Raw genomic sequence first — 71,024 nt, forward strand, 5'->3', positions numbered from 1 at the left:
AGCTCTCTGGAGGCCGAGCCGCTTGGAGCAGTCCATCCCTCAGCAGCTCCAGGCTGACCTGCTGCTGATGGCCGCTGCCTCTCCCAGCTCTCATTTTTGGGTGTTTCAGGGGCTGCTGCAGCAGTGCTGGGTGCAATTCAAGGTGTTTGTGGCAATTTCCAAAGCCTGGGGGGCTCTGCCCCCTGCATTCAGCAGTCACCTTGTTTTTCCAGCACACCACGGGCTCCCCGTGGATTTCAGCTGTTGTCCCTCCCGAGGGCAGGGACAGTGTCCTGCTGCGGACACCTGCCCTGGAACCCAACACCCCTGCACTGTCCAGCAGAGCCGGGGCTTGGCAAACTTCAGGCTGTGCTTACAAGGCTGTTTTTGTTCCTGCGAGGCTGCCGGCCAGGCATTTCATCCTTATTTTCTTTGTCTTAGGCCACGTCCACTGTAGGGAGGACAAGCTGTTAAAAATCATTTGGATTTCTGCATATTTCAACCCTGGCCAGACTGACCGAGCTGCCACAGGTGACTCAGGGAGCAAAGCCGTGGATCCCAACACTGCAGCCAGGCTCGTCCTTCCCTTGCTTCCAGCCTTGCTCCAAAAGATCTTAGTCCGGGGATCAAAGCTCTTGATTTGGAAGGGGTGTTTCATTCAGTTAAAGGGAAGGATTTTGGGTTTAGGAGCAGTGTTGTGCTGTGTTCGCCTGGCCTCTCGTGCCTGCTAGGCTCGGGAGTTTGGGATGGGACACCCTGCACCTCAGCATTTCCCTTCACTCAAATAAAGAAAGGGACAAAGGGAACGAAACTTTTCTGTCTCCGGTATTTTTTCTCTCTGCCCGGGGCCTCGGCCATCAGCCCAAACCACGGGAACGGGAGCGAGCGTGCAGCGGGCTCCCGCACGGGACCATCCCAAACTCCCGAAGTCCCGCAAAAGCCTTTATCCCTGCCGAGGGAGGGTGAGGGCATGCCGCCGGCAGGTGCCGGGTGCCCGGGAGCGCAGCCGGAGCGTCCCGGAGCCGCGGAACGAAACCGCAGCGGCGCTGCTCCCCGCAGCGCGGCCGTGCCCGCTCTGCACCGCCGCTTCTCCCGGAGTCTCCGCACCGCGAACCCGCGGACCTGGCGCCTTCTCCTGCCCCCTCTGCACCGGGGAACCCGCCGCCTTCTCCCGGGACCCTTTTCACCGGACACCGGGGATCCCGGGGACCCCGCGCCTTCTCCCGGGACACTCTGCACCGAGCCCCCGAGGACCCGGGGACCCTCCGCAGCGGGGGCCCGGTGCTTTCTCCTGGCACCCTCTGCACCGGGCACCCGGGAATCCTCTGCACCGTGGACCCGGGGACCTGGCCTCTTCTCCCGGGACCCTCCGCAGAGGGGACTCGGGGACCCGGTGCCTTCTCCCCGGGACCCTCCGCACCGGGGATCCCGGGATCCAGGGACCCGGCGCCTTCTCCTGGCACCCTTTGCACCGAGTATCCCGGGACCCTCCGCACCAAGAACCCGGAGACCCAGGGACCCTGTGCCTTCCCCCAGAGAGTCTCCGCACCGGGGATCCAGGGTCCCGGTGCCTTCTCCCGGGACCCTCCGCACCGGAAACCCGAGGAGCCTCCGCAGCAGGCACCGGGGGTCCCAGCGCCTTCTCCCGGGCCCCTCCTGACAGCGGGAACCCTGGCTCCGTGCGCCGCTCCGGAGCATCCCCGCTCCGTTCCCGGAGCATCCCCGCTCCATCCCCGCTCCGCTCCGGCCCCGCCGCTCCCGGTCCCTGCGAGGCCCCACCCCCCGAGCCCCGCCCCGTGCTGTGATTGGCTGAGGCCGCGCGGGGGGCGTGGCCGGCGGGGCCGTATTAAACGTGCCATGGCCGCCCGCAAAAAGGGGCCGCGGGCGGGCGGGAGCGCAGTGCGAGCGGAGCGGGCACCGGGCACGGCCTCGCCACGGATCTTACCCCTTCTCCGCACCGGCACCTCCCTCGCGGCCGCCGCAGGTAAGAATCGCCTCCTTCCCCGCGTCTCTCCCCGCCTCCCCGAGGAGTGGAGGCGATGCGCGGCACGCGCGCTGTCGCGATACCCCCGCGATAAAAGCGTCCGCTGCCTCCGGCTTGGAGAAGAGGGGAACTCCACTCCTGCGTTTCTCACGGAGCTATTCTCAGCGCCTAAAATAATTCGATAGGTATGGCTGGAGCGCCCGAGCATCTGCTTGCAGCATCTGTTTGTGCTCATAACTTTCCATGCACCAGCTGCTCCCCCCTTTTTTCCCCCCCTCGGGATATTTTATCCTGGGGAAGGGCTGGAAGTTCGCATGACAACTCCGTGTCGCACAGAGCGCACCGCTCCATCCCTTCTCCTTCTTCTCGCCTGTTGTTTCCCTCACGGAGAGAGGGCAGAAGCGGCGAGTCTCGGCTCGGACGCGTGGGTTTGAGCGCCCGGGATGGTTTGGAGGGCTGTGAAATGAACCTGTAGCTTCATTCATCGGCATGGTGCAAACGGGAGGGCTTCTTTATTTCTGACCGTCCTGCCAAAAAAATGGGAAGCAGGAAAAACAAACAAACAAACAAACCCCCCCCCCCCAAAAAAAAACATTTGGGAAAGCAGAGAGGAGCTGTATTGTTTCAGCTTAGCTCATGACAGTGAAAGGAAAAAATACTGATAAGCAAAGGCAGATGGATTTGGGGGGTCAGTGACCGGGGCGGGAGCCGCTGGGGACCCGCAGGTGCCGCTGGCCCGGCTTGAGCCGGAGCCGCAGCTCTGTCCCCGCAGCTCTGTCCCCGCAGCTCTGTCCCCACCCCGCAGGCTGCCCGCACTCGTCTCCGTGGCTCAGCCTTACCTTTACACTTGTTTGCTTTTCCATCCTCGCAGCCGGTGCGCCGCGTACACCCCCTGGTGATGGCTGCTCCGCTCGGAGTTGTTTTGTCACCCGCTACAAACACCCCGAGCCCGTCTCCTTGGCAGGACAGCAGATGCGAGCGCCACTTGTCCTTCCCTTTCTCCTATTTCTTCGCACCCATTTCCCTGCATCATGTGCTCTTTTTTAATTTTTTCTGCCCCCCCCGCTGCCTGTCGCTGAAGGTCAGAGCCCTCTCCCGAAGGCAGCTCCGTGTAACTTGAGTCGCGCCCGGAGCAGCGGAGGAGCCCTGGGGAATGACTTTTAAGGAGAAAGGTTACGGAGGTGGCCGTGCCCGGCAGCGAGGGAGCAGGAATGTGGGAACAGGCTTGGCTCAAAGCGGCGAGAAGCTGCTTTGTTCTGCTTTCCGAGGGCAGCAGGGAGGGCGCTTGGCTGAGGTGGTGCTGGTGCTCTCTTGGCAGCATGTGCCCGGCTGGCTCCGCCGGGCTCGGTGGCGTCAGCCGGGGAATAACCGCTCCAAGCGCTGCCTGCTGCTCCTTTCCACCCCTCCCCTGCTCCTCTGCGCTCCGGAGTTATCCCTCGGTCTTTAACCTTTGCCCAAATTCCCCTCCTGCTGTGCCTTGCGATGTGCGCGTCCTTTCCCAGGGAAGGTCTGCAGGGGGATGCTCAGGGGAAGGTGAGGGTTTGGGATCTTCGTCGTGGCGTTTCCCCAAATGCTGGCTCAGAAATGCTGCAGATGCAGCACAGCCCCGTTCTCCTTCCTCCTCCAAGCATCCCATCGCAGCAGAACCAGCCAGGCTCTCCCATCCCATCTCATCCCTTCCCAGTAATCCCGTGTCCCTGCCACTGCTGATAATTCCAAGCTGTGTTGCTTATCTTCCCTTCCAGGAGGAAAGGTCACCTGGACTAATAATAATAATAAATATAATAATAATAATAATAATGACAACACACCTGGTGATGTTTGAATTTACAGCTCTGTGTCTGGCTGCACTGCACTGGGCCCAGTTGGGCAAATACTGGCAATCCTGGGCTGGGTTGGTGGTGCTGGGTTGGCGGTGCTGGGTTGGCTGCCTCTGCCCAGTGAGGATTGCAGGGCTGCTCCCACACCAGCCTGGAATTTTTGGTGCCCCCAGCAGCTGATGCTGGGATGGAATGAGGGCCAGTAGCGTTGTCCAGCCTTTGAGCAGCAGGTGGATTGGCACAAGAAGAAGTAGCATTCGGTTTTCCTGCTGCTTTGTTCCTGGGTTTTTTGGGAAATTTTGGTGGAAATGGTGGTGAGGGTTGGGGTGAGCACGGAGCAGGTGCTGGGGCAGCCAGTGGATGCACAGGGCATTTCACAGGAGCTGTATTTCCACGAGCAGGAGCAAGATCAGCCCCTCGGGCTGATCCCTGTGTGTGGTGCTGCTCCTGCTCCCATCCCACCCACCTCATCCTCTGTCCTGCCCCAGCACTCCCTGGAAGAGAGGCAGTTTGTGCTGGAAAAGCAGGCAGACAGCTCTGCTGCCCTGGAGTGTGCCAGAGCTTTGTGCTGTGCACTTCCAGCAGGCTCCAGAGCTGACCCCAGGCTCACCCCCAGGTTTTGGGGTCCTTGGAACCAAAGGGGTGCAGCTGCATACCCACAGCACAGCCAGCGAGGAGGGATCCGGGCAAGGGACAGGAGGGAAGAGGTGCTCAGTCCTGCAGGGGAGGAATACGAAAAATTCTTAGATGAATTTTTCTATTGCAGCCACAGGACGCTGGTGTTAGGATTTCAGGGATTTGTGGGATTCAAACAAGTGTCCTCAGGTTGAGACTTTCATGAGAGAAGCTCCGTATTCAGACACTTTAAATATTATCTTTCCCTCCACCAAAAGTTTTCATTGAAAATCCAGGAAAGAAAAGGAAAAAAAGCAAACTCCAGAATAAAGTATTTCCTAGGCTGTGTGTTTCCATCAGCTTGGAACAAAACAGGCTTTGACTGGGGAAGTCGAACATGACTGTGATTATAGGATGTGGTTTATGAAAGTGATCGATTTGCAGAGCAGTGCAATGGCTTTTCAAGAAGTTTTTTTTATGTGGGATGTATTAACAGTAATTTCACTTCCCTGCCGTGTTCAGGTTTCTAATAAAAATGGGGTTTTAGCCAAAACAAATCATTTAAGTGAGTGTTTAAAGGATTCTTTTGTATTTTTGAGCACGATATCCTGATGGGAATGAGAAACCCAGGGAACAAAAAGGTGTAAGAGGGGGGAAAAAGTGGATCCGTACACAGTGGAAGCAAGACATTATAAAAGTAAGAATAAGTGCCCAGAATAAGCACGAGGGCAGCTCCACCAGAAGTGTTCAGTGCTGAGAGCTGCACTCAAAGGGGCATTACAGAACCAGCAAGGAGCTGCCAAAATGTCTTGTCTGAGCTGAAGTCACAGATGACTAATCTTGGCAAGGAGGCATCGGGACACATTCTTGCACAACAAACAGGAGCGAGGGGAAAAGAGGAGGTGAAAGTAAACCCTGAGGAGATCCTGGAGGAAAGGCAGCCTGCACACACGGCTGATGATGTTGCTGTTTGTCACCTGCTCTTTTCCTAACAAGTGTTTGCTGAGCTCAAGCCTTTGTAATGTGGCTGAGGGATGTGGGAGGGCTTGAGGAGTGGTTTGAAATCGCTCAAGTTTTTGGAGCACCTCAGCAGGGCTTTAGGGGCTGCTGTTCTTGGGAAAGGAGATAACATCTCCAGCTGTTGTGAGATTCCAGTCAGAGAAGAGCAGAGGTCCTGCTGGGCAGGGGTTGTGCTCCACAGTGGCTGCAGTTTTGTTGGCTTTTGGACAAACTCAGATGAGTTTTGATAACATTAATTTAGAAAGAGCGCCGTGATTTAATCTCCTGCTACTGTAAATGGTTCTGGAGCCGCCTGTGCCATGCCAAAGGGACAGCAGACATTCCTCTCCACCTGGGTTTAGCTCTATTCCCTCCGTGGGCCATGTGTGGCTGGAGCAGTTGCTTTAATGCATCTCTTCTCCTCTGCAGTATTTCAATTCCATTTCCTGATATGCAGTACATGACTTAATGGATGACGCACTTGTTAAAAGCTAGACCTGGGTCTAAGCCAGACCTCCCTGAAACAAGTTTTTGGTGGCTTCTCCCCGCAGGAAGGAGATTTTGTAGCTTTTCTGCTGAGTCTTGATTGGTGACATTTCAGAGTGACGGGACCCCCAAGACTGTGACCCACTGGAGACGGAAGGGGCTGCCTCGGGCTCCTGAGGGGAAGGTGCTGGAGCTCGCTCCTAAAGGTGTTAGGAAGGCACTCAGCTGATTGTGCTACGTTTTACTGGTGGCTTTAGTGGGAGCAGATGAGAGGTTTGAAAGGTTTAATTGTTTTTGTACAACTTAGGCCAGACTTGAGCATGAAAACTGCAGAGATCCTGACGAGTTTGTGGAGTTAGAGAGAAGCTACTGCAGTCCTTGTTCTAGAAATTTGCTGAGAATGCACAACTGCTTCTGTTCGCTTAATTAAAACAATTGTATGTGCTTTAATTTCATGGATCACTGCTATCTGCACTTCCCAAGTTACTTCCCTGTCTCCACCTTCCCTTTTGCTCACTCCCTGCTTTGTCATGGGTCAGACAGTCCACGAGACACATCATTAGTTGCTACAAACCACTTCAGTGTTTGTGTTTGAACAGAAGGATGTTAAAGGGAGTTGTTTGCTTCAAAATAAGCAGAAATCACAGATATAAATAGCAGAGAGATCCTCTGTGTGCCCAGCTTTAAAGTGAATATGGCTCAGGCTGGTGTGACACGATCCCCTTCAGTGCTTTCCTTCGGGAAGGGCAATTCCTTCCTTGCAGTAACCATGTGTGACCCCTGTCCATGCACAGCTGTGAACATTGAGCATCGCTGAAAATGTCATTAAAAAAGAGGAAACTTCCTGCAGGCCCGCAGGTGTCATTTTCCTTGATCCCGCATGCTTTTCCTCCAGAATCTAAAGTGCCATTTCTCTTTCTCTTGCAGACCATGCCCTCTCTATGACGGTGGCTTGCAGAGCTCACCCTGCATGCCAGAAGACTGTCCTTGGTTGATCCGAGGGCTTCTGGGGACTCCGGCCTCCGCCCGGTTTTTCCGCGTGTGTGTGTTCCTGTAGAACTTTCAAAACTGTTTCTCCAAAGGGTTTTGCAGAAACTCAGACTGTTTTCTAAAGCAGAAGCACCTCAGTCCCCGGCAGTAGTGATGGGCAGCGTGCGAACCAACCGCTACAGCATCGTGTCTTCGGAGGAGGACGGCATGAAGCTGTCCACCATGGCCGTGGCCAACGGCTTCGGCAATGGCAAGGGCAAGGTCCACACCCGGCAGCAGTGCCGGAGCCGCTTCGTCAAGAAGGATGGGCACTGCAACGTCCAGTTCATCAACGTGGGCGAGAAGGGGCAGCGCTACCTGGCCGATATCTTCACCACGTGCGTGGACATCCGCTGGAGGTGGATGCTGGTGATCTTCTGCCTGACTTTCATCCTCTCCTGGCTTTTTTTTGGCTGTGTGTTTTGGTTGATCGCGCTGTTGCACGGGGATCTGGAGAACCAAGAGAACAGCAAGCCTTGCGTGTCTCAGGTGAGCAGCTTCACCGCAGCCTTCCTGTTCTCCATAGAGACCCAGACCACGATCGGCTACGGCTTCAGGTGTGTCACTGACGAGTGTCCCATCGCCGTGTTCATGGTGGTTTTCCAGTCCATCGTGGGCTGCATCATTGATGCCTTCATCATTGGTGCCGTCATGGCAAAGATGGCTAAGCCAAAAAAGAGGAACGAAACTCTGGTCTTCAGCCACAATGCCGTGGTGGCCATGAGGGATGGGAAGCTGTGCCTGATGTGGCGCGTGGGGAACCTGAGGAAAAGCCACTTGGTGGAGGCGCACGTGCGGGCGCAGCTCCTGAAATCCAGGATCACGTCGGAAGGGGAGTACATCCCCCTGGATCAAATCGACATCAACGTGGGCTTTGACAGCGGCATCGACCGCATCTTCCTGGTCTCCCCCATTACAATAGTGCACGAGATAGACGAGGACAGTCCTCTGTATGACCTGAGCAAACAGGACATGGACAATGCTGACTTTGAGATCGTGGTCATCTTGGAGGGCATGGTGGAGGCCACCGCCATGACCACCCAGTGCCGTAGCTCATATCTGGCCAACGAGATCCTCTGGGGCCACCGCTACGAGCCCGTGCTCTTTGAAGAGAAGAACTACTACAAAGTGGACTACTCGAGGTTCCACAAAACGTACGAAGTGCCCAACACACCCATCTGCAGTGCCAGGGACTTAGCGGAGAAGAAATACATCCTCTCCAACGCCAACTCCTTCTGCTACGAGAACGAGGTGGCCCTCAGCAGCAAGGAGGAGGACGAGATCGACACGGGGGTGCCTGAGAGCATGAGCACGGACACCCACCCGGACATGGAGCACCACAACCAGGCGGGGGTGCCCCTGGAGCCGCGGCCGCTGCGGCGGGAGTCGGAGATATGACTGGCAGGCTCTGCCTCTCCCGCGGGGCTGGAAGGCGAAATCCCCACCGTGTCCATCGGGCAAGGGCTCGTTGACCTGAGAAGTTGGCCCAGAAGAGTTTGCAGACAACGGTACTGTGGAAGAGTGCTGTGAAGGCAGCAGACCCGAGGAACCCAGGCTGGTTTTAGGGCTGTCCTCAGAGGAGGGACAACAGGAAATGAACTCTAAACACAAAGCACTAAACATGTCTAAGTATGAACAGAAGGCACATATGTTGTAGAATAAATTATGTATATATTTTTTTACAAAACTTGAACTTGCAGGCAAGCTTTGGTTGGGTTATTATTATTTTTTGTTTTCAACTTTTTCCAGAATGCTTCTCTCTAGGGAACAAGAATGTTTTTAATGGCATAACAAAGGCAAGAATCTGCCTTATTATTATTATTATAATTATTTTTTAAAAAGCTGCTGCTAACTACATGAACACAAATGGTTATTTTTGTTGCAGTGTAGTTTTTATTTTCTCTTGTGTAATTTAAAAAGAAAAAAAAAAAGTCAGTGTTGAACTTTTTGGGTTGAAAAGCTCATGATCAGTTCAGAGAGGCCAATGTTGCCAGAAAGTTTAAACTCCTTTTGAGGCCAGTAGTTGATAGCTAGAATCAATTTCTCTCTTTCCAATTACATAAGGGGCATTATGTAATATCAGGCCAATCAGTAGCCTCCAGCAAAATTATGATTTTTTGGGGGGGAGAATTTAATTCTCTGTCTAAAGGAAAAATGAGACAAAAGATATGTATACACAGGAAAAAGTACTAAGTTCAAACTACCTAAGTGGATACCAAAGAAAATGCACAGTTTTGCACAGTGGAGTTTATTTAAAAAAAAAAAAAAAACAAAAGAAAAAAAAGGAAAAAAAAGGAACAGGCTGCTTTAAACAACAACAACAACAAAAAAATCAAACCTCAGACACTTTTTTTGGTTTTGACTTTTTTCTTTTTTTTTTTCTTCTTTTCTTTTTACGACCTTTATTTTGCACCTTATTCTAAAGGCTTAAGGCTCGGACCTAAAGCAAGCTGGGCCTCCTCCTCTTTCCCCCTGTTCTTCTGTGGAGGGAATAAAATCCCTCTTTCCTTGTAGGGGAAAAAAACTCAGTTGGGGGAAGCAAACCAGCATCACCTGCGTGTCCTCCCTGGCCTGCCCCAGCTCTGAGCAGAGGAGCTTTCCCTGAAACTGTGCCATGGACACGCTGTGGAGCTGCTGGCTGATGCCAGAGGCTGCTGGAGCTTGGCCACGGATGAGCCAAGCAGCAGAGAAGTCCCCAGGAAGAGTTTTTTGAATAGGAAGGAAGAGGAGGAAAGGGCCCTGGCAGCACAGCACAGGAGTGGCAGAGGGATGTTTTGTGCAAAATGCTTCTCTTCAGCAGGGCAGGGGTGTGAGGGAGGTGGATTTCCATCTGGTGGAGAGAGGGATTCTTTGGGGAGGACGAGGCTGCAAAGGGAGCTCCATCTCCTGCCTCCCTCCTCAGCAAATCCCAAATCACCCATCACTCGTCACCAAGCAGATTTTGTCACCTTCAGCAAAGCTCTGGTGGTGTTCTGGCTCCTTCACCCAAAGGCTTTAAATTCTCTGTGCCTCTAAGCTCAAGGAGACAGCAAAGCTGTGCTTGGCCCCTGCTCGTGGGGGCGGTGGGGATGGCAATCCCAGATGACTCTTGCAGTATTGGATCACTGTATGCCATTAAAAAACAGCTTGTTCTAGGTCTGGTGTCTTCTGCACGTGGATATCTGTGAAGGCCTCTGGCCCCTGCCAGCCCTGCCTGGAAGAAATGCCTGCAATGAACTGGTTTCTGATAAGATGTTATCTGCAGGGTTGGAAACTGGGGGAATTCCATGGTGTAAACACAGATTTGGCTCCTGGAGAGGGCAGAGGATGAAGTGCAAGTACTGAGGCTGTTACTGGGGTGGGAGGATGGAAAAGGAAGGGAAGGGTGGACATCTAAAGGCGGCCTGGTTGCAGTTTCTGGGTCAACAGTGGTGGAGACAATGGGTGCTGCTAGTGCTGCTAAGGGTGATGTTCCTGCAAAAGGAGAAAAACCAAACCAAAGAGTATTCAGTGACACAGGGAGGGCACGAAAACACAGTGGGGAAAGGGAGGCTGAGCAGGAGAAAGGGGACCTGGTCTCACATCAGCATCCCCCAGTTGCACAGCGCTCCCACTAAATGATACTTGAGATATTTGAGAGGGGGTGAGAGGTGGGGGGGAATGGAAAATGCAGGATTTGTCTCATTTCTTTGACACACAAGAAATCCAGAGTCAAAAAAAAGAAAAGAAAATCCCCTCCCCTTTAACATTTCTGGTGCAGAGGTTTTGGGTTTGTTAGTTTTGTTTTTTTCTTTCTTTTTTTCTTTCTTGTTTGTTTGTTTTGTTTTTCAAGTCGGTTTTTCAGAAATATTTTTAAAAATTGTACATTTTATAAAGTTTATCAAGTATTTTCATATTTAAAGCCAAATGTAAATAGAAGTCTGTAAAGGAGGACAAGGAGAAGACAATGAAAAGGCCACAAAAAAAAGTATCAATTCAGCTCAGCAGTCTCGACTCGCTAGGACTAGATGCTACAGGTTAGCATGATTTTTAGAAAATTACTTGCAAGCCTTATAGGATTCCTAATGCTCTGAACTTCTCTTTATTTATTTTTTAAGCATGGACTTTTCATTTGAGAACACGTTCTAGTTACTGGCGTTTTTGCAGAGCTCCCAGAGCCGTGTGGAGGGGGGTGTGAAGGTGTAATCCATTGCTAATCTCTGCTTGTTCTTTCTTTCCCAGCCCTTTGTCTTTGCCCAGGGAATCCCACATTTCAGCCCTGTCTCTGGGAAGCTGCTGGGAAGAGCCCTGCAAGTGGTTCCCTTCCCCTTTTTCCCATCAATTCTGGCTTTCTCAGCAGCAAGCCGAATAGGAAGGAGGAATAATTTTGAAAAAAATATTATTTTTAAGGACTAGACAGTGACTGACAGCTTTCCTTCAGCTCCCGTTGATCGTGGGCCAAGCTTAGGCTGACTTTAAACCTTAAACTTTAAACCTTAAATGTTAAACTTTAAACTGACGGAGCTCTCCCCACAGCCTCCCCCAGGCCTCGGTTCAGCCTCTTTATCCAGGATAAATTGGCTCACCCGGCTCGCACGGAAGCTTTTATCCTGTCTTTTGCTTAGGGGCTGGGGGGGAATATGTTATTTCTGCCCTTCCCTGAAAATACTTGAATGAGACACATTGTCTGACCCATAATTCTGTGTACAGTGACAGGAGCAGAGGTGGGTGGGGATGCTTCCCTCCCTCCGTCTCTTCCGTGCGAGTTCCCTGGGTTAAGTGGCCAGGGTAGGAATCCTCGCTCATTAGCTGGCTTTAATTAATTTAATTTCACGACTCTTCCAGCCGTGAAAACACTTCTGTGTTCGCAGAAGCCCTGGGAAAAAGACAAAGGGTTCAGATATTTAATTTGTTCTCTTAGGTTTTCTTTGTCATGATGGATTACACAAGGTAAAACTGAGAAGTACTGTAATGTCTTTAATTCTGGCTGCTCACCACATTGTGGAGTAGAAGGTGCTGCATAGTTACCACCCCACAGCCCATCAGAAGCTGATTTTGTGAGGACTTTTTTTGGCCTGCAGCTCTTGTAAGACGAACAATCTCGGCATCTGACAGTTGTCCATGACTATTTTCCTGTTTGCAGCCTTTTTGTATCGAAGTCTTCCTAATGTACTGCACAAATTGTGGATTGTACAGATTTTTATATATTATGTCTTATTTTATTATTTCTAAATAAATAATTAAAAAAATGAAAAAAAAACCCAAACAATTGAGGATGAGCTCGGTGTGTGCAGCCCGTGTGTAAAGGAGGAGGGAGATGGGTCTGGAGGGGGATATTGAGCTGTGTTTATGGTTGCCTGAGCACAGGCATTGTCTGGAGCGCTTGAGGAACAGACAGCTCGTTCTCTGCCTCGACAAAAGGCAGGAGGAAAGGTGATCCCATCGTTATTTCCCACGGGAGAACAGAAACGAGACTTGGATGGGGAAAATCTGCCCCAGGACCTTTCTTGAGGTCACAGCTGGGACTGCAGAGCCCCAGGTCATTCCTTGCTCCGAGTGGAAATGGAAGAAAAGCTCCAAAGCAGGGAAAGGGGGAGGGATGAAAGCACCCAGAGAATCAGCAAGGGATTAAAAAATTAAGCAGGAAAGTCATCTTGAAATCCCCATGTTTCGTGTCTGCCTGGAACATCTCCTTATTGAAACGCTCAGTTCCAAAGAGGCTGGGTGTAATCTGTATCCCTCATTTCCCTGAGCCCTGTGTCACCAGGACAGGGACAGAAGTGCAGCCTCCAGGAGCCACAAAGAGCTGTGAAATCCTGATTTCTGTGGCCTCCAGGGCAGATATTGCGGCTGCACTGATGTCTTGAGAAGGCTGAGCTGGAGCAGAGGCTGGACAGAGCTACAGAATAAAGCAGGGATTGATTCAAAGGATCTCCTCCATGGATCCACCTTGGGCAGCACAAGAGCCCAGCCAGGGCTGCACCCAAGATGAACCCAAATGGTCCCAAAATGCACGAGCGCTCACGGGGTCTCTCCCTGGGATCAGCTCTCCTCCATGTGCAGATTGCAGTTCATTGTCCAATTCCAGCTTTAGCCCATCCAGTCCCATCCTGCTTGTTTTTCTCTCTCCAGCCCACGTTGTTTGTGCTCTTGGGCTGAGATTTGGATCATTTGTCCTTGGTGCCCAGCTGGAGCAGGAATTGTTTTGTCTCCCTGCTCTGTGCAGAGAGCTCACCATCCCCTGATGTGAACCCAGACCCACACACTAAAGCAGCACAGAACCTGAAACATAGAAAAGCTGAACCTGAGGCATCAGCCCAACCATGACTCAGCTGCCAAGTGCTGATCCAGCAGGGATCAAACACTGCTGCCCCAGCTGAGGGGAACATTTCAGTGCAGCTCTGACCCCTCTGCTGATTTCCCAGCCCTTTTATCAGCCTGTAATGCCATTTATCCATGCCTGGGCTGGAGCCCTGACCCTGCTGAGCAGGACTCTATTTATACATTCAAATTTACTTTTTGAATCGAATGGTCCCTCACAACGCTTATCATCATAATTACAGGGCTGGATTTAGAGGCACAGATTAGCTGCCACAGCCTGCATCTGCTTCTTCTCCCTGCTGCTGAAAGGCATCCTCGGGCACAGCTGCTCAGTGCCCTGCCCTGGGTTCCCTGCAGGACAGCCTGGGGAGCACTCCCTGTCCCTTCCCTAAATCATGAGCACCCTCTCCTGTCAGTGCCTCTGCTCGGCCCGAGTGGAGGCAGCTCCAATTAAACGGGATTTTGGTGGCCAGCAAGGCAATAACTGAAGTTTTCTTCCCCTCTGCACCCAGCTGAGCTCAAAGTTGTTCTGCAGGCTCCAGATGTGCTGCCCCAGCCAGGCAGAGGGAATAAAATGGCACAGAGAGCATGGAGATGCTGCTGTGCGCTCCTGTGTGCCCTTTTCTGTCCCAAGCCGCAACTGAGAGGCATTTTAAAAAACTTTAATTCCATTTTCAGTCTCATGAGAAGGGTGAGACAGCACAGATGTTATAATCCATGCAGCTCTGAAGCAAATATTTTAGCATTTGTTCAGGAACTGGTGAACTATAAGGGACTAAGCTGCCCCTTTAACATTCAATTTTTACAAATTTGGATATCTCAGGATTCTTTTTAACACCATGGACACCACTTTTGGCTTTTGGCTCTGATACTAACAATTTTCACGACCCAAACATCAACATAAAACTCAAGATTTTTAGTTTTTGGAGGCTGAACAGGGAAAATCTTGCATGAACTGGAGTTCCTTTGTGCACTTCATATCTGTGTGCTCATTTTCTTGCTCGTGGAATCGTTGGTGGGAGCTTGTGTGTGATTATGGTTCATTTTCCTCACTGGAACCCACTGAAGTCCTGCATCTATAAAATCCCACTGCAAAATGTCTGTGTGAAGCAACCAGTGCCTCATCTGCCACTTTTGTCAAACAGGGCAGGAAAGGGAAAGCAATGAAAATTAGAGAAAAGTCAGGGATAAAATGATAGAAAAGTCAGGAATAAAATTTTAGAAAATAAGATAAAATTATTTTAAGAAATTAATTAGTTTTAAAAAGATTTTTACAAATCTTGAAAATATGTATTTTTCCCCCTTCCAAACTTTTCACTAAAACATAGATTATAATCCAACACTGATGTTTTCAGCTTGTTTGAATATGCAAATCCAGGGTGTCACACGCAAGCAAATGCAGCTTGGAGTTTTGGGTGGGTAAGACAAACACACCTGTACCAACAATTTATGCATTTTACATTATCCTTTAAAAATAAAAAAGCTGCCCTTGCCTTTCCCTTCCTTACTGGCTTGGATTTCAACCCACAACAGGTTTTATTTTAAAAAATCTCCACTGAGGTGTGTACAAATGATATATTCATTAAATTGTGACGTCCCTGCTGAATCCCTCTGTTTGGGAAGCTGTGTCAGGATGGGTTGGGGTTGGATCTCCTCCTCCTTCCACCTCCCAGTTGCAACAGATTTCAGGATAACTCAGGAACTGAGGTCTAATCAAAGTTTTTGGTCTCATCTGACCAAACCTGGCCTAATTCTGGTTATTCCTCGTAGCAGGAATAACCAGATTTAATAAACCAGCCTAATTCTGGTCATTCCTTGCAGCAGGAATAACCAGATTTAATAAACCAGCCTAATTCTGGTTATTCCTTGCAGCAGGAATAACCAGATTTACTAAACCAGCCTAATTCTGGTTTTTCCTTGTAGCAGGAATAACCAGATTTACTAAACCAGCCTAATTCTGGTTTTTCCTCGTAGCAGGAATAACCAGATTTAATAAACCAGCCTAATTCTGGTTATTCCTTGTATGCAGCAGCAGGAGGGAGGTAAATCAGGGAAATCCTGCTCCCTCCTGCTGCTGGAGATGTGGTGGCTGCTTGGGAAGCAAGAGGAAAGTTGCAAGCTCTGGCTTTCCAGGATTTTTTCTTTTGCTCATTTTCTGTCAAGATATCCTGTAAAAATTTTCTTACAAATATCCTGCTGTGTACAAAGTTCATTTGATAGGCAAATCAGCTCATTAATTAGGCATGCAAGGTGCCTCCTGGCTGTGCCTGGGGCTCTAAATAAAGAACACACCAAACCAGAGCACCTTGAGGTCACCACCTCAGAAATCTCCTGGTTACTGAGATTTGAGACAAACCCGGCTGCTGCTGCTGCTGCCCAGGACTCACCCACTCCACCATCCTGCTTCCACTGAGCTCATTAGCAGAGTTTCATTGATGGGGAAGAGGAAAGGATGGATTTCTGTAGCTGAGCAGCACGGGATCTTTACGGCAGGGCTGCATCTCACCCCAGGGCACAGAGGTTACCCAGAGAAATAACTCTGGGTTATTTCTCTGCTCTTTTTGAAGCCTTTTAATGTTCTGAAACGGGGCAGCAGCTGTTGCATCTGGGAGAGTGAATGTCACCTCTGAGAAAAGTTCCCTGGATTTCTGTGGGATCCTTCCCATGCACTCACAGAATTCAAGACAGCCCAGAAAACCATTTTTCCCCCCGCCTTTTTCCCACATTGATACTTGCACTGCCTTCACTTCTGCTGGAAAGGTGGAAGCAGATCAAAAGTTGTTCTTTTTCTCTGTTGACACCTAAAGCAAGAGAGCTGTGGTTGCTGCAGGTGATTCAGGATTCGTCTGCAATGGAAAAGAGGGAATTCCACCCTGCCTTCTGCAGGAGGGTCTGGCAAGAGATGCCAGTGCTTTAATAAAAACCCCTCAGCTGACAGAAAAAAAAAAGAGAAGGAAAGCTTCAAAGGAAATATAAAGTGAACAGAAGCATGGAGCAGCTCAAATTCACACTCTGCATTTCAAAATTGTAATTTGAAGGACTCCTGTCTGCAGATTTGGGGGAAGCAGTGGCACAGCTGGAGAAGGGAAGCAAATAATTCCATGGGAGAGGGCAGAATGTCCCAACTTCTCCCTTCAGAGATTGTGCTGGTGCAGATTTGGGCTCCTGAGGCTCACGGGGTCCTTGGGCTCCCTTTTCCCTCTGTTCCTCACCCATCCCAGCTCTGATCCCAGGTGGGAACTGGGGTCTGGGGGTGGCAGTGGGACACAGAGGATGTGGATCCCCCCATGGCTCCTCTTCTCCACATTCTGGGCATGGTCACTCCTGTCAGCAAGAAACCAAAAGGATTAAAAGCAATTAGGGAAGCCCTGATTTATCCTAATTAGAGCCAATACTGGAGCTCTATTAAAACATTTATCTTCCATTCTCCAAGGCTTTCTCCCAGTGCTCTCTGGAGTTCATTTCTGCCCTCCTCAGCCCTCCCTCCTTGCAGGGACAGCAGGCTGTGATCTCAGGACCCTGCTGGCTCTGGTATTTACCTTCAGAGCTGTAACATTTCCACACAGTTGGAGCGTGCTGGCATTTACTGCTGGCTCATTAAGTGCTGTGATGAAATCCTGCTGCAGCCCTGCCCTGGGTGTTCAACAGGTCTGGGCTGCCAGGATTGCAGGGCCTGTGATGCTTTAGGATTTTAACTTTTATATTTTCATCTATTTGTAATCCTGCAATTCTTTGTATAACTCTAAACTCCATGTACAGTGTGAGCTGCTGCTTCCCCATTTTGGGCAGACACAACAATTCCTCTCCAGGCCTGACAATCAAGGACACCTCACTGCCTCAGGCCTGAGAGATGGAAACAAAAGTGAGTTGGGGGGGAAAACTTGGAGTAAATGATTTCATTAACTGAAGCTGTAATTGGAAGATGAATCCCCAACATGCAAATGGGCCAAACTTATAAAAGTGTTAAAACCTGTGACCCCGTGTCCATTTTGGGTGGGCTTTGTCTGCCCTAAATGTACCTGAAGACCCTTCAATAAATAGAACTACTTTTTATTCCCTTAATTCTGCCTGGCCTCTGTTTTTAGGTAGCCCAAAAGGCATCACCTGTCCCCCGGCATTGTATCTGACAGATTTTCTGTCGAATTAACTCCAGGTATGCACTGACTAAACATCTTCAGAACCTCTGGACAAAAAGACTGTGTGAGATTCATGAATCCATGCAAATCAGAAGGAGATCTGTCAGCCCAGCTCCCCCAGGAATCCCTGGAGCTCAGCATGTTGTGACAGCTCTGGCTGAGGCAGAGGCGCAGCTTTCCGTGCGGATAATGAGAGCTCTTTCATCCCCAGTGGCCTTCCCAGGGAGCCATCCTCCTGCTCAGAGCTGTGCTCTCACCAGCAGAAATGGAACCACTGGGAGAGAGCAGGGAAAAGGAATGGGAGCAGCATTGGAATGTCTTGTCCCTCCTTTTTGTCCTCTGCAGGAATCGTGCTGCGCCGCCCCATTGATGCTGTGGAGGGGCACCTAGAGGTTGGACAGAGTTAGAGAATAAAATAGGTTTTTATTAAAGGCCTTCAATAACTACACCTTGGACAGTGCAAAGCCTTGCAGAGGTGAGAATCTGAGAATTTGAGAGGCTTTGAGAATTTTCTATAAATTCATTTCCTACAGAGGCTACAAGATGGACAATGGTCACCAGTTCTGGGGCAGATGTAAGTTTGGTCTATTTGCATATCAGGGGTAAATTGTCCAATTAACCCAAGATGGATGATGGTCACCAGTTTTTGGGGCAGACACAAGTTTGGTCTATTTGCATATCAGTTAGTTGTCCAATTACAGCTTCAGTAACGAGGTCACATTCCCCCACTTTGCTCCCCCCAGGGTTCATTTTTGTTAATATTTTTTGGGGTCTGAGGTTCTTGTGTGTCAGGCCTGAAGGATTGTTCTGCCTGTCCAAACTGTGAGGAGAGCTCACTAACTCTCTGTATGGAGTTCAGAGTCCTGCACTAATGCAGCACAGGAGCTAAAAAATACAAAAGCTAAAACTAAAAAAAGTTTTAGCTAAAACTAAAAATAGTTTTAGCTAAAAGCTAAAACTTAAGGCATCACCATCAGTGACAATGTCACTGCTCCAGAAAGAATTAAACACTCCTGTTGTGTCCTGTGTTTTCACACTTGGATGTTTTGCTGCATGTTAAAACCATTTGCATGTGTTTGAGGTGTTTAATTAATTAATTAATAAACTAATTAATTAGGTAGTGCTTGAAAGCCTCACACTCTCCAAGGCTGGCAGGTTTCCTTCCATGGATATTTTCATGTCACTGGATTGGTTTGGATGGTGGTGGGTGCTCAAGGGGAACCTGCCCAGCATTTTCACAGGTGACTTTATCTACTCTAAAGGCTGGTGGAGTTTTGCTGACACCCAGCTCATCATCCAAGGAAATGTCTGTGGATGAGCATTTGGGATCTGCCTCCTGCTGCTCACCCCCTCCTGCTCTGCCCCCAGCACAGAAGGACATGGGGAGAGTCCAGAGGGATGGAGAGCCTCTCCTGTGAGGAAAGGCTGAGAGCTGGCTCCTGGATGCTTTTATTGCAGCATTCCAGAGCCTAAAGGGACTCCAGGAGAGCCGGAGGGGGATTGGGGACAAGGGATGGAGGATGACAGGACACAGGGAATGGCTTTAAACTAACAGAGGGCAGGGTTAGGAGGGATATTGGGAAGGAATTCCCGGCTGGGAGGGTGGGCAGGCCCTGGCACAGGTGCCCAGAACAGCTGGGGCTGCCCCTGGATCCCTGGCAGTGCCCAAGGCCAGGCTGGACAGGGCTGGGAACGCCTGGGACAATGGAAGTGTCCCTGCCATGGCAGGAGGTAAAACAAGATCACCTTCAATGTCCCTTCCAACCCAAACCATTCTGTGACTATTTCCAGCAGTGCTATGAGAGCCCACGAGTTACCCAGAAAGGAGCCCTGCACTCTGTGATTTGTGCCAAAAACCACCCACATTCCACCCCAACCCCTGCCTGCCCCCAGCACGAGACACACTCAGTTCCAGCCCGGGAGATTGTGTCTCTGATAGGAGATGACCACATTCCTTCCTTGAAATTTGTCTCCTCCACGTATCAAAACCCATTAACAAATAGCCATAATCTGTGCCCTGGGGAGCAGAGCAGGCTGCTTTTCTTTTTCTTGGCTGGCTCAGTTCGTGCTGGAGTTGTGGGACTTTTCATCTGTGCGCTCAGAGGAGCGGAGTAAAAGTAGGATGATAAATTGTGGAAAAAGAACTCGCTGGCTTTGCTCAGACCCTCCGGCCTGCAGCTCCTCCTCTCGCTGTACTCCTTCCAGCACCCCAGAATTCCCTGCCTCCCTGCATGTTATGGCACCTTTGGGATGTGTTAGTCATAAGAATGAAGCTACTGGTGCTTTGCAGGAATATTTTCACTCTGGCTCTGGCAGGAGAGCTCTGACACAGCCCTGCTGTCGGCACGGCCGGGGAGCGTGCGCTCGCTGACGCCTCCCGAGATCCCAGCCCGCTCCAAAAAAAGGGGAAAACGGCCAATTTTTATTTCCTCAGGTATGCTGGAGGTCCTTCTGCTGTTCTTTGGTGGTGGTGAGGGCTGTGGGCTGTGGGCTGGAGGTGGGATGGAGGCAGGAGTGGTGGCTCAAGGGGAGCTTTGCGCTGTCGTGTCCAGCCCCTGTTCGGTCCTTTCTCCTCTGAGCAGAGGCTGGGGGGACTTTGCTTCTCTCTCTCTCGTCTCTGAGGGCTCTTTCCTGCCCTGGGAAAATTCACATTCGTCCTTTCAGCCTGGGGATCCTCCTTGGCACTGGGGATGCTCCATGGGATTCCTTTCCCCGGGACTCAGAGCCCTCCAGGGGCTGAGCAAAGGCAGCTCCAGATTTGCACCAAATCGCCTCTAATGGTGCCCCGTGTGCCCAGACCCGACCTGGGCTTGGGCTGAGCCTAAATTAGCTTTCTTTGAGCTCACTTGGGTCTGTAACTGCAGATCATTAACTTCTCCTTGCAGGGCAGCTGATAAGTGGCAGCTTCCCTGACTTTATGGACATTTGCCCCTGGGGCCAGGAGTGCTGTCAGGTGCTTTTCATCTCAAAGGGGCCAATCTGGAGCCATTTCAGCAAATATTCCAAAAGTGAGGGCAAACCCAACACTCTGACTGTCTGCTTTTGCATATAAGTGTAGAATGACTGGTTTATCCCAGCAGGTTTAGTGGCAGCCCTGGTTTGGAAAACTTTCCCTGGGCATTTTAGGCCCAGTTCAGTAACAAGCAATGACTGGTCAAAAATTATCTGATATTATTATAAAATATTTTCCACCCGGCTTTTTATCAAGCAGCTCATCAACAGGTCAGGAAGACTTAAAATCCCAAAGGATTTAAATTAAAATATTCAGGTATTATAGGTATATTCAGACCTTTCATGCTCAGAGTGATTTCCTAAAATTTTTCACATGACCATGTGCATATTATGGATATGATGGAAAAAAGGGGACAAAAATTGTGTGAAGGAAAACTTTTTCAGCCTCTCCACGTTAAATATTCTCACACTGAAGAGGCTGTGGCACAGAGAACAAGCTTTTAAATATTTCTCTCCTTCAGACAGAGAACTGGGGGACAAAAATACAATAAAATAGCAAAGTGCAGCGGTTAGAAAAGGTTTTGGTGAATGAAATATCATTTTTTTTTTGTTTTTGCCCTTAGGGAACAATGAGAAAATTTCTCTTTCTGAGCCTATCTCCTTCTGAAACGAGCTCCAGGAGTGGTCACAACCTGCCATAAAAACGCCATGTGCAAGAGAATATATTTAATATCAGGCAAGCAGAATGGAACGATACGATCTGTTTGGGGTTTGAAGGTAAATGTTTAGACTTTTTTTCCCTTTGAAATAATCTGGGAGAGATGCTGGTTGGCTCAGTGGGAAATGAAATCACGGAGGATTTATGCCATTAATGACAGGCTATGATGTCAAAGACATTTGGCCCGTGGCCATAACCTTTTGTGTGGCTCTGCTTGACTCTTATAAATAAACAGCCCCGTTCAGCTGCTGCCTGCAGAGGAGTCCCCAGCACTTGGGAGCCCTGAAAGCAGCACTTAAAAAAAAAAAAATTGAGGTAAAAGATCGAGGGGAAGGAGATTTCTGCCCTCAGCATCTCTGGGTTCTGCAGCAGGGCCTGGGTAATGTTTAAAGCAACAACACCAAAGCTGATCTGGCTTTCTGAAACTCTGCTGGCTCCTGATGCTTTGTAGATCATCAAAAACCCAGGCACGTGGTCAGTGGTGTCCATCACCGGGTTTGCTCCTTCTGTCCCGTTTGTGGTACAAAAAAGCAGATTTTGGTTGGGTTTTAGAGTCACTCCAGTGGCACCCGAGCTCAGCACGGGTGGGAGAGGTGCCAGGGCAGTGCCCAGGCAGGAGAGGTGCAAAAGCCACTGCAGAGGGACAGGGAATTCCTGACACCTGTGCCCCTCTCCTGTCCCCTCGAGGCCCCCACAGCCATAATTCCCATCACAGCTGGGCAGGTCATGCCCAGGACTTGCCTGCAGCCATTTCAGCTCCCTGCTGTCATTATTGGGGTCATTTTTGTCTTCCCACAGAGCCGTTTTCCTTTGGGGTTTTGTCCCTGGGGGTTGTGTTGCTGATGGTTCTCCAGGTGCCAGTCCCTCAGCTGGGTCTCTGAATGATTGCCACCCCTTTGAATGCCACCCTGGAAGGATGCAGAGCCTTTGGTGGCCACAATTAGCAGCATCCTGGAGGCCAGGGGGTCTGTGAAGGTCTGAGCTGAGCTCTGTGCCCTGCAGGGTTTTGGTTCCTAAACCGCTGGTGGTTCCAGCAGATCCCACCTGTGCTGTGGGACCCAGCTCCAGTGCAGCCCTGGGGTTTGGGGGAGCACCTGGCAGGACTGAGCAGCTCCCAGGGCCACAGGGCTGGCCTGGAAGTGGCTCAGGACTGCTGGGACAGCTCTGCACAAAGTCAGGGAGCTAGAAGGGCAAGACCAGCCTGAAGGTTGTGCCAGAGCTCAGCCACAGCCACTGCCACCAGGACTTCAAACATTTTCCCTTCTCCCCTTTCTTCCACTAAACAAAGCGAAGAAAAACATCAAGAAGGCAGAAAATGCTTTATTTGGGCTCTGGGTGTCCTCAGGAGTAGCCAAAATTCAATCCCTTCTGTCACCTGCAGGCTGCAAACCTCCCCAGGGAAACGCACAGAACCATGGAATGGTTTGGGGTGGCAGGGACCTTAAAGCTCATCCATTCAAGTGCATCCCCTGATTTAGGATCTGGGTTTTTTCCCTTGGGGTGCAAGGGACCTTAAAGCTCATCCATTCAAGTGCATCCCCTGATTTAGAATCTGGTTTTCCCTTTGGAAAAGGGAAAGGACCTTAAAACTGGAAGGGACCTTAAAGTTCATTCATTAAAGTTCATCCCCTGATTTAGGGTCTGGTTTATTTCCCTTTTCCTTTTCTCCTGGTACCTCTTTTCCATCCCTTTCTTGTCTCTGACCACAGACAGTTGCACCTTGAGTCTTTAATGTCACGGAGTGACTTTGGCACAGCTCCCAGGCTCTGTCTGGGGCTCAGAGGGTTCCAAACCAAGAGCCTGGACCAGGAATGGGTCAGGTCCCTTTGTCCTGGCCAGGAGCACACTGCCCTGCCAGGTGTCCTGTTAACATTCTGCTCTTAATTAGCTGACACCACTAATTAGCACCAATGTGCAAAACGTAGCAGAATATTGAGCAGAAAACTTCTCGATTTGGGCAGATTTGTACCCTGTGAATACTATTTCTTTTTAATTTCAAGTCCCTTCAGTAGAAACATCTTCTCCCCCAGGAGTGGAGCCTGGGCAGGGCTGCAGGGCCGAATAAGAAAAGAACTTTAACCCGTGCTGTAAAGCATTTATTAATATTGAATAAGCCCCTGCCTTCTTTCAACACAAATAAAATATTACTGCTCTCCAAGATGAAATATGCTGAAATGGAGCAAAGATTTCTATTTTTCCAAAACAAACAGTCTTCAAGTGAGGTCTTTTTGCAATTATTTTAGAGATCTTTTTGTGGATTGGACGGGGGCCTAAAAATAATGTAGATTTGAACCTCTGACAGCACCAATAATTACAGTGCTGTAAGTCAGCTCAAGCACCCCACTTTCCTTCTGGGTATCAGGGCTCCCTTTTTCTCCTTGATGTTTAGAGCATTTTAATGTATTCTGGTTGAACGTTTAAACCTCAATCATCAGCTCCTCTGGAAAAAACACTCTTGTATTTTTAGGACTGGGAAAGGACAGAGGGAACTTGTTTCTCCCTATTAAAGCTGTAATAAGTGTCTCTACTAATCAAGGAGGGAGGGAGGGGAAGAAAGGGGATAATGTGGCAGTTTTAGTGATCCAATTGTGTCACAAAACAAGAATGTGAAGAGTGAAACACAACCACTAAATATCAGATATAATGCCAGCATTGGAGGTGCCAGAGCTGCTCTGTCCTGGGGCAGGTGGATGCAAGGTCCCAACTCAACCTCCAGCCTGGCAGAGCCAGCCCTGGTCCCTTTTTGGACCTAAATCAGCCCTCAGCAACATCCATGACCAGCACTGGTGCTCTCTGCAGCAGAACTTCCAGAGAAGATGTGCCTGCCCCATCCCTGGAATGTCCAAGGCCAGGTTTGGAGCATCCTGAGATTGTGGAAGGTGTCCCAAGGGTGGGACTGGATGGGCGTTAAAGTCCTTTCCAACCCAAACTGCTCCACGATTCTATGGTTTCCATCTGTGATTTTATCTCCCATCCCTCCCTGCAGTGGGAGATGGAATCCCGTGTGCCAGGGAAGCAGCAGAGAACAGCCAGGGCTGTTTGCTGCACCTTTAGTTGCAGTTCAGCCTTGCTCCTGTAGAAATTAAGATGCAATCTTGGTCATTTGATTAATTCTGGATTAATTTTTGAGGATGTTTTGAGGCTCCTCTAATGAGAGGCTCATCCTGAGACAGGAGGGGCGAGGTGTTGGTGAGTGCAAGGGAACATTGGATTATTTCCACTGCTCTGTGCCACAGATTGGAAGGGGAAAATAAATACCCTGGTAGCTGAGATAATCCTGGTGGAACAATCCTGTAATATCTGCTGAAAGCTGCGTGCACCACTGGATTGGGAACTTCCAAATGGGAACATTTCCAGTGTGTGCAGTGTCTGGCCCCTGATTTAAATTCCCTTAATTCTACCCTTGAAGCTTCTAGTCTTTTACACTTAAAAAGGCAGAAATGCTTATTATTTGTGCTTGGGAAAGGAGACAAGACGTTTGAGTCTCAAAATGTGCTTTTTTTTTCCTTTTTATTTCCTTCAGAAAAATGTAATTGCACACAAACCCCTCTAAACAATTCTCCTCGGCCGCCTGAAGAGTCCCTTGGCTGAATTGTAAATCACTATAGAGTGCACCAAAATAAAAAAAAATAGCAAGATCAGGGCATAAATGAGGTTTGGAGCTGTCTAGTCTGGGGTTCTGTGAGGTAATTAAATCAAGGAGACTTTCTGATCTATAGAAGGGTCAATGCAGCAGGGCAGTGCTTTGAACCATGGGCTCATTAAGGCACAATTGCCTTCTTTGCTGCCCGGATTGTTTATAACAGAGGCTTATTTTGGAGCAGTCAATAACTGGAGAGCATAAATCACAGGGCAGAAAGAGTTATTCCCACTTCATGGGCCAGATCCTCAGCTGGTATAAATCCCTGCTGCCCCAGTGATGCCACCTCAGTGCTCTATTTACACAATCCCAAATGCTGGCTCATGCTGCTCCCATTGGATTGGCTTTATTTTCATTCTGTGGGCACAGATTTTCATGGATGGAGTGAAGGTGGGGATCACTGGGGTAGGTAAAAATTAATTTGGTCAAGTTTGAATGGTTCTCTCCCTGCTCTCTTCATTTTATGAAAAAAGGAGTTACCCTGTGAATTCTTGTCAGCTCAGAACCATTTCCCTGAATCCCATTGAGGTCTCTTGGAACATTCCCTTTCCCTAAATATTTCTGTTGAGCTTTGGATGATTTAATGATGGTGGTGGTTCTAGATTTTAATCAAATTCAGAAAGGACATCCACGGGCTTGGCACTGGCAGGGCAGTGATGGCAGCACACCCCACGTCCATCATTCTTCAGAGGGATGTGCCCAGCAATTTTGGGAATGTCTAAGTCTGGCTTTCCATGTGATTTCAGCCCCAGCTCTGCTCCTTGGGAACCCTCCTGTTCCCCAGTGTAGGGTTGGGTTCAGCCAGATCACAGGTGGATTTCCAAAATGTTCTGCAAAGCTGAAGCTAAATCTCTGTAAATGTTCTCTAAAACTGAAAAAGAATCTCCGAAAACCTCCCCAAAAGCTGAAGATCAGCTCCAGAGCTGGAGATTTTGGTTTATCACTGGAGTGATGGGCTGGTGGTGATGTGTCCAGCAATTTTGGGAATGTCTAAGTCTGTGATTTCCATATGATTTCCATGTGATTGCAGCACCAAGGTTCTGACTCTGCTCCTTGGGAACCTTCCTGTTCCCCTGGGTAGGGTAGGGCTCATCCAGATCACAGAGATTTCCAAAATCACAGAGACTTCCAAAATTCTCCCTCAAAGCTGAAAATAAATCTCAAGAAATCTCTTTGAAAACTGAAGATGAATCTCCAAAATCCTCTTCCAAAGCTGAAGATCAGCTCCAGCTCCATCTCCAACCACCTGAGTGATGGGCTGGCGTCGGAAGTGCCTGGAAAACCTCTTCCCACAGCCAAGGTGAGCCCAAAATCTTCTTTAAACCCCTGCTTTGACCCCCTGCACCAGCACTGTCAAACATCCCCTGGCCCAAGCACTGAGCCAGCCCAGCTTTGCTCCCTCAGTCCCACCTCACCCTTTAACCAGACCTCATTACCAATAACTAATTAAACAAAAGCTCTTTCCCAGCGTTGTTCCCATGCTGGCTGGGAGCAGAGCTGGCAGTGTGAAGTCATTTTTGTGCCCTGTGTCATCATGCTGATGTCAGGGCTGCTGTCAGCACTGTCAGGGTGGTGTTTATGAAGCTGGAGATCGATATTAAATACTGGATTTAGGATCCATTGGCATGGCTGCAGCTCGGACTGCCTTTGACCTTCTTTGGCTGACAGGGAGCCAGAGGGGTTTTTCCATGGCATTAAGTTAAAGGAGTTTCCACTGCCCAGCTTTCTTCTCTCCCTCCACCATATCACAGTCCCAGCTCTTACTGGGAATCATAAAAAAAGATTTCTCAGAGGAAATAATAAAAATTTATGGAAGAAATCTCCAGAGAGCAAAACATCAAACCAGCAAAGAGACAGAACATGAGGGAACAGCCAAGGAATAATGTGAAAAATTGATGAGCAGAGCTGCAGATACTGGAAAACAATAAACAAGCAGAATCTGCTTAACCAGGGATGATTGTAATGTTATTTCTCTGGGTTGAAAACACTGAGTTTTATATCCATCCAGGATTTTGGCACTCACACAATGGTGTGTCCAGGCATTTCAGATCTCTGCTGCTCTCTTTGAGACACACACAAATTATGTCCTTTGGTTTTTCCATGAAAAATTACCAGCATTTTATTCCAAGCTGTTTCACAAATCAAAGCTGTCACTGCAGCGAGGGTGAAACATTCGCCGGCTCTCATCGCTGTCCTCCTCCCCCTGCTCTCAGGGGAGGGAAGAACATATGTGTTTGAGAACAAATAATCATCACTGCTTGGATTTAAATACCATTCTCTGGCAGAATAAACCTGTACCTGTGAGGAAAAGCAGAGGGGAGAGGATCTGCAGGAGCAGGGAACTGCATATCAGGACAAACATTTGTATCCCAGCCCCAGGAGACTTCTCCTCCTTTCCCTCTGCTTCTCCTGCAGCCCTCTGTCCATATTCCAAACTCAGTTCTTGTGCTGGGCAGGACAGATTTTATTCCCCACTGTGTTTAAGCTGACATCTAAACTTCATCTCAAGTGATGTTCCACATCATAAAACCTCCAGAAATGCAGATTTGGTTCTCTAAGCAAACTGAAGCCTGGAAATTTCCCTGCTGATGATTTACAAACACACACCCCCACCTCATCCCCATATAATTTATGGCTGTCTTCACCCATCTGTAAATCCAACACCTTCACTAATCTATCCTTTTCCCACCATCTTCCTCCAACTCTCCCAAGCAATTTGGAAGCCTCAGACCCTCAGCATTTCTTCCTGAACCCACAACGGCACTTTCCTCTTAGCCTGGAGATCTTTCTTAGGCTCCTAATCTTCCCCAAACCATCTTTTCTTATCCAAAGCTGCTTAAGCACTTTGGGGAGGAACGTTCATTTCCAGGCAATATGTGCCCAACCTTGGCCCAGCGCTGCTTTGCAAGTGGAGCTGCCCATAATCCGGAATAAAATTAAACCTTAATCATCGTGTTCTGAGGGAAAGATTTGTCACTGCCCAGCAAACAGGGATCTTAATGAAGATGTTGGTCCTTGCAGGGCACAAATCCATTCCTGTCCTCTGGCTTAAAGGGATGTGCAGCTGTGTGCAGGAATGGGGGATTTTCCCCCTCTGAGGCAGTGTGGTGCTGTTAAGAGAGGGTTATATATTGATATATGAGCCCCAGAAACTTTTAAAAATGGGTATATAATTATATATATATCTGCCTGAATTCCATGAAATCAGCAGGACATGAGGGTTCACCTCAGTACCAGGAGCTGCTGCTGCAGGGCAGCCCCATCCCTGTTTGTACAAATCGACCTGCAGATGAATTAAATCTCTTTTTCCTGCTGTGACACCGTGACAGAGGTTAGAAATCAACCCAGGTCTCCTGAGCACGAACCACAAGGATTCTTTCACCCTCTCCATTTCTCAACTGCTGGTAATTGCACTTAGAAAAGCTCTGGCAGCCAAAACAAACAAGGGAGATGTTTCCAGTGAGCTCTCAGTTTGTTGTGAGTCCTTCCAAGAGGGTTTTGTGCACGAGGCAGTGCAGAAAGCTCTCAAGTTGCCGAGCCCTCTCCTCGTGCCTCCGTGCCGAGCGCGTTTGCGTCCGAGCTGACATCGCCCTCCTTGGACGGGACGTTTCCTCCCTCTCACATGATGGGAAAAACAAATTCCACGCTGCATCGGGGCCCAGCCAACGTGACCTGGATTGGTTTCAAAGGACAGGGAATTTGGTCACTCAGGACCTGCCTCAGAAGCGACTGGAAGCAATTTTATTCATTTTTTTTAAATTTCCCGTCACACTACGAACTGTGACCTCATGGGCAGAGCACTCTTGGGTAATGTACAGTCCGTGTCCACAGATTTCCTATTAATTATATTTAGTTTTAAATACAAGCAGTGGACAAAAAAAACACCAAAAACCCCCTGATTAGATTTTTCTATGCTACGAGATTTTTTCATGTGAAAAATCCAGCACCTCCTCGCTCTGCACTGAGTCACTGGAATGTGCTTATCACAGTGAATCTGTTGGAGAAAATCATCTGTATTGCCTTTTTTCCCTTGGAGCCCGTTCATCCATGACTTCATGGAGCTTCCCAAGAGTTGGCTGAAGCCTGGGCACCTCTAATTGGTGATAAAATCTCACCTGGCACCACATTTCACCATCGGCACAAGTTATCCTGGAGATCTCGTTCAAGAGAAACCTGTGGGAATGTTTCAATCCTGTTATTGACTTTTCTTCCCAAGCTTTGTAATTAATTCCCTCTGCCCCAGGCGGGCTGGATTAGCAGGGACAGCCGAGCTGGGCTGTGACACAAATGCCTGTGTCCATCTGGGTGTCCCTGTGCCACCACTGGGGACTCTCCCAGGGTCTGATAAAACCATGGAAACGTCAAAGTGACACATGGTGATGTTTTCCAATGAACATTAAAAATTAAGGAAGCTCCAGCCCACAGTGGGCACAGTGGGAGACACCCATTTGCCTTTCAATTCCCTGTCTTCAAACCTCACATATTTTTAGGAATAAAGGATCTAATCTAGGAATAAAGCATTCCCTGTCACTCTCCAGACTGGAACTCTGCAGGGTGAAAGACACGACAGTCACTGAAGGATTCCTTTGATGAGACATCAGAAGCATTCCCTGTCACTCTCCAGACTGGAACTCTGCAGGGTGAAAGACACTGAAGGATGACAGTCACTGAAGGATTCCTTTGATCAGACATCAACTTCCAAGGAAGTGGTTTTTTTATGAGTTTGGGCCAATCTCACAGGTGAAAGTGGTGGAGCTTCTGCTTGGCTTTGAGACCAGCAAGTCCATTCAGATAATTGGGATTTAAGCCGAGAATTCCCTTTGGAAAGGAGCAGCAGCTCTGGGACATCCTTTAAGGAAAATCTGACTATGAGGTTTGGTGCTCAGTGTCCAGTGGGTGTCAACCCCGACTCACCAGGGTGCTGTAACTGCAGAGCACATGAAGTGGCAGAAAGTCCATATGAAACTGGGTGAGGCATGAATTCACCCTTCTGGGACAAAATCTAGACAGGCTGATGCCTAAATATCTGTGCAGCCATTTAAACCCAATTTACAGATTGTGTTTTACCTCAGAAATTCCAACCTGGAGAAGCGTGGAGGTGACTCAGACCCAGGGGTTGCAAACCTGAGCACACCCTGACCCACCCAGCCCTTCTGAGGAGCAGGTAGAGCTGGACCTCAGCCAAAGCCTGGGGACACACACGTCAAAATTCCAGGCTGCCTCTGCTGAAATCAGCTAGCAAATGGTGGCTTAGTGCTGGCCAAACCTGGTTTTAGCTGCCTCTCTGGATGGATGAGGTAGAGCTGCTATAAAACGAATACTGATCCACTCAAATTTATGTTTTGAAGCTAAATTGAGCAGATGATTTTATTATCTGACTACAGACCAGTCCAACCCACATGAACAGAAGGCTGGAGCACCAATCAAACATCTCTTGGCCAACGTGGCACTGCTATCAGGGGAGATTTCCAGCAGCCTCTGCCACAAGTTGCAAGATGTTTATGAGAAACAAAGACAGTTTGAAATGACATGACATTTAATTTTTTAAGGCAGTAATTGCCTATTTCCTTACCAAAATTAGAAACAGCAAATGCTTTGTAAAAGCCCTCCCTCCAGCAACCTCTATTGTGATGCAGATTCTTTTCTTTACAGCTGAGGCATCGATCCCTTTTCCAAGAGAAGCCTGGGATGGGCTGGTGCCCCCTGAGCTGAGCTCAAATTCAGCCCAGGCAGTGCCAGGGGGGCAGTGCCAGCTCTGGGCTGCTGCAGGAGCCAGGTGAACGTGCCTGCAAGGGAATGATGGAGGCAGCTGCACGGGATAAGTTTCACCTCCTCACTCCTCAAGGAGAAAACAACTTTGAGTCCCCCTGGAAGCTGCTCTGCTTCAAAATGAAAATATGGGAATGGGTTTTCTTGTTGTGTTTCACCACTTGAGCTGAAGGTGAGGAGTAGTTGGTTCAAATATGAGTATTTGTGGGGGTATAGAGAGAGAATTGAGGAATTGTTTAGGTGGGAAGGGACTTTAAAGATTATCCAGTTGCACAGGGACACCTTCTACCATCCCAGGTGGCTCCAAGCCCTGTCCAGAATGGCCTTGGACACTTGGGATGGGGCCTCCATCTGTGGGCTGGACAAGACTTGTGGCTAAAGTTTTAATTAGCACAATTATCCTTTGATGAATGAGTATTACTGAGCTGACATAAATTATGTCTCCCTTCAACCCCTTTTTGCCACATGCCCCAGCTGCAAATATTTGCAAAACGCCTCAGAAACTCCTAGAAATGGTTGTACCCCAGTTAATGAGAAATTCCAGAGTCCTGCATAAAATCATGTTTGGAATGCAAACTAAAATTGCCAGGCAGGGCAAAGGAGGGATCATTACTCTCACAAGTGCTTCATGGAGTGCTCTGGGCTCCAGGGACCCTGCTCTGCCTTCTGAGGATTCAGGAGGACATGAAATTATCTGCCCCAAGCAGGGATTGTGGAACCTTCCAGTGCCTGCAGCACAAACCTGGGTAAACACTGGGAGACAAAATTAATTGGGATAAAGACAGGGGCTGCAGGTCCCACTGACAGCAGTGAACACTGGAATAAATCTTCTGTCTTCCTCTGAATGGGATCAGCAGAGCAGCTCTTGGAGGACTTCATTTCAGAGGAAAGTGTTTCTGCTACTGAAAATACCACAACAGAGTTAATTCCAGGGTATTTCTGGTGGATGCTGACTGAAACCAGAGGCAGTTTTAAGAAGAGGTGAAAATTAAAGTATTACACTGAGTGTGACAATGTGGTTACATCCCTTTATCCTGCTGTTGGACCACCAGTGAGCCACTCTTTTAACAATTTTCCTTCAAACATTACTTTTCCTTTTAACATTTTTTTTCCTCTCATGCTTCTGTATCCTTCTCTGATCTCTTTTCTCCAGGTCATTTTAAAGTTTGTATCTTTCTCTTTTTGCCTTTTGTGGCCACTCCAAATTTGTAAAATTGCGACTAGGGCTGAATTTGCAGCAAGGAAAATTATCCCTGTTGTCTCACAGCTTTGCTAAGAAGAATTCCTATAATTCTGAGATCTGATATCACTCCAGGAGGTGAATCCCCTTTGTGGCTGTCAGATATTGCTGCACCACCAATTTTGAATCCAATTTTGATATCGGATTCAAAAGCTGTTTCAAGCAGAATACAGGGGAAATGAGCAAATACCTACCTGGAGCACCTGGAATTCCGACTGCCCCATCTCCCCTCTTTAGCAGACACCTGTCTTTGCAAACCAAGGCATCCTGGTGGATGCCAGAGCAAAGGGAGAATCATCCAGCAGTCCAAAACTGGAGAATCATCCAGGGAGCACTGCTGGGATGAAGGTTTCCCAGGATGAGATCATCAGGGCTCTTTGGGAACGCCTCGTCGTGCCCACAGGAGTTCTGTGGCAAGAAAAAGAAAAATCATCATTCTTCAAGGAAAAGTGCTAAAAGATTTTTACCAATTGCCTGCTGACAAACCAGTGGAACATCTGAGTATTTGTCTCTTGGTTTTGCAGCTCTATCAAGACCAGCAAAACCACAGCAAGGGTTGGACTTGCTTTGCCCCGCTGCCTTTTGAGCCATTTGGTGTTTTCTGAATTCCTCCCTCTCTCATTTGTCATTTCTGCTGTGACTTCCCAGCAGGCAGCAGACACAAGGTACATGCTGAGTGATCATCCTGTTGGGTTTTCCACATCTGACACTCAAAAATAAAAATACATGGAGGGGAAAGAACCATTTGCTGTGAGTGATAAGGGCTCTGCCTGTGCTTACACCAGGACATCGCTGACGTGGGGACGCTGGGGACAGCACACAGGGAAACAGGAGGTGGGGTGGCCATGGAGGCAAAAGGATGGGATGTGGAAAATCGGTGGCAGGGCAGGAACAGGGCACAACACTCTGTGAATCAGTCTGGGGCTGCCAGGCCGTCCTGGCAAACCCGGGCTGGGTTTAAAGTTTCCCTCAAGTGATTTATGGGCTGGATGCAGAGCTATAAATCCTGCCCTGATTCTGCTTCGGGGCTCTCAGGGAAATCCAGCTGAGCTTTGTCCTGCTTTTTCACATAAATACAAAAGCCTCAGCCCAAATTCTGCCAAATCAGGGGAATGTGCCAAAGCAGAGTATTTTTAACTGTCTTCCCCTGTTTTGTGGCTTATGGGGTGGGCATAAGCAATAAATAAAGGAACACAGACAGTGTTTTGTGAACTCTGGGCATGACCTTTTCCACGAGGTGAAGTTATTGTGTGAGGCTTTCCTGTCTGAATGGGAAGGGACAGCACAATAAATGATCCCTCAGCAGATGCTGACAACTCAATCACGAGGCTAGGGACTAATTTCAAGGTCCAGCCAAACTGAAATTGCTGCCGAGCCCCAGCTGGGTGTGAGGCATCCCTTGGATTGGGAGGGCAGCAGCAGCCCAGAACAAGGCAGTCACTAGAAAAGGCTAAAAAACCTCATTTATTTACCACCAGAGGATAACCAACCTCTAGATAGAAAGTCACAGAGTGATTTACTGCCCTTAAAATCTGTTTTGTCTTAAAAGTATCTTTTTTTTTTTTCTTCTTAAATAAAAGTTTCTCATAAATAAACATGGCTTGGATAAGGCCCTTTACTGTACAGCGGCATCAGAAAGCAGAGCACCACAGGCAGGGAAAAAAGCTCAGGCTCGCTGAGGTGATGGGGATAAACATCTGTAAATGGGCAAACAGGGTGATTTCCCCCCAAAACTCGAGATGCAGAGCCTGGATGATGTTGGAGAAGCCTGGGCAGCGCTGGGGCTGGTGGCAGCTGGAACATCTGCACCGTGTGGTGGTTGGGTGGAGAGGGAGGATGGCAACCAGCTCCTCGCGGGAGGGGAAGAGCAAGAAAAGCAGCGTTTGTCAATGGGAAAAATGAAAAGAAAAGTCCAATTCCAGCTGTCAGATAAGCAAACGGAGCGTTAACGCTTCTGTCTCACCCTTCCTGCCCTGCCCTGCTGGTATCTCTGCCATCAGAGCCCAGCACGGAGCAGTTCCTGTTGTTAAATCACCCAGACGGGGATGGTGACAGGCGATAGCAGCGCTCTCCGTCCTGGGCACGATGGGACCCGTCCTTCCTGGGGAGTGGGGATCGTGTCCAGGGAGGTTTGGTGATGGGGAAAATGGGCCAGGGTGTTGGATTATGGGTTTTTTTGACTTAAAGCTCTCAAACTGAGAAGTGTTTGAAAAACTTTTATTCTACTTTCAGCCTCATGTGAAAGGTGAGATGATACAGGTGGTATAATTCACACCAGTACAATCAGAAGTTACTATTTCCTAATTACAATACACTGTAAGCATTTCTTGGCTTATTAGTTTTTGTTACACCATGTTGTAAATGTTTAAAGCCAATAATCTAAAATTACCCTTCGTGGGTCCCACTACAATGCACATTTCACAGTTCTATCTCTCTAAAGTATCCAGCCTGTTTTGTAAGGCCATCCTTTGAAACTTGTTTCTAGTTTCATTTCTCTCTCACCAATGTTTGTCTTATTCTATGGTATTTCTAAATGAGTATTTCTTATCTCAAGGTTTGCATATACATGCACACTATGTGAGTCTTCTGTCAGGCTTTGAGAATTCTCTACAAATCCATTTCCCACATTTCCCCCTCTCTCTTGAACGGAAAACAATTCTTTGATGGTTTTGTTCATGCTTTATTGTGTACGGTGAATACACAAGGTCCTGTTACTAACAGGGAATCTTCTCCCCCAGTGGGGTTTAGAGCCCACATCCTTTCCCTTTTCACTGCAGGATGAATTCCAGGTACAAAGCAGCACCTCCTGCCCTGCAGGGTATTGACAGAAGCCCTGGGTGCAAACAGAGCTTGGCTGCTCCTTTTCACTGGAAATAAAGATTGGGGTAATGCCACACCCATCCTGACTCCAGGCAGGTCTGTAAAACTATCATCGAGCTTGTTCCTTCCAAGGAATAATTCCCTATTCCTGATTCAGGAAAGTTGAAGGTGAGGTGAAGTGTCACTTAGCTTGGTCCCTTTGCTCCATTCACAGCTCATGGAGTCCAGGATTTGAGCCTGAAATATCCTCTGGAAATGCATCCAGCCTTGCTGTGAGGTGATAAAAGTCCCCTCACTCCTGCAGGAATTTCTCTCTGCTATTAAATGGGTCCATCTAATTTCTTGCTATGATTTTATAATCAGTCACTTCTAGCTGGTGGTTCTGGCTGCAGCCATCAGGACAGAGCACAGCATTCCAGGACCAGCCTCTCCTCCCATTTCTGTCCCACTCTTCTCCGTGTCTGTGCATTATCCTGCACTTATTTTGTGATTTATTTATAACACATTATTATAACACAGAATGCGCTGGATAAATAAAAGTTGAAACAAAGTGATTGTGTATTAATGCTGGAATTTCCCTTTGTGTCAGGAATCTCAGAGGGTGATGAGAACAAGCTCTATACATGCCCTTCATGTCTGAGGAATATCAAAAGTGATGGGAACAAACCCAGCAAAGCCCTGATGGATTCTGCACCAGTCACTGGTGCCGGGCATGGGACTCTCTTAAACAAAACCCTCAATATCTTCAGCTCAGAAATAAAACAAATGTAAAGAAAAGGCCCCAAGTGTGGCTGGAAGAGGAGTGCTTTAAAGTTTTAAAGACAGGGAGCTTTGTCCTTCTCCTCTCTGCTCCAGACACACACCAGAGCGGGACAGGCTGCCAACATTAATATTATTGTTGGAAAGAGATTGATCCTGGAAAGCAAGTACATGAAAGAGGAAGAGAAACAAGGGATTGTTAGCTCAGGTCACTTTGAGGTCTGGCACACATGACCTGAAAAAGCCCAAAAGCTTTGGATGCAATCCCCCCAAGAAGGAATTGGCGGTGATTACGCAGCTCCAAGAGCGCCCGGGGGAACGGAGCAGTCGGAAATGGGATAAAAGAAGGGTTGGGTATCCACAAACAAAGCTCTCTGCTTGTTGGGAAGGCTTTGACAGCAGCCAGAAGCACTTTTTAGGTGAGCCCACAGCAAGCAGCAGCCTGCCAAGGGTATGACCATCCTGGGCAGTCTGGGAATGTTGTGAGTGGCCGGGCACCGACTCCGCTCTCCCACCACTTCCTTCCCTCGCCGCCAATGGAACAGCAAAACAGAAAAAAACAAATCCAAAGGGGGTGTCTGGCTAGGCCAAAGCCACATGCAGTTTCCCAAAGGCCTGTGTTAGAAAGGCTGGAGCACGCAGGGCTGAGGCTATCGGGGAATCAAGGACATTCCCACTGCTTTCCATTACGCCACTGGGATTGAATGGAGGCTGGGACAACAGGAGCTGTGGCTTGCTCCAGCCCTGCTCACCTTCCCCTGGGACTGGGGAACTTGCTGTGCTCTCTTATTGTTTTAAAGTGCTCTAATAAACCAGTTATCAGGTCCAGGATGGAAGTTTTCCTTAGCTGAGCCAAATTAACAAAAAACTGGGGGATTTAAATATTGCTCTGTCTTCCCTCTGCTTTGGGGATGTAATAGACAACTCTGAATAGGGAATGTGGAAATTCAAACTACAAAATATCCACTCAATCAGCAACTGAAAGTTGCTCAATCAGGTACTTCTGTTAGTAAGTGCAGAGTCCATGCCTGGAGGAAGCACAAAATGGGAATAAATCCCACAGACTCCTGCAGGGCTGAGTTCTACACAGTGGGCAAGAAACCAATCCCCACTGAAATCTTTTCCTGCACTTTGTCCCTTTGTACAAGGTCCCGAGGCTAATTAGCACCTGGCAACACCTCGAGAAAGATGAAACCTCACTCCTCGACTGCTCTGACATGCAGTTAAAGGATCAGGGACACAGGAGGCTTTTTTTGGTGTCTCATATCCCACAGACACCAAGAGCCTGTAAATTGAGAATGGGCTCAGCTTTAATCAGCTTGCTAGGCTTGCAGGCAGGCTTAACGAGGCAAACCCAGCCTATCTGGGCCGGGATCAGACTGCTCCCAACTGCTCCTCCTGGCTTTGCTGGAACCTCCTCAGATTTGGAGGGGTGTGGGAAAGAAACCACAATTAAAATTCACACGAGGGCGTGAAGAAAGAGAGGGAGAGATGAAACACTAATAAAGCTTTATTAGTATTTTATTTTCTGTAATTAAAAATAGTTTTAACAGTGCTATGACTGTAAATATGAATTTGCTTGAAAGGTGCTTTCACTGAGGGGATGAGTGGCGATCTCTGCTTTGCCTCCACTTATTGATTTACGCAACATTCCTGTTTCTTCCTCCAGGAATCCCAGCTGCTGATGGCCCTCACAGGGACAGACCCAAAAGGACACCAAGCTGCACAAAGAGAACCAGCAGAGTCTTGGATCAGGGTTCTGCTGGTGGCTTTGGTGTCACTTCCACTTTCACCAACCCGGCCAGGTGTCTACAGTCAGTTGAGGAATTCAGGTGGACAAATTTTGGGTGCACATTCCTGGGAGAAGCAGGACCAATTTGAGCTGGCAAAACCAGCCCTGAGATAAACACTGAAAGCTTTGCAGTGGAAATTAAAGAGCTTCTCTTTTAATTAGCTCCTGGTGTGTGTTTGACTGCAAAGAAGTTGTCAGGCTGCTGACGCAGACCTGGTGTTTCAGGGGAATCACCTCCAACCTGAAAGCAAAACATCCACAGCAGTGCAGGATGCTTCAAATTCCCTGGAAGAAAGTTCCTCTTTACCTTCTCTGGCACTAACTCATGAAGCATTTCCTAATCCCAGACAATCTGGAAATGTGGGGTTTCGAGATAGGGAATGGGCAAATGCTCAAAGAGAGAAAGAAAAAAGTATTTTTCCATTTCCCCCCCTCAAACTTCATTCATTAAACCAAACTGACAGCGAGCTGAATTTACTCCCCAAATATAAGCAGAAAAACACCCAGCCACACAAACCAGCTGATACAATTGACATTTTTTGTGGTTCATCTGCCATGAAGATCTCCTGTGACTGTTTTCCCAACTCCTGTTAACACAACTTCCTAATGCTGATTATTTTCACACTTGTGCAGGCAGCAGCTCCCAGAACCAACAATCACAAACCCATCCCTCAACACACTCAGTGCTTGACTGCCCAGCCTGGCACTGCTTTTCAAACCCTAAACAATCAGCTGAGCTCATTTGCACATTTTACCAACCTAATTAGCCCTGCCTATGATGAAGATCAGGAAGATTTTTGTTCTGGCTAATAATACTTGTGCTTTATCTTGCTTTGCCTTTTAACTAAGCATGTCCTAATTGTATATTTACATTTGCCGGCATGTGCAAAACATTTTAAGTAGCTGGGCAAAGCAGCTAATTAGGATTGTACATTCTGTGCTTGCATGGCTTGGTGGAGGCAGCTTATCAAACATTGTGCACATTATTCATTAATTCAAAAAAAGGATTTGTTCATGAGGGCCCTGGGTTAGTGAAACTTGCTTGCAACAGACAGGATTCCTTATCAAATCTTTTTAATCAAATCCTACAGTTTTGCTGATTAACACTCTGGAACTACATCTGGGATGTATTTCTACAGAAGGTTTTATTTTCTGCTTGCTCAGCTCCCATTCCCAAGCAGCATCAGGAATTCTCCCCTCAGACTCGATGCATTATTTTTCCTTTGTTCTTCCTCTTTCTGCCGCCAAAGACAGAATTGTGGCGTCAACAAATGCATAGCAAAATAATCAATAAACAAACGTTCTGTGTAGAAATGGCTGGGTTTCTTCTTCAAGCACATTAAGTGAGATTTCCGCATAAAATACAGGCAACAGTTGTGGATTTTAATGCAAATACCGGCCAGGAGCAACCTCAGGTTGCAGGTTTCTCCCTGGAGGCCTCAGCAGATCTTTCTCAGCTAGGCAGCTGGGGACAAGAAGAGCTGTATTTCCCTGTCATGAGGATGAGGAGGATGCAGGTAAAACCCACAGCCTGTCCCCTCCAGCTGCTGGCTCTGGCACCAGGGAGGCTCCACAGGAAGGGTTGGGTCTGGAGCAGGGACCTCCCGAGGGGTCTTGAAGTTTTTCAGGAAGCAGAGATGCTAGGAGATGTGGTTGCTGCTGCACAGACAAATATTTTAGGGAGAAATTCATCCCTGTGAGGGTGGGGAGGCCCTGGAGCAGATTCCCAGAGCAGCTGTGGCTGCCCCTGGATCCCTGGAAGCGTCCAAGGGCAGGCTGGATGGGGCTTGCAGCCACCTTGGAGAGCTGAAGATGTCCCTGCCCGTGGTCTCTTCAGCAATTTTATAATTCTGTGTTATCCTTTTATCTCCTTTTCTTTTTAATATTCTCATTTCCTTTCCCACATTCTGTATTAAATTAGTGAAACTTGTGTCCAACAGACAGGATTCCTTATCAAATCTTTTTAAATCAAATCGTGCAGAGGTCCAGAGGTTCCATTCTGACTGCAGTCTTTATTTCATTAAATTCACCTTGTCCCTCTGATGAACACCAACCCTCAGAGCACAACAAGAAGCAAAAACAGACTCTGCGTTGCTGCAGGCCTGGCAACTCCACTACTAATAAAATCTAGCAGGCCCATTAATAAAAATGCAATTAGATCCTCTAATTAACCTGCCAAGGAACCTTCTGTCTTTTCCTGGAAAACATGGAGCCAGGTGTTCACTAGACAGTAAGTGATGAACTCTGTTATCAGAGCCATGTTTGACTTTTTTTTTCCTTGCTAGTGGATCTAAAATTAACCAGTGTACAAGAAATCAAGAAGGGCTGCTCCTCAGTAATTTGCAAGAAATTACTGATATAATTAGAGAGAACATAAATATATCTTTATACATCTAGAAATAAGTATAATAGTTTTCAAATTTATCTCCCATTGCATAGATTGGGGCCTGAACTGCCCACCACAGTGACAGGAAGGAAATAAATGAAATTGCCTCAAAGTCTCAATCCCTTTTGTTTTTTTAAATTTAATACTTTTTTGCCAGCTGAGGTTGAAGCTGGTGACACAAACATTAGAAAGGAACCTGTGAAATGGCCCCTTCCAGGCCCAGATTTTGCCAGATAAATGTTTTTGATAAGCCCCAAACCTCTGGGGCAGTGAAATGTGTTTACTGAGGATCCCACTTTTAGTGCTGCCACATTTTAAATTTATTGCAGGGCCTTGCAGGAGCAGCAATTACCTCTCCAATATCTTCATTTGTAGGTGCTGATCAATAGCCAGTGTGTAAAAAAATCCCTCCTGACCAGCCCAAGTGGATGCAGAAGGGCTTGTGATAGGCCCCACTATCAGAGGAGCTCTAATCAACTCTTTTCCTGTCTTAATTGATCAGGCACAGCCAAGCCCAAGTTCAGAGCAGCCTTTCCCAGAAGGGATTACTGTAAATCAAATAAAGCAGAAATAAAAGCTGGGTTTCACCAAAGAGCCCTGGCAGGTGATGGGAGGTTCAGCTGAGAGAGGTCAGCAGTCAGGCCTCATTTCAAATCCAGATTAAATCTGAGATAAGGCTCAAGTTCAGAGGTTGAACAGGTTTTTTTTCCTCATTTTGATGAGATTTTTACTGAAAGTGTCGTTAAGAGCAAAGCTAGACATGTTTTCTGCAAAATAAACCAGCCATTAGCTGCAAGAAAGCAAAGCCAATAAATAAATGTGGTGTCTCTCCAAGCGAGGGCTCCTTCAGTGCTTCCAACTCAAAAAAAAAGAAATAAACCTGAGAAGATAAATTTTCCCCTCAGCAAAAATTATCTCCAACAACCTGGCAGCTTCTGGGAGCTATAAAATTCAATTAACATCTTTTGCTTTGTGTGTCATACTTCAATTAAACAGAAAGCAGAGGGATTCTAGGAGTGTATTTAATATGAGATAATGTGCTGGATTTCAGGACTTTGGTTGGGATTCCATCCCAGGATGGTCTGTGACTTGTTTATGTCTTTGGAAATGGGAGGGGTGGGACTTACCAGTGCATTTATCAATCAGAAAATTGATTAGAGCTGCACTTGGGTACAAAATGGAAAAACTTGGAACAGTTTTGCCTTGCAAACTGCTCAGTCCATGCCTGGCACTGGAAGCATTTTAGCAACAGGGTGAATTTAATCTTTGAGAATTTATCTTTTTACTTAGAATTTATCTTAGAATTTAATCTTTGGAGAGGGCTCTGAAAGCTTCACAGGATCACAAAATTCTCTGTGAGGAGCAAGGGATTTGTGATGGAGAAGGGCTTGTTGGGAAACCCTTGTGGAGGTGCCACAAGAGAGCATTTTAAAAAATCTCAGCTCTGGAAAATCTGCCCCAAGAGAGGTTTTCCTCACAAAGGAAGAAAGGAGCCAGGAGCTGTTCCTCACAAAGGACAGGAACAAGGTTGTTGTGGCACTCCGGAGGAGTCCAGAGCTCTGTGTCTTCACCTGGACTTTGCCAGTGTTTGTAAGGAATTGTTCCCAATTCTCAAATTTGGTTTCCTCTTCACCTGGACTTTGCCAATATTTGTAAGGAATCGTTCCCACTTTTCAACTTTGATTTCCCACCTTTCAGCCAGGACTGACCCAACCTCACAGAACCATTAAGGGTGGAAAACACCTCCAAGATCACCAAATCCAAGCCGTGCCCCATACCCACCGTGCCCAGCCACCCTTCCCTGGCTCGCAGGAGGATTTGTGAAAGTCAGAGGATCTCTAATTAAAAAAAAGCTGTTACAATTCCAGCTTTTCCAGGCAAAGGAAGATCTGTTCCTTCACCACCTGTGTAGCTGCTGGCAGGGTCAGCTCCCCAGGGACACCAAAAGAATTCCTCACCACAAAAACACCCCAGGCAAAGCCTTTATGAAGGACAGAGCTTCACTGTCCATCCCACTGATGGATGACAGAGTCATGAAAAGATTAATTTAGGGACCTTCCCTAAATATCTCGAGCTTAGGTTTCCCCAGGCTGCCAAAATTTGAGTGGAAATCTCATGGGGGTTAAAATGCTCACTCCTTCTGCCAGTTCAGCACTTCCAACTTGAGCTGAGAATGGGAATTTAGTGTGGAAAAAGGGAAAAAAAATGATGGGATCTGCCAGGAACTTCAAGGAAGTTTGGGTTTGGAAGTAATAAAGTATCCAGGATTGGATATATTTTTATATATATATATGTATGTATGTATATATATATATATATATATATATGTGTGTGTGTGTGTGTGTGCGTGTGTGTGTGTATATGTATATATGTATATGTATATTCATTTTAATTTATTTTTATTTATTATATTTATTATGTAGTTATATTTATATTTATATTTATATTTATATTTATATTTATATTTTATATATGACACATAATTTATATTTACATTTATGCTTATATTTATATTTATTCTCTCATTCAAGTAGTTTCTTGATTACAAACCAAACAGAACCAGAAAAAGTACCCCAAACCTTTAATGTGCCTTATGGTCAGGAGTAGCTGGAAAGAAAAAAAAAATTTTCCTTCCCGTGTTTCAACTGCAAGTTTTTTTATTTATTAGAGATTATTTAAACCCTGAAAGTTTGAAAAGATGAGAATAGAAAACAATAGTGGCTGCATGTGTCGACTTTTCAGAAGAGACCAAAAAAAAAAAAAAAAGCTGACGAAAAAGAATGAAGAAATGCTTTGAGCATAAAGCAAAGGCCACAGTAAATCATTGGATGTGCTAAATAAATCAGAGTGATGCTGATAAAGCTGCTTTGGCTGCTTCCAGACCCTTTTTGTAAGGTTTTTAAACTGCTGGTTACATCCCCTCTGTGATATGTGGTTGTGTAACTCATCAGGTGGGCCAAAAAAGGATCAATAAATAAATCTTTAAGAAACAGAAAAATGGGATTTGGCTCAAGGGACGAAGGAACCTGTGCAAGAAATTTCCACATTAAAAAACCATTGCTCTTTCTGGAGCCTGGGGTGAAGAAAGAGCTTGAAATGAAACAGACAATTCCATAATTTTAGGGGGAAAATATTTATTATAAAACAGACAAGTTCACCAAAACATCCAGCCCGAGATGAATTTAGAACAAAAGCCTCTCCAGCCCAGCTCTGCTCTCAGCTGTGAGGAGAAGTGGGAGGGATTCAGGGGATTTTTGGGAGAGGTTTGGGCTTTTTGTATCCATGCTGTCATTGTGGATGTTGTGATCCAGAGTTGGTTTTGGGTGGAATTCTTCTCCAGAAGATGCAAAAGTCTCCCTCTGAGCATGGAACCTCTTTTTTAAAGAGTCAAGATGTCATTGTCCCCAAACTCTTTGTGATGCCATTGGAAAATCAGGGAGCAGAGAGGATTTTCCTAAAATCAGTTACCAAGAGAAACTTTCCAAAAGGGCAGCAGGGCCCTGGTGTTGGACCAGCCTGGTCTGGGATGGAGTCTGCCCAGAACTGGGAGCCAGAGCACCCTTTAGAGAGCAAAAATACTCACCCTGGGCTAAGTTTATTTATATTTTTAGTTCTATTTAGTTCTATTACCCCTCTGAAATTGAAAAATTTCCCTCAAATACCAAAATATTCAACAAAAAGAAGGGAATAGCAAAGCTGGAACACGACCACAAAAACACAAACCCTGAATTTGAGTGCAGGTGTAACCTTCTGGCAGATTTTGGGTTGGTTTGTTGGCTGATCAGAGTCACTACCTCATAAAAGATTATTTTTTTTCCACATTTCCCCACTCCCATCCCATTGGTGCCTGGAGCATGGCTATTTTTCCTATGGATTAAATTACCGGGGGAAAAAAAAAATGTGAAAGGCAGTGCTGGATAACTGGATTTTCCTGTGCCTGAAAGACTGTGCAGGTGAGGTCATCCCACCAGCCCAGCACATCTTTGGGGTTTGGATCTTGGAAAAATGCCAAGCTTGGAATTGGGAGAGGGGAGAGAAGGAATCTCCAATTCTGTTGGATTTTGGTCATCCCACCAGCCCAGCATATCTTTTGGGTTTGGGTCTTTTAAAAATGCCAAGCCTGGAATTGGGAGAGGGGAGAGAAGGAATCTCCAGTTTTTTTGGATTTTGTTCTTCCTCCCCTCATGTTTTGATGCCACAGGTGATCAGTGTGAAGTTGGGTCCTGTAAGATCAGTATCAGACCAAACCACCAGGCCATGGATGCAGTCTGGGGATTCTCCAGGGTGGGAATCATACAATTCCAGAATCACTGGGGCTGGAAAAGCCCACCAAGGCCATCAGGTCCAAGCTGTGCCCAGTGCCCACCTTGTCCCCAGCCCAGAGCACTGAGTGTCACCTCTAGGCCTTCCTTGGACACCTCCAGTCATGAGGACTTCAAACCTCCCCAAGCCCAAAGCTGTTCACAAACCTTGCTGAAATTTTATATTTTTTGAGATTTTGGATGAAAGTTCAGCCTTCAAGACACAAAATAATGAACAGCCTGGAAAAATATCCTGCACAAGCTGCATGTTTTGTCCCCATTTCCCTCTGTGAGAGATCCCCATGACCAACAATCCTCATTTTATATCATAGGCTCTCTAATTCTGTGACCTCAGTTGTGCTGAATTGGAATTCTAAATACATGTTGAGGGCTGCAAGAAATCCCAGAGCATGAGACAGCCCTTGAGGGAAAAACATTCCCACTGTTTCTCCTCTTGGAGATTAGGGCAAGGTTGCTGGGGAAGAGTCATGGGATGGGTCAGAGACAGAAAATGATGGCTGAAGGTGTCACATCCATCTTTCTGGTGCTAAATCCATCTTCCTGGTGCTGTATCCCCCTTCCTGTGCCTGTTTCTGGCTAATTTATACCACTTTGGCCATAAAAACTGCCTTGGTTGCACAACTCTGGAAAAAAGATTGTGGAGGAGCAGCCAGATCTTTATATCTGTGCTTTATCTCCTTCTGAGCTAGAGGCTGGGAGTCTTAGTAATTAAAAATAGATCAAAACCTGATGGAAATGTTCCTAAAATTTGGATGTGGGTCATTCAAAAGGGAAAACAGGTAAAAGGTCTGGCTGCAGCTCTGAACTTCCTCTGGTTCGGGTTTGTTTGGGTTCTGGGTTTGGTCCATCTCAATAAACAGACCTGACAAGCAGAACTTGCTTAATTCATCATCATCTGAAAGTGGAATAAAGAAAAGGGAAGATCTACTTCTGTTTGTTCAGAGGGTGCAGGTCTGAGATGAAGGAGAATAAAATACCTACAAGGGTGACTTCAAAAATAACAGGAGGTTCATCATCTGCCTTTTATCCAGCCCCAAAAGTGACCTGGACTGGGGAGAACACAAAGCTGTGTCAGAGTTTCTATGAGCTCATGACGCTTTGTGCAATCAGAATTACGTGTGAAATTGTTTTGCAGTGACCTAGGGAAGGCTCAGGATCCAGCAGCTCCCTGGGGACTCTTTCAAAGTGTCTCAATTAGGATAATTTCCCCTGCACTGGGCAGGGCAGGGCCTCCAAAAGCAGTTCAGAGGCACAAGGGCGAGCAGCCAGACCCTGCTCTGGAGCTCAGGCCTGGATTTTGTGTTTTATTGCCCATCCTGGAGATGCTGGCAGTGGTGGAGCCACCAAACTCTGCTCTCTGTGGCTGCAAACTCCCCTGGAGCTGTCCCAGGCCGTGCAGCATCAGCTGGAATGGCTGGGAAGGGTTTGCAGGAATCACAAGGCAGGAAGTTCAGGCTTGCAACGTTGCTCTCCAAAATTCAGGCAGCTGGAGCAGAGGGGCCCTTCCAAAGTGTAAGGACAGGGAAGCTCAGAGACACCTTTTCCACTGAAAAATGTGGAACACAGGGATGCTCCATGGCCAGGACATCCTTTCCTGGTTCACTCCTCAAATATCTTGCAATAATTGGGCATTACCAAGAGTTTATCCCTACAATCTCATCACCTTCATTAATTTGTATTATATTTCTAGTGCAAGGAAGAATCAAGTTTGTGCATCATTCCCAAGGGCAAAGATCCAGGTTTTTGTGGGATTTCAACAACTTTGTGAATGGTTTTCCTCCAACATCTTCTACCTTCATACGCCCCTTTCCTCAGTGCCCCCTGGCCCTCAGTAAAGAGTTTGCTCAGTCACACTGAGCCTCACACCTCTCCCTCTCTGGGAATATTTGTCTTTTACTCCTTGCAGGGAGGATCTGCAGCCTGAGAGGAACGATATAAACACACATGGATCCCCTGGGGTGGCACTGACTGCCTTGGTGACACCATCTGAATTACATTTCTCCTTACATCAGACTCCTGGCACCACAAAAAGAGTCTCTGTAAGAAAAAAAAATCTGGTTTATACCATATTTTATATTGGTATTAATACCTAAGCTGACCTTTTATTATGTACAGAAGATGGCTACTGGTTCTCTTGAAACCTAAAAATAATTGAAGGTCTAACAAACTCTGTCCTTGGATAAGGCTGGATCTTCCTGATCCCATTTTGATGAGGATGAAGGTTCGTACTCCTCCTGCTTTGATGGATGGAAGTGGGGTTTTTACCTCAGAGAGACCCTAAATCCTTGTACAGAAATCACTGTTCTAGTCTGATTAATCTTAGTCTAACTCACACTGCTCTGTTTGTCCCTCTGAGGTAAAAACCCATCCCTGCATTCCTGTCTGTCTTGGAATTGTGTCTGGCACTGGATGAACTTTTTGGTAAAAGCAGGACAATGTTGTGTTTCATCCAGAATCTCTGGCTGTGAAATCCTTTGAAAATATTCCTTCTGTGGAGTTCTTCTGCTCAAAGGCTGAATATTCCCTGGGCAGGCAGAGTGAGGCATGAGCTGGGAATTGCTGCTCAGGGATGGGGACAGGTGGGGATCTTGCCACTCCTTTTTCTTCTTCCTGCTGGGATAATTCCTCCCTGTGCTCACCTGGAATGAGCCACCTGTGGCTGAATTTTCAGGGGTGACTCCTTGCCCTGAGATATCAGGCCACAGAGGGAAGAACACCAATGAAGATTTTGCATTTCTGTCCTAAATTGCTGCTCCTGGGGAAGATTCCTTGGGAAGGCTGGCCTAAAACAGAGGCTGGACAGAGCTACAGAATAAAGCAGGGATTTATTCAAAGGATCTCCTCCATGGATCCACCTTGGGCAGCACAAGAGCCCAGCCAGGGCTGCACCCAAGATGAACCAAAAGTTGAAACCAAGTTGAAACCTGAGGCATTAGGTCGGTGCCGGGGAAGAACTGGCATTATTGAAATGCTGACTGACACTGGTGACCAAAAATTTTCCAAAAGCCAAACTCAAAGCAAGGAGTGAGCTCTTCCACTCTGACAGTCTGATCAAAGCAGGAATTCCACCAAGTCCCTGATTCCCCCTTCTTGGCTGAGCCAGCCCTCCCAGGCTACACAGCTGTTATTCTGTAGCTCTGTCCAGCCTCTGCTCCAGCTCAGCCTTCTCAAGGCATCAAACCATGCTCACAAAACTTCTCCTTCCTCCTCCTGGCTCCTGGGTGGAAGCTGTGCTGTCCATCCTGCCAGGAATGCCCACGTGCATGGCTCTTCCCGCTAATCCAGGGCAGCACAAGGGATAAATCCTCTCATTCTCAGAGCACTGAGCAGCAAAAGCTTCAGGATTTGGGCAGGGAAAGCTTTTCTATTAGCTCAGGCAGTAAATACAGAAAGGAGAATGGATTTGCGCTGCCAGAGGACAGGAGAGGTGACCTGTGTTAGCTTTTCCCTCTCTGCTCTCATGGGCACTTGGAACGTGGGGAATTTTCCCTTTTTTTCTCACTCCAGCCCTCCCAGAGAGGCTCCGGAAGGAGAGGAATAAATGGAATTAGTGGTTTGTAGGGCTCTCGTTTGTGATGCTGTTTGACTTTAAGTGCTTTCATTGCAGGAACCCAACCTTTGGCTGTGTTTTCCAGAAGAAAAAAAATGTTTGAAATGTTTTGAGGGTCTGGGTGCAGATTTTTTGTGCATTTGGGATGTGTAAGTGTCAGGGGAGCCCAAGTGGAAGTTCCTCCTGCATTGGGAGATGCTGGAATTGTGTCAGAGCACAGGGTTTGTTCTGACATGCATAAAATACATTTTCAAAATACACAGAAAACCTTGGTTTTGAAGGCAACTTCTAGTTATTGGAGACGAGATTTTTCTTTGGATGCAGGATCACATGGGAGCCACGTGCAAGTATTTCTCCCACCTTTTCCAAACTAATTTATTGGCTACTCTTCACTCCAGAGTTTAAATCACAACTCAAGCCCTGGTCCTTTCATTCAGGTGAATCCATGAGGATGGTAGGGCACTGGAATTCCAGATTCCCAGAGAAGCTTTGGCTCCCCAGTCCTGGAAGTGTCCAAGGCCAGGTTGGAGCACCCTGGGATAGTGGAAGGTGTCCCTGCCCATGAATTTAAGGATGGGCTTTAAGGTCCCTTCCAAGTCAAACCATTCCATGATTTTCAGATCATTTTTGTGCCTTTTTTTCCCCCTCAGTGCCCTGTGGTTCCAGAGCTGTACCTGATTTAGAAAGCCAGCAGCAACACCAAGGTGAAAGATTTCCCTGAAATCCCAATTTCCCTCTGGATTTCCTTTGAAATTTAAGAATTGAGGTAAAAGGACTGAGAGAGGGGAAAAAAAAAAAAAAGAATATTTAGATGACCTGAAAAGCGTTGCTGCCAGTTTGTAATGTGAACCTGAAGTTGTAAAATGATGACAAGTATGTGAAATTGGGAGATGCTGGCTGACATTTCAGAGTACAAACATCCCCAGCTTCATCCAGATTGCAAAATATCGATGATTTCAAATGGAAAAATCCAATGGGCCAAACACTGGTTCCACTTTTCTATTTTAAGAACACCTAAAATGTGGTTTTTGTTGTTTTCTAAGAGGATCTGAGCAGATCCTGGAAGTGAAATGACTCAAGTTTAACATGGAGTATGAGAAGAAACAAAACAAAACGAAACAAAACAATAATATTCACACACACTGTCAGCTTTAAGGTGAAAATAAAATCAAGGTTCTCATTGGGTTTAAATTGTCTATTTAAATTAAAAATGTGCTTCCAAATGCTTTTCCTTCTAATACTTTGATACTTTCTTGGCACTTTGGATTATTAATTACTCTGCAGTAATTTAAAATTTATGCTTTTTCCTCCATGTTTTGTTTCACTTCTGGTTCTTGAGACAATTCCAGAACAGTGAGGTTGGGTTTAACACCACCAAGTGCAAAAATGACATTTAATTATCCCTAAACCCAACTTTTCTGGACTTCCTTAAGTACTAACATCCATATTATTTTCCAGACAAATCAGGATGCTCTCCATTCTCCTTTCCTTCACATCCACAAGGATATTAGAATTTTTGTATTTTTTAACGAGTCTTCTCTTTCTAATCCACCTCAGGCAGGGGGCCAATCTCCAGCTCAGGTGCAGTAACCCAATGACTGCCTAATTTTCAATTGCACGCTCCCAAATTAAAGTGCAGCTGCTGCCCACAGTTCACCTGATCTGCTCATTGAGACATCATTAAGGAAAATCAATTAATTTTTCCAATCTCCCAAATGCTGAATGGGAGGAGGAGGAAGAGAAAAGAGGAGGGAAAAAAAAAGAACTTTTGTGTTGGAAAGATGAAACCGAAGGTATTGAGTGGCCAGGTGAATGCAGGGCACTTAAAGCAGGGAAGAAAACAGACACAAGAAGTTTGTATTTCATTTTAGGGATGAAAATGAGAGTTGCTCATCCATGAAATAAACCTTCCTTGCTCTTCCACCAGCTCCTTTTTCCATGTCCTTCTGTGCTGTGATCCGGGCTGGAGATTATTTAAAAGTGAAAGAGAAATGTTCTGTTAAAACCTAGAGGGAAGCCCTGCAAAACTTGGCACTCAAATTCCTGAGAAATCCCAGATTTTTGTATAATTCCTTAAAAATTTGCTCTGAGATCAGACTTCAGAAAATGGATTTTGTAAGATTTATTCATTATTTGTTTTAATTGTGAGCCAGACTTGTTAAAAACCAAAGGTAAGGTTTAATTGAAGCTCACAGGGCAAAAGAAGCCCTGAAGAAAAGCCATCCTTTAGTTTGGCTCCTATGAAATGAAAGGGAGCTGAGTGAATTCTTGCTTTTAATGGAAATTTAAAAAAATACCCCAAATATTTTTAAAGATGGACATTTAAATTTGGGGCTGTGAATCAATTTCTAGAAGTGCTGCCGTTGATATTCATGACAAAATATCTTTTTATTTTGTTAAGAAGATTAAATGCTCAGCTCAAACCAGAATTTTTTGTAGATTTTTGCTTCAAAATGGGCAGGTTCTGTTGCTACTCTGAAATGAATCATCAAAACCTGAGCTGCTCGGAGGGAATGAAAACTATTCAAAACCCAGACCGAAACTTTAATGAGCAAAATGTTTATTATATTGATATTTTTCATATGGAAATGTTAGTGAGAAGCAAAATAAACCCAAACCATTTTTAGGAGAAAATGCCTGAATACCTGCAATTTTTCTAAGAAATGTTGCACTAGAATTTGAATTAATTAGGTGCTATAATGAACTATTTTTTATTTAGACAGCATAAACAAACATGCAGATGGAGCACAGATATTCATGAAAACTTTCAAGCATCAACTAATTAATTAATTAATTCACAGAATTTTCAGACCTTTAATTTCCCTGGAGGAGGAGCTGTCCTGATGGAGCTACAGGGAAGGAATGAAGTGCTGGAAAACCTGCAAAACCCACGTGTTTTCCCCAGTTTTTTTTTTTTTTTTTTAATCATCACAAAAAAATTGCAAAATAAAATTCCTGACTAAAAGAAGGATCAGACCAAGGTGGGAGAAATTCCAAATAAATGAACATCTCCTGTTTGGAGCAGGGACTCCAGCAGCTCCAAACACTCAATGAGATCCTTATCAACCCCACCAATCCCAAAAAACACCTGAGTGATCACATCACTGAGTAATTAACTAAGTAATCAATCAATTAATTATAAGGGAAAGTTACTCCAGTAAGGCAAATCACTTTGGGAGCTCTGGTTTCAGAAATAAAGTATTTATCCAGAGATCTGCAGGAACAGAACCCCCATTGTCTGCAGGAGATTCTCTTGTCCTTAATTAACTTTGCTGAGCGTGGGCAGCACCCAAAGGAGCAAAGCCCAGCTCCCAGTTGGAGCCTGGCACTGGGAACACTGGGGAACACCAGGAACAGCAGTCTTGCTTCTGGTTTGCAGCAGCAGCAAGATAATCCCAGAAAAAAGCAAATTTTCCTTCTCCTTTTTTTTTTTTTTTTTTATAAAAATTATTAAAAGGGATTTTTCCCCCCCGCCACTAGAATTTTTGTGTAGGCCCAGTTCTGCTCCCACAAAGAGCAGGATGTGAGTAAAGCATCAACACCTCCAGAAATTCCAGTGATATTTTGGGGAAAGATCCACAAATTGATGAACTAAATGGAAATGGGTGCAGAAAATATGGAAAATTCCCATTTTGTACCTGAAGAACTCCAAGGATTTGGTGATTTTGAGAGCCAGTAAAGACCACAAGGTTCTCCCACATCCTGAATCTCCCTGGACTGTCAGGAGAGCCTGGGGAATTTTACCCACAAAGAGGAGTAGGAACATTGTGGAACTCAGGAATGGGAACATGGTGGAAGTTGGCAGTGGGCACATGGTGGAACTTGGGAATGGTAGAACCTGGGAATGGGAACATGATGGGACTTGGGAATGGTAGAACTTGGGAATGGGAACATGGTGGAATTTGGGAATGGTAGAACCTGGGAATGGAAACATGGTGGGACTTGGGAATAGGAACATGGTGGGATTTGGGAATGGGAACATGGTGGGACTTGGGAATGGTGGAACTCAGGAATAGGAACATGGTGGAACTTGGGAATAGGAACATGGTGGAACTCAGGAATGGTGGAACTTGGGAATGGGACCATGGTGTAACCTGGGAATGGGAACATGGTGGAACTCAGGAATGGGAACATGGTGGAACTTGGGAATTGATTCCTTTTGGACAAATCAAGAGTGGAATCTGCAGAAATCCTAATTTCTTGAACATTCTTGCCCCACTGGAGGATCCTACATTGGGGTGTCCTCCCAAATCCTGTGATTTTCAAAGAGCACGGCCTTCCCCTTTGGACTTCTGCACACCTCATTCCATGTGTCCACGCCCTGGAATAAATGCTGGGAATTCTCTATTTTGAAATGCAAACACTTGGATTTAACAGGACTGACAACTCCCACATAAACAGAGAAAGGAAAAAAAGGAAAATGAACAGAATTTCTGGGTTATAAATCCATGTCCGTGAGACCTGAGGTCCTATGTGTGACCTCCCTTTGAGGACATCCATGAAGGTTTTATTAAATATTAAATATTTAAAAGTTGGATGTTGTGTCCAAGGTGGTTGCAGCCTCTTTCTGGAGTGAGTTAGGAGAGAAAGGGATGTTTCATCCAGGTTTGGGGGATAAATCACCCTCTGAGGAGGCTTTTTAGCTCTTAAGTGGCCAAAGAAACTTCCTGGACCATCCAAATCCAACCTCCAGCTAGGAAGGTAAAGGCTGAGGAGCATTGCCCTGAATTCCAGGCTCAGGTTTTCCTTGGAATAATATTCATCAGGATATGGATTACACCAACATTTCACCTTCCCTGCTTCAGCAAAAATTCCTTCTGAGTCTTGGGGGTGACAAAACTCCTCGGTGCCACCAGGAAGGTGCTTTCTGCTGTAGGGAATAATTTCAAATCAAAATATCTGCAATAATTTCAACTTGAAATATCTGCAATCATTTAATATTCAAATATCTGCAATATTTTCAAATTACAATATCTGCAATAATTACAAATTCAAATATCTGCAATAATTTTGGATTACAATATCTGCAATAATTCCAAATCGAGGGCTCAGCGGATCCAAGGGAACAATGAGGGTCTAATTCCCTTTCTGGGAAGATCATACAGAAAAAAAGATTTGATAAATATCATTATTATTTTTTTTTTCCTGTAATGGAAGAGAAGCCTTAATTCCTCAAATATGCCAAGATGATGTTTGCAGTGAGCAGTGCTCTAAGTTTCCTAGGAAACGTGAATATTACCTTCCTCAGGAACGAGAAATTCTGAGGAGCAATTTGTTCTGAGATGGAAAGGCTTTGTCCTTTTATCTAATGAAACCCAAATCCAGAGCAAGGAGGAAAACTGAAGCAGAGGAGAGCTGGGATTTTGTGCAGGGAAAAGTGGGAGCTGCTGTGGTGGAAAATCTAGATGGGAATGTGAAAATGGTGTCAGATGGATAAGGGTTTCCTTTAAAGACCTTTCTTCTTCAGGGAGGGGGTGGAATGGCACTGTTCCTAAACTGAATGACTGGAGGTGCAAAAAACTCGTGAAAAATTTCCTAATCAGGAGGTGGAGAGCCCAGGGAGGAACAGAAGGAAATTCAAAATGCCATGGAGGGCATGAAGCAGGAAATTCCCTCCTCCTGCACCTCCTTGGAACTGGTTGGGACTTCTCCACAAAGAGTTTGGATTTCTCAGAGCTGGCTCAGGCCCCGTTTCCAGGAGATTTTCCTGCATGTTCCCCTGATTTTACACCCTGGGGTGCCTGTCTTTGACAGGGTGTGTTTGACCCTGTGTTTGACCGGTGCCTTTTCACACTTCCAGCAGGAAAATCCATCCTTCCAGCCCTGATCCACTACAAATTTGCTCTTCTGACAGCGGTGGAGGAGAGCTGTGAAAATTCCTTTACATGGACACGAGCAGAAGCACAGAAAAAGCAGATGTCAGTGTAATTGGCTCAGCCTTTTGTTCTCTGCTGAGTCAGACAAAAAGCTCAGAGATCTGTGGTGGTGCAGCTCTCCTTATCTGTGGAGTTGGAATCTGTGGGATTGAAGGAGCGTGGCTTTAATCCACTCTGCTGGGAATGACCTCACGGCTGGGAGATTGCTCTGGGATGCAGAAATTCTTCATTGGGGGAGTTTCTTCTGGACACTGGGGGATTAAACCTGATGGATTCCAAGGAGTGGCCTCAGATTTTGCTTTGTAGGGACAGGACACTTAACACAGAACATGGCACCCACAGCTCATGATTTATCTGCACTGAACTTAATCCTGGTGCAGGGAATGGATTTTTTCACATATTTTTTGTTCTTACACCAATCTTTGCAGAGATTCCAAAGGTTGCCATTCAGATCTATTTCTCCTGGCTGATCAGTTACGATGAAGCAGCAAAGCTTTGCTCTGATAATCTTTCCCCTAAAAGCAAAATTTCTGAAATTCCTTCCTTCTTTAGCTTTCCTGAGAGGGGTAAGGGATGATGTAGCTCAAATGATACTCTGGTGACATAACAAAGAACAGTAAAGGTCAGAGCAGATTAATTTGCTCCAGGATCAGCTGGAGAATATTAAACCTCTTAACTGTAATCCTTTGATAACCAGTTCTATAATGTAATCATCAGTGTACATCCAATAACACACGTTAATTACTTTGGAATTCTATTTTTCATTTTTAATCACAAGACATATTTTAAAGGATGCCCCATCCGCCTCCAGCAGCCCCCACCAGTTCAAAGAACTCGTTTCAAATGAGAAAAAAACCTCAAAACCCCCCCTACTTTTATGAGGTGCCTGGGAAAAAGTCAGCCTGGAAAATATCCTTGTGAAGGAAGCATCTGTCACAAGTCAAAACGTTCTTGCTGCTCCCTGGGGAGAGCCAGCCCGGGCACAAAGAGCAGGGAAATGCTCAGTGCTGAAATTTGGTGGGCAAAACATCTGGGGAGGGGGTTCCAGAGCTGGGGCTGAGCAACTCACCTCCCTCAACCCTGAAACCCTGGGAAATCCAAGTGTGGAGAGGAGAAGGAGGGGTTGTTTTGCACAGAGGATTTGACATTCATGGGGAGGGGGCAGTTTTTATGTGAGAGTCACAGGAGCTTTTTCACAAAAAACCAAGGTCCCAAATAATTTCTATCTGAAATCTCAATCCCAAAACTTGTCCCAGCTCCCACTGCCCTGCTGCTCCAGCAAAACCTCCTCTCCCCAACCCTGGAGAGGCAGAATTTTGTGCCAGCTGTGCTGAAGTTCATCAAACATATCAAAGCTCATCTGTGACCCACACATTTCTGTCACTGCTTCGGAAATCATCAACCACCCTCTGAAAATGAGCATTTGTGGGTGTGCTGCACCGCCTGAGCACACTCACGGCTTCCAGAGAGAGGAAAAAAATACTCCAGGGCTGAAAAATTAGGGAAAAATACATCCATGGATTGATCAGGACTTTGCTGTGAGCCAAAACATGGTTATGTTGAAACACTGAAGTGCTGAAATGAAGTCTGTTCACTCCCTGGATGAGTAAATGGGAATTTCCAGGTGTAATTTAAAGGATTTTGTTTAACAATTGGTGAAGCTGTAGCAGACAAAGGGGTCAATCCCTCCCTCTTCCTTCCCAAAGAGCAGAGTTCAGGCTGGGCTCAGCCTGAGTGGCTTGGACCAGTTTGTAGCAGAAAGGGCAAATTCTGTTTTCATTAAAGAGCTTGCAAAGTCTTGGGAGAAAACCCAGTCCCATGGGACTCAGAGAAAGGGAATTTATACACAACTTCATTTCCAAATGCTCTGCAAAATCGGGATGTGCCCAATCATGACAAGTTCTTTTTGATACTTCCAATGCCATCGTTTCACCGGATCATTTCAGGTCTCCAAATTCACTCATTGCTTTCAACGCCCTTTCCAGTGAAATTCCCCCACTGGAGAGGGATGAATGAGTGCAACAATTCCTGGATTGAGGAGTGGTGTCCCTCCAGAACAGAACAAACCCTGAAATTCCTTCAGATGAGGGTTTGGAGACAGCCCAGCAGCACTGTCTGGATGGGTGCTGTATTTTGGGGAGGAGGTGTTTTGGGGAGGAGGTATTTTGGGGGGGAGGTATTTTGGGAAACCTGGGCTCAGCTCCTTGCACCCCCCAACCTCTCTCAGGTGAGCTGTCTGAAGTGCATTTTTACCTGGAAGAACTGATTCAGGGTGACAATGAGCCTGGGAGGTCTCCCCAAACCAACTTACAGCTTGTAGTTCAATTTTCAGGCCCTTTCCCCTTCAATAAATACCACGTCCCAAAAAAATTCCTCTATCAACACCAAAATCAGTCGGACAAACCCCTGAACAAGCAGCGTGTACACTTTCAACTGACAGCTGATTCCAGCTCATTATTGTCCCCAGAAAAAAAGAAAAGAGAAAGGAAAGCTGACCCAGGGTCAATTCCTTCTCTGGCTATGCTGTAATGCAAGAGGATTTATGAATCTTTAATTGCAGTTGCTCTGCCATGAATGCTTAATGAAAACACGATGTCCAAGTGGCTGTTGGAGGGTGTTGGTGAGCAGGCAGGTTACAGGGCTGTAAATAACCTCCTAGGGCAGCAAGCACAAAGGATCCACGTTCATTCCTCCTGCCTCTGCTCTCAGAACTCAGAACGGGGTGCCAGGGCTGCAGGGGGTGTGACGAGCGAGTGTGACGAGTGTTTGATGTGAGTGTGATGTGAGTGTGATGTGAGTGTGATGAGTGTGCAGGAATGACAGGAATTACACTGCCAGGCTCCCAGCAGCTCCCTGGGAAATCGCAGCCCGTGTGGGAAGGCGATTGCATCACTCAGAGTCACTTTAATTAAACCTTTAAAGGTTGCTTTAGTCAAAGGAAGGCTCAGGGCTCTCAGCTCGATGCCCTGCAGAGCACCCAGGACCTGTGACTCTGCTGGTGGCTGGGACAGAGCTGGGCTGGGGGGGCAGGACTGGTGAGGGGAGGTGGGGGTCTCTTATCAGCACCCCCAGCCCTGTGAGGGTCCTTTGTCAGCGCCCCCAGCCCTGTTGGGGTTTCTCATTAGCATCCCCTACCTCACTGAGGACATTTATCAGCATCCCAAACCTTGTTGGGGTCTCTCAGCAGCATCCCCAACCCCACTGGAGTCTCTCATCAGCATCCTCAGCCTCACAGGAGACCCTCATGAGTCTGACAACAGTCTCTGATGAACATCCCTAGCCCCATGGGAGACCCTTGTCAGCACCCCCAGCCCTGCTGGGATTTCTCATCAGCATCCCAAGCCTTGTTGGGGTCTCTCAGCAGTATCCCCAGCCTCGTGGGAGAATCTCATGAGCATCCCCTACCCCATGAGGACTCTTGTCACCACCCCCAGTCCCGTTGGGGTCTCTCATCAGCATTCCCAGCCCCCTGGGGGATTCTCAGCAGCATCCCCAGCCCCATGGGAGACCCTCATGAGAATTCCCAGTCTGACAGTGGTCTCTCATGAACATCCCCAGCCCTGTGGGAGACCCTCACGAGCATCCCCTACCCCATGAGGACCCTTGTCACCACCTCCAGCCCAACAGGGGTGTCCCATCAGCCCCCCCAGCCCCTGTCCCTCACTGCCCAGCACTGCTGAGCTGCCCCAGGTCTCTCCAGCCTCCCCCTGTGCAGGACAGGGATCTCAGTCTCACCTTTTGCAGCAAAGGCTTTTCTCTTTGACTTGTTCCCTCTCTTGTCCTGCTTCCCCACGGCTGGGAGAAGGGAGAAGGAGAAAAGGGAGGTGAGGTGACCCCACTGGGTGTGGTGCATCCCTCCAGCCCAGCACTGACTGCTGGATGCAGAACAATTAAAAGCAATCCTCACATAACGATTTTTTTTTTCTCCTGTGGAAGGAGGGAAGGGAAAGCAGGAGGAGACAAGCTCAGGGCTGCTCTCACTCATGTGGCTCCCCGAAGCTTTTACTCTGCACCATTTACCCTGCATAAATCAATTGCCAGAATATCAGTGCCCTGCTCCCTTGTTTACTCTGGAAGATTATGTCCCATTAGCAGATTTGTCTTGTAATTGAACTGAAGTGTAAAATGCCAATGTCCTGACAACCCCAATGGCCGGGATTAACTGCTGCAGACATTTCTGCCCTCTTTTGAGTCATTTTGATTGGGCATAATTAATCCAAGTGAACTGATAGGATGATGGGTGCTCCCAGCCCCGGCGCTGTGCAGAGGGAAGCACGGCTGGACACAAATATCATAACAAGATAAAGAGGTAGAGACAGGCAGCAGCCTCTGCTTTCCCAGGGCTTATTCCTCCTTCCTCTGACTAATTCTCAGTGGCAAAGCACAAACTCCACTGAGTGCCCGATTTCAGGTGGATGTGCTGGTGTCAATTAGTTTTTAGAGTGCCCTGAAAGCATGTGTGGAACTTTGATCCCCTGCCCAAGAGCTGCTTTGGGCTTTGGGGTCAGGCTCTGCTCATCCCCAGCGCTGTGTGGGCTGAAGGTGATCAGTACTGACCCTCACACAAGCAGGTTTGAGTCACAGGTGTTTTATCTGAGGTTTTTACCCTCCAAGGCTCTGTTGGGTCACAGAACAACAGGGAATGGGCAGGCAAAAGCTTCCAAAAAAGCAGGGCACGTTTATACATTGCACTAATCCAACAGCAAATGGGGATTTTTTTTTTTTTTTTTTGTCCCAGAAACTCTTGAATTCTTAATTTCTGTTCAGAATTTCTGTCCCACACTGGATTCTCAAGTCTGCAAGAGGCTGAAGAGTTCTCGAAGAGGGGAGATAGAGGAAGTTCTGGTGATTTACAGTCACAGCCTGAAAGACAAAGAATCAAAGCTGAAGAGGAATTGCCATTTTCAGGGCAGGACAAACCCAGGTTCCTGCTCCCCCCTGCCCAGTCTGGCCTTTGCCATGGCTGTTTACTCACTATTTTCACAAAGCCTCCCACCACATCTGCTCCAAGGCTCGGGGCCAGGGCAGAGATTGAGGGCTGCCGGGTTTGTTATTGCTGGGGTAATGAGAAAGGAGACACTGGGCTGGCAGGTGCTGAGACATGGGGTAAAAACACCAGAAATATGTGGCTTTGCACTTGGCTTGAGCTATTTTGATGTCTTCATTGTTTTCTTTTGCTGCTTTTAACCCTTTTCTATAAAGAAAGAGGTTTGAGGATGCAAGGACAAAAAGATGCTTTGCAGCTCTTCAGGGCTCAGCCTTTGAGTTCAGTTCACAGAGTCTGCATTGTTCTTGTTTACCAGAAATATTTGAGTTTCTTGTTCCTTACCAAAATTAAGTTAAAATCTTGTAAAAAACGGTATTATTGTGGTTAGTTCCTCTCCTAGATCCTGGAATTACAGAAGCAGAAACAATATAAAAGAAAGGGGCGGGGGGGGATAGGGGGGATCAGATGAGCTGTATTGCCACGTGCCTTTATTTTCAGTTCCTCTGGAGAGAACACCATTTACTGTCTCACGTGTGAAAACAACACCCCCAGCCTGACTCAGCTGCTGCACACCACACACCTCGAGCCAGAAACCCAGAGGAAAAACGAAATTCTGCCTGAGGAGAGGGAGGAGATTGCTCAGGTTGGGTTTCTGGGAGCAGCGCTGCATCCCTGGGCTGGAAGGTCAGGCCCTGCAGCCCTGGGGACTCATATTCTGCTTTATTACATAACTCCTGTCTCCGGAATTAAAGCTTAATCCCAAACTGGGGCTGGGAGCTCAGCTCAGCAAGGACTGGCCTCCCACTCTGGGTGTCGCAGCCCCCCTGTTCTCCAAGGGGACAGCAACACCAGCAGGAGCCTCAGGGGGGATTTTTAATCAGGGAAATGAAGCAGCTGTCCAGAAATCAGAGGATTTTTGCCAGGGCTTTGATGAAACAGCAGAGTTTTGTGTGGCACTGGGTGCCAAACACGCTGCTGATAGAAGCAATAAATCCCCATCCAAACCCTAAAAATAATATTGGGCTTGTTTTAAATTAAGGTTACGGAGTATGGCTTTAATTAGCCCCTGCATGGATCCTGAATAGCAATTATTACATATTTGTTCAGGTTTAAGTATTTTTATAGGATTTTTTTTTTCTTGCAGATCCTGTTAGAATATTTTTCCTAATGGGATGGGGATCATCTTTGTGAGAGGAAGAATGGTTTTGTGGTTAAGCCTGGCCTGAGATGTTGAAGGTCTGGGCTCGACTGCTGGCTCTACCACAGACACCCTGGGTGAGCTGGGGCAAGGCACGGAACAGCCACTTTTATTTGGCTTAAAATAAATGTTCAAGGCCCATTGAAGCATCTGAAAGATGTGACTGCTGAGGGCTCAGCATCCAACACACAGAAGGAGAACTAAAGCAGAGGAAGGAGGAGAAGAAAGCTGGCTGCCCCTCTAAGAGCAGTCCCTTGTGGTGCCCCGGGAGCATGCTGAGAGCTTCTGGAGCTCCAGCCCTTCACGTCTCCATTCTTCATCTGGGGAGCAGAAGCTCCTCTCACTCAGAGACCCTGGAAAAGCTGCAAACAGGGTGTGAGATTGGGATGGAGTTTAAATGTTTTTTTTTGGGATTTTATGACAAAACCTGAGGAATGTCATCTCTTCAGATGGGTCAGGCACCTGCTGGAGGCCACGCATGGAAGGGGATCTGGGGGAAGAGTCCTCCTGGTGATGCCTCAGGTTCAGCTTTTCTATTTTTCAGGTTCTGTGCTGCTTTAGTGTGTGGGTCTGGGTTCACATCAGGGGATGGTGAGCTCTGTGCACAGAGCAGGGAGACAAAACAATTCCTGCTCCAGCTGGGCACCAAGGACAAATGATCCAAATCTCAGCCCAAGAGCACAAACACCGTGGGCTGGAGAGAGAAAAACAAGCAGGATGGGACTGGATGGGCTAAAGCTGGAATTGGACAATGAACTGCAATGTGCACATGGAGCAGAGCTGATCCCAGGGAGAGACCCCGTGAGCGCTCGTGCATTTTGGGACCATTTTGGCTCATCTTGGGTGCAGCCCTGGCTGGGCTCTTGTGCTGCCCAAGGTGGATCCATGGAGGAGATCCTTTGAATAAATCCCTGCTTTATTCTGCAGCTCTGTCCAGCCTCTGCTCCAGCTCAGCCTTCTCAAGGCATCCCTGGCACCAGCACATCCCTGGGCTGAGCTTGCAGTGCTAGCCCGAGCTTGGGGAGCTCTGCACTTGCTTATTGATCCCTCCAGCAGCCCAACTTCCATTTAAAATTGAATTTTCATTTGCCCTGTTGGCTCGTTCTTTGGTTTGAACCAAAGGATCCCTCAGGAACTGGCTGGGCTGGGGCAGGGCTTGTACTTTTCCCAAGGTTTTTCCTGCCCCACTCTGGCTGCCAAACCCACACAGAGCCTCACCCTCCTCAATTCCCACTTTTATATACAGCTTTAAACGAAAAAGTTTGGTTGAGATATCCCCAGTGCTTCAGCATCCCTTGGCAGTTTGGTGAAATGTGGTGAAATGACAGAGGGGACTCAGGGGTGCTGGTGAAACTCTTGCAGAAATTATTTGCTTGGTTATTTAGGACAACAGAGAATAGATAAGATCAGCCCCTATGGAACTTTTTTACAGGAGTTGCTGATTAAAAATATTTTTCCTGTCACATCTTTCCATCCCCTCCAAAACAATGAATGAATTTGTAGTCACATGAGGGAACGTGACCTTGATTCTCTGTTTTCATTGATTAAATTAAAAGAAAAAAAGAAAGTGTTTTGACAACTCTTTCTGCACCTGCAGGTACACAATGAGAATGTGGAATTTAATAAATGTCATCTGGTTAACCCAGGGGTGAGGAGGGACAGGGATGGGACCCTGCTCCATGAATAAAGTGCAGAGGGAAAATTCCAGGGAAGTATTGCTGACATGTTCTGGTGACAGGTAACCACAAAATTGTTCAATTAAATGGAGCCAGCAGGGACTAAAACTACAGAAGAGATCAGTAATAACGTGGGCAGTGCATTCCTTCAGGCTGCAGAGACTGACACAGGATGAAATGCTCTTTTTGAAGCTGTCATGGCACTTTGGATTTCTCCTCTGGAGAAAGAATTATGAATACAGGAAGGTTTTGGCTTTGTAAATTCACAGCTCATGGTGTGGGTTCATCGGGTAAAAGCACAGTTTTGGTTGCAAGGGAGCAAAAAGCAGAGGGGGCTTCAAAGCCAGCCCATGGTGCTCAGGGCATCAGCTGATTGAATTTTGAATGTCTTTACCAATGAAGGTTTCACGTCCTCATGGGAATTTTTCCCTGGATTTAGCTGGAATTTCCCTGGTTCCCACCTGCTTCTCCTTTACAACAGAGTCCAGCTCTGCTTCTCTGCCACTCCTTGAAGGAGCTGATGAGGGGATTAAAGCCTAAAACTCAAACTCCTCCTGAGCAGCCAAATCTACCTGCTAAACCCTCCTGGTGCTCCTCTTCACTGGTTGTGCATAAAGAGCTCTGCATTTATTTTAAATAATAAATTTAATTTAAATTATCAATGAAAAATAATCAATGACAATTAAAATTAATTTAAAATAATCAATTTATTTAAAATAATATTGAAAATAAATCAATACTGGCAGTGGCTGTGGCAGGCACCTGACCCAAAAATTCCTGGGGGCAGTGGATGAACCACAAGGAGCACCTGGATCTGTCCAGCACTCCTTGGGATGGGGTCCCTCTGGAAAAGGGCTCTGGGTGGGTGAGCCTTGGTCTGACACAACAGGGAACAATTTAGGGGATGAACACCACCCAAAAAATTTAAAACATCCAAGACTCCAACATCAACCTCTAAATTCCACATATTCCAGCCAGGTGAGAGAAATCCAACTGCTCCTGCTGCTCACAGGGCCTGGCACTGCAATATTCCCAACTCCAGCAGCTCTGGGGCACTGGGGCAGACAGGCAGGAAAGTTTGCAGTGGAAAGTTTTGGGTTATTTATTTATTTTTTTCCAGGGAGCAGCACGTGCCCCGGAATGTGAGGAATGTCCCTGTGTGGATTTCCACCCAGGCTCGCTCTGGAGCATGGCCAGGATGGAACAGATTTGGAATAAATTTCCTGAGTCCCTCAGGGTGTTGGGTGAGGTCCCCTCCAAGAATCAGAAGATAAAAACAGAGCCCTGAAGCTCGTGTCCAGCCCAAGCAGGGCTGGGAAGTGATGGACAGAACCTCTCCATCCAGGTGGATTTTCACTGCCTGGAGCCAAGAAATGGAAATTCCTCCTGATTGTGGAAGGGGCTACAAGTGACACTGGTCAGATTGAAATGGTTTGAGTGGGTTCCCCCACAGAAAGGAAAAATCACATGAAAAACTCAGAGAGAACCAGGAAATGCTCACTATTTCTGCACTTTGCATCCACTCTGAGGTGGGACTTTTATTTTCCTTGATGGAAGTCAAACTCCCAATTCTAAGAACAGTTATACACGTGGTGGAGAATTCATCCAGGACATAGAACAATGTAAAACCTGGGGAACATTTTAAAACCTCCCACCAGCACTGTTGTCAATTTATTTTGCAAATAAAGCAGATTTGCTACATTTCCTGATGGTTTCATCATTATGAACCCCGTGTTTGATATAATTTAGACAGACATTTTGGAGGCCCTCATCTGAGGAAATGTTATGTTTTCTCCAACACTGGAGCTGAAGGAACAGAAAGAGAACTGGAATCTCCCAGAGCACTCAGCACCTCCAGGGCTGGAGCTTTATTTGGGATTGTAGAGGGCAGAGGGGGTATTTTAGGTACCACTCTGTGCCCAGTTAATCATCTGCCCCCAAGCAACCTTGCGAGGGCAGAGGTGGATCAAGGAGATTCCAAAATGAGGAAAACAGTGTGAGAGCATTGCCATGGCTGTGGGTGAGAGGAGAGTTGTCTCTCAAACATGGAATTAATGAAGCTCTGGGGTGGGAGTGCTCTGCCCAGCCCTCCCTGCTCCAGAGCTGCCCCAAAACCTGTCAGAGAAACTGGGAAAAAAGCTCTGGATGCCTGCCTGACCATGGCCAAAATGCTGTTTGACTTCTTTAATCTTGTTGTGTTGAAGGAAGATAGATTTATTTTAAATATTAACTAATACAAAAAATAATAGTGGAATAATCATCAAATAATAGTAGAATAATAATCAAACTATAGTGGAATAATCATCAAGGTCCTGGCTGCTGCTGATTCCCTGATCAGGAGTTGAAATTCCTCCTTTTCATCCCTGGTTCTTGGCCTTTGGAGAACAAAAATGGCAAACAAGAGGGGACACAAGTGCAACACCATCACTAGGCACTGCAGAGCCCATCAGCAGAATATTGCAAAGTAATTATTGATAGGAATGCATGAATTAATTCATGCATTAATTCCTGGAGAGAGGAAATAAATGGACAGAGAATTGGGTGATGCCTCACCAGACTCTTCAGAATGAAGGAGAAACCCAGAAATTAAAGTCAGAAATTTATTCCCCGCATTCCTGTCCTTACTTTGTCACATTTTTTGCAGCTGCACCAGCCTGGGGAATTGCTGGGTGAGGGGCTCTAGGATCTTTGTACCATTACACTCTTTAGGCACCCTAAAATCAGCCAGAATTTCCCAATTTGAGCTCTAAAAACCACACAAACCCAAACGCCAACAGAAAACTTTATTTTTTTTTTTTTTATCCCTTAATATTTGGTTTCTCCTTCCTTGTGAGGACACTTGTTTTTGGAAGACTCAGTTTCCAAATATCCAGAAAAGCTCTGCCTGCAGGTGGGATTCCATCCCCTGCTCTGCTTTCTTCCTGCATGGCTCTGTTGGGATTGTCTCCAGCAATTTCAGCATTAGCTGACAGAGAAGAGGGGTTTGATCCCAGACACAAAAGCATTTCAGGCTCCCCAGGAGCTCGTAAAGTTCCACTGCAGCTCCATTGATTCACAGCCCGTGAGTTCCCACAGAGAAAACACAAAGCAGCAGCAAATTTGTGGATCCCAAAAAAAGAGCCAGCCCCTGGACTGGAATATTGAGAATAAATGGTCTCAGCACTGCTCTGCTGGCTGGGTTCTAGCAGGAGTTGAAGCTTTATCCTTCCTGCATCTGAAGAGGGATTAATTATTCTGAATATTTTAAGAAAACAAATTTAAAAAGTCTCTGGTGGGTTCTGGAAAAAAATGAAGGAGAAACTGCTGGAAGTTGGACTCTTTGGGATGTGCAATGTAGAGGGCAGAGACACCGAGTTGTTTTCTGACTTGTTGTGGCATCTTCTCTCAGGCTGGACCCAGCATTAACCCTGCCTTTGCTATGTCCATACATTTGAAAATAGGTGATTTTAGTGGGGTTTTGTTCATAAAACTTTGTGAGTGTCACTCTTGGGGATCACAGAATAGCTGAGGATTTCAGCTCTGTTTGGTGGGATATATCAAAAGTGGGGAAAAAAGACAGAAACAGAGATGGTGGCACACAATCCCAAAGCAGGCGTTGATAAATATCAGCCAAAATGTGGGGCTTGAGAGGCTTTTGCAGGGATGGGAAGGAAAAAGGAACAGCAAAACCCTGTTTCATACCAATTGAACCCAATTCATACCAATTTCTGCTCTGCCCAGAGCAAAGACTTTGTGCAGATTCACACATGTAACACCTGGATATGTAACAGACATCTCCTGGTGACATTCCTGGGCTGTTCCAGGGAACAACCATTGGTCATTTCTGCCCATTCTTGTGAATTCAGCCTGTGTCTGGTGGCTCTGTGCCAGCACATTCCTGCAGCAGGAGCCTTCCTTGGCCCTTGTGTGAGCTGTGCATTCATTCTCTTCCACATCAGTGGGGCATTTCAGAGCAGCCCAAAGTGTGAGGCAGAAAAGCTGGGATTAGAGGTGCCCATCAGAACAAAGCATACCACACGTGCCAGAGAAAATCTCCAGGGGCCAAGGAGTCAGCAGGGAGACAGAGGCACAGGGCACGGGCAGGCTGGTGATGTCTTTGGGGAGTTAATCTCAGTTATTTGAGGAGCAGGGGCACAAGAATGGGTTGGAACTGGTTCTGTGAGCCCACCTGGGGCTCTGCTAGGCTAATTAGGTTAATTTATTATTTTATGATATTATATTTTATTAAAGAATACTATACTAAACTAACTAAAGAATACAGAAAGGATACTTGCAGAAGGCTAAAAAGATAATAATGAAAACTCGTGACTCTCTCCAGAGTCTGACACAGCTTGGCCCTGACTGGCCAAAGAGTGAAAACAACTCACAGCAGAGTCCAATGGTACAATCACCTGTGGGTGAACAATCTCCAAACACATTCCAAAGGAGCAAAACACAGGAGAAGCAAATGAGAGAAGAATTGTTTTCCTTTTTCTCTGAGGCTTCTCAGCTTCCCAGGAGAAGAATCCTCGGCGAAGGGATTTTTCAGAGAACATGAATGTGACACGTTGTGCTCTGCTCCCACCTCCACCCAGGAATTTCCATCCAGCACCAGTTCCTTGGCTCCTGCCCCAAGCACAAAGCGGCTCCAGAGAGGTGGGAAAGTCAAACTGATTGGTGCTGATCCGCTGCCCTCCTGAAAAGGATCCAATTATCCTACAAAAACATGGAATTTCAGCCACACCCTCCCACCAAAGGCAGAGAGCTCCGAGGGCGGAGCTGAATCCGTTAAACACAATTCCCAGTCCCATCTGACAGGAGAGAAATCACCTCCTCTGATGGAAACGGGAATCTGGGTAGGCAGCAGGGAATGAGGTGTGCTGGGTGCACCAAGAGTGCTGAGCAGAGTCTGCTGAGAGCCACGGCATGTTAATGATGTGCTAATCATGAGCAGTGGAATTTTATTGCTTCCTTAAGAGGGGACAGATTTCAACACAGTCATCTCCAAACCCCTGGAAGTGCCTGTCAGAGTGGGAGCTGTATTTCAATTTTCTTTTCTGAAAATAATCCTGAAAATCTCCATTCTGTCTGGTTTGCACTCCCTCACCTTAGTCAGTCACGGGCATATCTGACAGTACAGATATCAGTAATAAATTACTGATATTACTCAGAGGTCCAGCCCTAAAGGCAGAAAATAACCAAGGTTTTGCTTCCCAGGAGGAATTTGGGACCCTATCTCTATTCCTTTTTGCTATTCTTTTGATGATGTACAAAAACAGCCTAAAAGTTCTTAAATAATCTACATAATTTTGTTCATTTTTACCTTTAAAATATCAGAAGTCTGCTTTCTTTCTGCTTTTGTTGATGCTTTTCTCGAGAAATGCCCAAGCTTTGTTTTCTGAGCTGATTAACTGACAATTAACCCAAATTAGTTTATACATCTGTAAGGACTAATTGAGCCACCCACAAGCATTTGTCTCAGGCCACCACCGTTTGTTCAACACAGAGCAAAACAACAAATCTGGCCCGTCTTGGGGCCAGTTTTTCAAGGAGAAAAGATTTTCATGGAAAGAGTGGTAAAGTTCTGGAATGGCTGCCCGGGGAGGTGGTGCAGTCCCCATCCCTGGGTGTGTTTAACAAAGCCTGGATGTGGCACTGGGGGCCAGGGTTCAGTTGAGGGGTTGGGGCTGGGTTGGACTCCATGGTCTTGAAGGTCTCTTCCAACCTGGTCATTCTGTGATTCTGTAAATTCTGTGATTGTGTGAATTCTGTGATTCTGTGGTTCAGAGGCAGCAGCTCCTCACGCAGAAGATGCAGTGATTAGGTCTGTTTGGAAGAGTTTTGGGAGTCATTACTTCCTTGCAGAACCCAAAATTGTTTCATCTTGGCCACGTCAAGCTTTTGGTGGATCAAAGGCTGGATTCCAGTGGAACCATGCCTGGATTCAGGAGGGGTTTCTGAGGAGCTGAGGGCTTCCAGCACTTCCAGCACCGCTGCTGCCAAGCTCACCCTGATTTGAAAGCCTGAGGAACACGGGTGGTGCTGCAGAACCAGAGGAGAAAACACAGCAAAGCATAGAAAGAATTCCGAACAATCCTGACTCAATTTGGGCCCATCTCAAATATCAGCTTCCCCTCCAATGGTCTCTGTGATGCTTCATTTGTTCTCCAGCCATCCATTGTCTCCTGGAGGCTCCTCCTGCCAAACCAGCCCGGCAGCTCCTCGGACACGGCTGCAGGGTGGACGGGGCTGGCTCCAAGCCCAGGAGGTGCCACAGACCCAGAGGAGGTCCCAGGGGAGCTCAGTGGTCCTGGAGGTGGCCACAGGACTGCACAGCTTTGGGCTCACGAGTTCTGTGAGGCTATGCAACACCAAATTCTTCTGTCTCTTCCACAAACAGAGTTCTTAGGCTTTTTTCTTCCCTTGTAAAGAACCACCAGCATTTCCACCTCTGAAAAATTCCATTTTGAGCACCGGGAATTGGTCAATATTTGCCACTGCCCATAAAATTCATTATGACATTTCAGAGTCATGGGTGTGTGTTGGAGAGAAATGAGCTGCAGCAGCTCCACACTCTCCATCAGCTGCTGGCAGGAGCTCACCTTTCAGCCCCTGAAATGCCTCCACAAGTCCCAGCACATTCCTTGGAAAGAGCAATCCCCTCGAGCTCTGCAGGAGACAAAAGGTGGACTTGACAAATGCAATTTACTCCTGAAACAGGAGCAGCCTCACAGATTTACTGCTGAGAAAGGAATAACCAAACATGTCCTGGAGAGGCAACCTGAGGGTCCTGCTCCACGTGGGGCTGCTTGGATGTGCACGCAAACAAAAAAATGATGTTCAGGATCACCTCCACTCCATTCCTCAATTATTTGCTGTTTCCACAGGCTGGTAAAACCCAAAATTTGGCAATGTTGGAGGAAGGAATCTCATGGAAAGCTCTGGGTGAGGTTTCTTCGTTTGTTTGTTCTGGGATTGTCACCTGGAGCCCTCCAGAACATTCCATGGGGGGAGAGCAGTGATGGCATCACTGGGCTCCCCTCCACTTGTAGGAACCTGCAGATTTGCCCCAAAAGGCTTCTTCAACTCACCTTCCCCACCAGCAAGAATGACTTACATATTTAATTCTTCCTCAGTTTGGTGTGAGAACGTGCACAAATCTGCCCACTCCTCCCAACACTACTGGTGGTAGGAGGGAAGGAATTAAATTCTGTGTGCGACCATCTATTGTGATAAATTCCTGGACAAAATTCCTGGATTTTGTGAGTTTCAACACAACATTTATTATTCAGCATTACGTGGCCCTATTTTTAAAAATATTTTAATTCTCCAGCTGCTTTCATTCCCTTTCCCCCTCCTCTCCTCATTGCAATTTTTTGATTGTTCAGTGGGGATAATTCTCTTGCCCCAAAAGTGACAGAACAGAATGAAACAGCAGGGAAAAAAAAAAAAAAAAAAAAAAAGTAAAACATTCCAGGCCACGCTGAGTGGATTTAGGGAGAAGGTCAGGCTGGCAAAGCTCCTTCTGTCAGGAGCAGGCACTGGGATAAACTCTGTTCCTGGAAGTTGCTCAGGCTTTGATGAAGAGGATGGTTTTTGGGTGAGGGAACAACTAGAAAATAGCTCATCTGCTAGCCCTTCATCCCTCTGCCCTCAGCTGTATACACAACTTTATTGCTTTGCATTCTTCTCCCCACTGAGATTTATATTTCTTCATGAGAGCCCTGCCTTGTAAAAATTTTTCAGGCTATAGGTGTGGAATACATTTATTTTGGGCTGGTTTGACAAGAGGAAAAGCAGCTTAAAGTCTTTGCAAAGCTATGTTGGACTATCTGGCCTGTGCATTCCTCCCTCCTGGAATGAAGGAGAAATTGCCAGAGCGTGGACATGAAAGGCTGTCAGTTAATGTGGGAAGGGGGATTTAGAAGAGATGGAGAAGGCAAAGAGGAGAATTTGGCAAAATTCCTTGTGTAAGAGGAGAAAATGAGGAAGTACAAACACATTCAGCACAGTGAACCCCCCCATGCCATTCACAAATTTCATTTTGAAGAGAAAAACCCATCTTGTGGAAGAGCAGAGAACAAGGCACAAGACAACCTTTAGATAGCTGACAGTATTTTTGGTCTCCAAACTTTGCAGCAAAAATAACTTCAATATTTTATTCTTCCTCAACATGGTGTGAGACTCAATGTGAAAAATCTGCCCACTTCTCCCAGCACAGCTGATGGGAGGAGGGAAGGAATTCCAGGAGAGGAATTCCTTGCTAACACAGTCCCCTGGAAGGAGGAATGGAGCTACAGGAGGGAAATGCTGGTCAGCAGCAGGAAAATGTGGAATTCTGTCTGTGGAGAGTGGCCAGGTCAGAATCCACAAAGAAATGCTTGGTTTGGGAGAGGTCCTGATAAATTAAAGTGAAGTGAGGGGCCATCCCTGCTGGAAAAGGGAACGGGGATCTGGCCTGTGACAGGGTTTCATTTATCCTGCTCTTTGGGCTGCTGGCAGAAATCAAATTCCTGCTCCTCCCCTCATAATGAAAAAGGCAAAATCTCACAGATTCCACAAAAGACCCTTTCCCCTCCCCAGCCAATAAATTTGTCCATTGTCACAGAGCCTCTTCCTATGTTATTTTTTCTCTCCATAAAGATGAGTGATCAGTTTTACTCTGACACCAGCACACTCTCTAGAGCTGGATCTATAATTCATGAGCATGAAAACAGTGGCATCAGAAAGAAAACCTGTCATAAATTCAGCTATTTAAGCTTTTAAATGAGCAGTGATGGCAGCGTGGGGATGCAGAACATTTATTGCAATGCTAAATATAGGGGTAAAGCTAAAAGCTTTCCATCAATACACGGTAAGAACAAAATCCTGAAAGCACTCAGAGCTTGGATTTTTGTCTTCTGGAAATTGGATTAATGGTTTCTTTGGTTTTGGATTTGTGTGATTTTTGGGGTGATTCTTTGCCTTTTGAATTGAAGATTGTCACTTGCTGGAGGAATTGAATTTCAAATTCAGACTTTTCCCATCTTCTCTTTTCCCCCAGCAGCATCACTAAAGACAACTCCAAACAGAGGGGGAAGGAAGGGGCTGAGGCTGTTCCATGGAAGGTCCCTCATTGTCCCACCAAGTTGTTTGTGAGGAAGTTTCTCCAAAAAATGCTGTGGTAGACACACAAGTGGTGCCAGCATTGCCAAAGGGCAAGAAGGGACAGCTCTCTCCTACAAATTCTCTGCCTTTTGTCATCTAAATTCACTTTTCATCCATTTACAGGTGGCCCAACGCTCCTATCCTCTCCTTCCTAATCCCATCTGTCCAATTTCTGTCACCACTGCAAAAGTGAGTGATGTCTGATGACTTTATAGGAACCTCTAAAACTTTTTCCAGCCTGATCAGGAAGAAAATTCATCCCACTGCCTTCCACTGGGCTTGCAGAAGATCGGGATTTCATGGCGATAATGTGGAAAAGATTGGGAAAGGTGAAACACGAAAGGAAAACAGTGCTGCAGCTCGAGCTCGTGTGAATCCCTTGGAGCCCTGCCTGAGGTTTTCTGCTGGAAGCTGGGGAGGTGCTGTGGGAGCTGGAGAACATGGGAGTTCTCCTGGGATAATTGAAACACAACTCCCGTTGGCTCCGGCCAGCCCTGACGTCACTTCCGCGGCACTGAACGCACTGGGCTGGCGGTAAAAATAGAAACCTCATAAATCTGCCCATTCCCTTAATTAGGGAACCCTGGTGACAGGATTAAGATTGAATGCTTTCATTTCAGATTGGTTAATGAAGGGCTTTCCAGCAGGTTTTTTTTTTGTTCCTCTCTGCTGAGTCCTGCCATGCTGATTGCTCCAGGTATAGCCAGGCTGGAAAAAATTCCTCTTCCAAAGGTTAAAAGAGAAGATTATGTAGATATTTGATCAGACCCTGTTATGTTTACCAGCAGGTTTTTTTTTTGTTCCTCTCTGCTGAGTCCTGCCATGCTGATTGCTCCAGGTATAGCCAGGCTGGAAAAAATTCCTCTTCCAAAGGTTAAAAGAGAAG

The 71,024-nt window shown here is 46.8% G+C and overlaps 1 protein-coding gene and 1 long non-coding RNA gene across 3 annotated transcripts; one reads left to right on the forward strand and one right to left on the reverse strand.

The window, feature by feature from the left end:
• The first annotated feature begins 1,845 nt into the window (after positions 1–1,845).
• KCNJ2 (potassium inwardly rectifying channel subfamily J member 2) lies at positions 1,846–12,130 on the forward strand. 2 transcript variants are annotated; one of them, XM_041409320.1, is made up of 2 exons: positions 1,846–1,963; positions 6,811–12,130. In XM_041409320.1, the coding sequence occupies exon 2, from the start codon at positions 7,027–7,029 to the stop codon at positions 8,308–8,310; it is 1,284 nt and encodes a 427-aa protein (XP_041265254.1). In that variant the 5' UTR covers positions 1,846–1,963; positions 6,811–7,026; the 3' UTR covers positions 8,311–12,130. The 2 variants fall into 2 exon arrangements, with proteins under 2 accessions (XP_041265254.1, XP_041265255.1); XM_041409321.1 differs by lacking the exon at positions 1,846–1,963 and adding an exon at positions 2,012–2,148.
• A 12,396-nt stretch (positions 12,131–24,526) lies between these two features.
• Positions 24,527–32,396, reverse strand: LOC121338506. The gene is made up of 3 exons (XR_005953038.1): positions 31,841–32,396; positions 28,753–28,810; positions 24,527–28,309 (listed from the first exon to the last, which is right to left on the reverse strand). It is a non-coding gene; the product is annotated as an uncharacterized LOC121338506 (long non-coding RNA).
• Between the last annotated feature and the right edge of the window lie 38,628 nt (positions 32,397–71,024).

Source organism: Onychostruthus taczanowskii, unplaced genomic scaffold (assembly GCF_017590055.1).
Source record: "Onychostruthus taczanowskii isolate IOZ18803 unplaced genomic scaffold, ASM1759005v1 scaffold30, whole genome shotgun sequence".
NCBI classification, from domain to species: domain Eukaryota; kingdom Metazoa; phylum Chordata; class Aves; order Passeriformes; family Passeridae; genus Onychostruthus; species Onychostruthus taczanowskii.

Coding starts and splice junctions, on each gene's coding strand:
- KCNJ2 (XM_041409320.1), top strand. CDS start 7,027: ATGGGCAGCGTGCGAACCAACCGCTACAGCATCGTGTCTTCGGAGGAG.